At 38.6% G+C, this 72,089-nt stretch overlaps 4 protein-coding genes across 4 annotated transcripts in view; 2 read left to right on the top strand and 2 right to left on the bottom strand.

Annotated features, from left to right (window-relative positions):
• Positions 1 to 17,219, top strand: part of mfhas1 (multifunctional ROCO family signaling regulator 1) — a 29,212-nt gene extending 11,993 nt beyond the window's left edge. Inside the window, exons 2-3 of the mRNA XM_058415134.1 lie at positions 14,788 to 15,178; positions 15,494 to 17,219. Coding sequence (XP_058271117.1) covers positions 14,788 to 14,918 — 131 coding nt within the window. The 3' untranslated portion in view covers positions 14,919 to 15,178; positions 15,494 to 17,219. The remainder of the gene's footprint in view (positions 1 to 14,787; positions 15,179 to 15,493) is intronic.
• Positions 17,220 to 20,375: 3,156 nt separating this feature from the next.
• On the bottom strand, positions 20,376 to 39,494 carry fybb (FYN binding protein b). The gene is given in 20 exon segments (XM_058415135.1): positions 20,376 to 20,905; positions 21,448 to 21,479; positions 21,575 to 21,608; positions 21,697 to 21,850; positions 22,481 to 22,580; positions 22,689 to 22,737; positions 23,487 to 23,527; positions 25,245 to 25,337; positions 26,088 to 26,160; positions 26,957 to 26,976; positions 27,091 to 27,214; positions 27,700 to 27,859; positions 27,946 to 28,072; positions 28,269 to 28,312; positions 28,395 to 28,417; positions 28,957 to 29,009; positions 30,284 to 30,389; positions 33,773 to 34,733; positions 39,278 to 39,382; positions 39,384 to 39,494. Coding segments are annotated over 20 exon segments (2,436 nt in total). The 3' UTR covers positions 20,376 to 20,879.
• A 5,508-nt stretch (positions 39,495 to 45,002) lies between these two features.
• Positions 45,003 to 50,040, bottom strand: ccdc80l2 (coiled-coil domain containing 80 like 2). The gene is made up of 7 exons (XM_058415136.1): positions 48,736 to 50,040; positions 47,632 to 47,788; positions 46,812 to 46,945; positions 46,578 to 46,735; positions 46,385 to 46,488; positions 45,672 to 45,752; positions 45,003 to 45,581 (listed from the first exon to the last, which is right to left on the bottom strand). The coding sequence occupies exons 1-7, from the start codon at positions 49,909 to 49,911 to the stop codon at positions 45,259 to 45,261; spliced, it is 2,133 nt and encodes a 710-aa protein (XP_058271119.1). The 5' UTR covers positions 49,912 to 50,040; the 3' UTR covers positions 45,003 to 45,258.
• An 11,369-nt stretch (positions 50,041 to 61,409) lies between these two features.
• LOC131368920 (serine/threonine-protein kinase pim-1-like) lies at positions 61,410 to 64,294 on the top strand. The gene is made up of 6 exons (XM_058415155.1): positions 61,410 to 61,575; positions 61,673 to 61,787; positions 61,887 to 62,360; positions 62,439 to 62,588; positions 63,218 to 63,268; positions 63,521 to 64,294. Exons 4-6 carry the CDS (start codon positions 62,535 to 62,537, stop codon positions 63,824 to 63,826), a joined length of 411 nt encoding a protein of 136 aa, XP_058271138.1. The 5' UTR covers positions 61,410 to 61,575; positions 61,673 to 61,787; positions 61,887 to 62,360; positions 62,439 to 62,534; the 3' UTR covers positions 63,827 to 64,294.
• Positions 64,295 to 72,089: the final 7,795 nt, after the last annotated feature.

The following is a 72,089-nucleotide window of genomic DNA, read 5'->3' as shown; positions in this document are numbered from 1 at the left end:
CACAAGGACTAGAATTTTACATAAGCTTGTTAATGAGGAATAAAACACTTTAAATAAGCAGCAGTGGGGTGGTGCGGTGAAGATACCACTCTAAAGTGGATTATTTTCCTGTAAGAGCACATCCTGGAGTGTTTAACTCCTCTTAAAGGGGAGGTCACGTTACACTTCTCATTCCATGGACTTTAATTCATATGAATGGTGTCAACTGATTAAAAAAATTAATCGATTAAACCATTGTTATAGGCTTATTTTCTAAGCCCTGGCCGCAGTGGTAGCTCAACTGCCACTACTAGGCCCCTGAGCAAGGCCCTTAACCCTCCCTGCTCCAGGGCACTGCATATCATGGCTGACCCATGCAATTTGGGATATGTGAAGCAATAATTTCACTGTTCTGTAATGTGTGTATATATATGACAATAATAAAGACTTCTTCTAAACATGTGCATGTGTTACATAATGATGTCCAGTCACCAGGCAGATGCCCTTATCCAGAGCGACTTTTATCTCATATTTCATTTCATACAACTGCGCAATTGAGGGTTAAGGGCCTTGCATGGGGCCCAGCAGTGGCAGCTTGGTGGACCTGGGATTCGAACTCCAACACCTTAACCACTAAGCTACCACATTGGTTAGCAGTGTATTTGTCGTTTTGTTGACAAACGTGTATCGTTTGGCTTGTTGACCCTGTCTTAGAAGTTTGCTAACATCAGCAAAAAGGTGCTTTTCCTGACGATGATACTTCAGACTGGTTCATCATTGCTTTAAGTGCACACAACTTTTGGTTTTTCCAAACCTTTTTTGGAAGGCAGATAAGAGAAAATGGTAGATCCTGCATATTGTTGATGAGGCCAGTTGCTGATGGAAAGACACTATTTTTATGGGATGAGGTTTTTGCCTTGTTGGACCACAAGACAGGAGTGCCTTGAAAAGACCGCATCCAGGATGAGAGGGGTCAGCCACGATCTTAACTGCCCATTTCATGGTACTTGAAGTTTACATGTTTTGAAGAGGTGGTAAATCGCAGCCAATCAGCATCTCAGCAGAGTGACTGACTCTGACAGTCTGTTTTTGTCCCAGGTAGTGGACGCAGCATACTAGGTAGCGATGGAGGAGGTGAATATGGCCTGATAATGGAGGTGTAAAAGTGTCTCATAATTATAAGCGTGTTCCTCTTTCAGCTTTTTATTTTCTATTTTTAAAAACATAAATGCAACTCTGTCCTGAGACTTTCCTACTGTTAAATAGATTATATATAAAGGAAACATTATTGTGTCTCAGCTTATACTAACATAACACATAGTCCAGTCCTAATGCACACTATGGACCTGCAGTATCCAGCTAACTCAAACCCAGAATGTTTGGAATTTTAAGGCAGTAATCTTCATTTTCTTACAAGGTTGTTTTTTTTCCATGCTGGCTTTAAGGGACATGTACAATCCTGAGGAAGTTAACTGGCTGTGAAGCCGCTCTATCTCACTTCAACATCTTTTCTCCTTGTAGAATTTCCCTTCAGGTCACTGCACACTTGAATGAATAGATGAAGTGCACCATGTCAGAGCTAAACGCACCTTCAGTGGGAATGAAACCCCGCAGTGTGTTGCAAGAAGCCGTGCTCCACTTAATCAGAGCGTAATTGATAAGTTACTTTGTCACACCGAGTGATTCTTAGGCTGATTGTCTGGAGGCGCTCAGAACAGCCGTGCTCATTTTAAAGTGCTGGGAGTCATATGAGCAGACTGCTAAATCTGTCTGTATATCTGACTCTGTGTTGCTATAAGTGCTCTATCCCCTTGTTAAGAGTTTCCAAGTTTGCCCCAGTCGCAACCTTTCACCTTCTGTACAGCTCGGCTGCCAGTCATAAATCTGCCTAGCGTTTACATTCAGTCATTTAGCCGTCGCTCTTATCCACAGGAGTACACACAGCTGAAAGCTCCGAGATATAAAGCGCTCCACTTATACACAAGGATTCATAACAAGAGTCATATCCTGGGCTGTAAAACTGCTCGAGGGGTCTAGTTGGTGACAAAAAGCACAATACATGTTCAGCAGCAGCCAGTGATATGAGGATGGAACGCAAAATGTGAAATGAAATATTTGAGCAAGTGAGAATATAATAAAATATTCAGAGCTAGAAGAGCTAGTATGTCAATTGACCGAAAAATATCCTCAATACACCAAGAATGATTTTTTTTGTCTTTCCACCTGCAGTTGGCAGTGTGAGCAGAACCTAGTCATTTTCTTTGTCCACATATGTCATTAGAAGCTCTCTATCATATAATCTGACAAGACAAACACTTTATCACAGTCTGTTATATCTATCAGCCAGGGTTTTAGTGCTAACTCGTCCATTCTGACACGTACTAATCTTAAAAACGCTGCTGTAAAACCGTCTCAGCACAATGAACCGAACCACCGTGTGTACATGTACGTATATATGTGAATCAAAATCTCTTCGAATGAGAAGTTTTCACTTTTAAAAGCCTGACTGTTTCGCTAAAGCGTTAGTTTTATTTAGAACACAGCAAGCGCTTGACCTATTTGGGAAGTTAAGAAAAGCCTCCTGGGTCCTGGGTGAAGCTTGAGAAGAGGAACAGAGTTTGAAAAGTTTCAACAAAAAAGAAATACTGTTAGGAATATATTTCTAAACATAAGCATTTTTTTTCAGCCTTATTTATGTGTTGTGTGAAAGTACTATATTCATATATTCATAGAATTAATTCTATGTTAATATGTATAGTTAAATTCTATTTTTAGTCTATTTTCATTCGTTTTTGATTCTGACAGATAAATTTTGAATTTGAATGCACAATAAAATATTGAACAGTTTTTAATTTTTATTCAGGTTAATTCACCTTAATTAACAATTAACGCATCACATAATTCCATGTTATTTCTTAGTGTTTATTATTTTCAAATAGTGAAGAAATCCTGAAGACATTCCATGAGCAGGGGCGTACAGACTTATGATCAGTGGTGTAGTAGTAGTTGTTTGGAATCTACCATGCCTTTAGAGTTTTTTTTTTCTACAATTAGATCACTAATTACAGTGCTTACAGGATTTTAAGTAGAGGGTGTTTAGTGAATGCTGGCTTTAGGGTTACGGTGACAGGAGTGAAGACCCTGCTGTGTGATCACAGAGTGAATTCAGGGACCGTCTCTGTGTGGACTGATGCGACTTGACGTCCCTGATTGCACAGATGGCTAGCAAGCCTTGTGCACTGTGCTCATTAATGTGGCAGATGTTAACAGCTGTGGCACAGACCCAGAGAAACAGAGCTGCTCATTCACTGCTCCTCCCTCCTGCACCGAGACTCTGACTCTGCTTTTTACCCGATGCACAGGATTAGAGAGCTGGAAGAGGAATGCTCGGTCATACGCCGGGTTTAATAATCAGGAGGCAGCTTAAGTGCCTGGCAGACCGTGATCAGAGCTCGGTGTCCTGAGCCGCAGATGTAGAAATGTGTTTGCTTTCTCAGCAGGACGGCGGACATCTTACAGCTGCAGGTGCGTCTGGCACAGAAAATAACGCTGGCAGAAAAATGCCTCCTGAAATGCCAGAAACTCTCCAGACTCTCTGAATATATTTACTTATATCACCTGGAAATTCTGCTAAGATTTAATTTGCCAATTTTTCCACTGTATCTACTGCTGTATTTTTATTCATTCCATAAAGGAAAGTAGCTTTTATTTGCTTCATTTCCTCTCTTTACTGTGCTCGTTGTCTGACTTTTACTTTTGTACTGGAATTACAGAGCTAATGTTCACACTGTACAATGTACACTGTGTTTCGATTCGACTGGGACTGGGACTCAAAACTGGGTCTCTTGTGCAAAAATAGTCTTTTGTCTGGCACCAAATGGGCATGTACAGTGTACAAGGCTAGTTTACTTACCATGGGGGTGAACTGGACTGCTGTACACCAATCAGGCATAACATTATGAGCACTGAGCGGTCACACTGATGATCTCCTCATCATGGCACCTGTTAGTGGGTGGGATATATTAGGCAGCAAGTGAACATTTTGTCCTCAAAGTTGATGTGTTAGAAGCAGGAAAAATGGACAAGTGTAAGGATTTGGAGAGAGTTTGACAAGGGCTAAATTGTGATGGCTAGACGACTGGATCAGAGCATCTCCAAAACTTCAGCCATTGTGGGGTGTTCCCGGTCTGCAGTGGTCACTATCTATCAAAAGTGGTCCAAGGAAGAAACAGTGGTGAAAGTTTCAATAATAAAGTTGATTTTATGACTCTAAGGTAAGGCCCTAAATATATGTATATCATTGTTTGGTGTCTGCCATTTTATCATGTCTGATCAGCCAAACAACCACTGAAATTTGGGCCAGAGACCTGCAGACATTTTGTCAGTACACAACCATCATATATTTCTTTCCCTTCTCTGTATTAATGCGCTTTACTAGCTAACTAGCTTAACATTCATTTTGTTACATTAGCTACTAGTTGGGTTTCAGTATGTGAAAATCTTGCTAACCAAAAATCTTACTTCTGAATACAAGGGGTTTAGGATACCAAAAAAACCCAGACTTTGAGACAGCCGAGACATCTGCAGATCATTAAATCCACCCAGTTGTGAACCCGGCTTTTTATACAGTTTCAAAATGACAGCCACCTCGATCTCTAACCACAATTGTTTCCCCATAACGAGCTGTTAGCTTGTTTTTATGACAAGTTTATTTTTTGATCAGAATTTGTCACACTTTATTTCATGCTGATTTTTACATTCTTATACCAGTCACATGGCCCAAAAGTTACAAACCTCTTAAATGGCCAACAGTGGCAGCTTGGCAGTGCTGGGGCTTGAACCAAGATCTTCTGAGCAATGACCCAGAGCCTTAACCACTTGAGCTACCACTAATTTGGATTTCTACACTCTAGATGTATTTAAATCAAGTTCTCATAAACTCAAGTTCCGGTATAATGTAAAAATATTCCATGTGTGCTAATCCTTGAAGCTTTTACTCACTTGGTGGGGACAATAATACATTATGATTTGTCTCATCAATTTGGCCCTACGAATTTGTGCAGTTCTGTTCACGTGTCGGTTGTTCAGTCGGACTGGCTGCATATCTACAGGATCACGTCTTTCCCTCAGTTGATTTTTGATTGATTTTTCATTGATGATTGATTTTTTTAGCTAGCTTATATTGGACTGTGTGTCCAATCCAGTGTGAAAAAAGTGTGGTAGCATTTTAAGGTCTCATTGTATCGCTTCTGTTTGAAAAACCACAGAAGGCCAGAGCAAAGTAATAATAGTAAGACTTGCCTCTGAAAATCTAATCTTGCGCGAATTAATCCCGCTCACTTTACATCATTCAATCTAGTACTTAAGAATCATGTTGATTAAATTTGATATAAGCAAAGAGATTATGCTTTGTTGAGAAATGTCATATTTTTAGATAAAACGTGCATAATATTTTTTCTTATATCTGACCACATACAGTATTTCATTTTCCCCCTAGTGCTTATTGTTGACTGTGTGAACTACAATATTTCTGTGACATTGTGTGTGTGTGTGTGTGTGTGTGTGTGTGTGTGAGGTGGGTGGTGAACCGGGAACTCTGAGTCGAATAAGCGTTCTACTAATAATCTAAAAAATGTCCATGTTGGAGATTAGTTTTTTGGGTTTTTTTTTTCACTTTCTGAGTGTTACAGCATTATTCATTCTTCCGTTCACTGACCTCATTATCCTCACTACATCCTCTCATGTAACGAATAAAAGGTGTTAAACTTGGTGTCATGGAGCTTGTTTAACTGCTGGGTCACTGTTTGCTTTACCACCCAGACAGATCTGCAGAAATATGTGATGTTTGTGCTGTGCTCCTGCTGCTGGATGATAGCAGAGGCTTTGTTGATGACTGAGGAATGTTCTCTCTGAGTGGGATAAAAATCCAACCGCTTCACATTAACAGCAATAGAAACCTTTTTTTTTTCAGATTAGAAAGTGTTTTCACTACATCCTCATTAACAGGATGAAAAGTATCACATGAAGTTGATGCGTCATACACTTGATGGCCAAAAGTATGTGGACACCCGATCGTCACACCCACATGAAATTCATGGGCATTAATATAAAGTTGGTCACCAATCCACTCATCATTTGCCATGTGGATGTGGGGATGTGTTTTCATTTAGCCACAAGTGCATTAGTGAGATCAGACACCGATGGTGGATGAAGAGACCAGCTGTCCAGATGTTCCACAGCAGTAAAAAGATAAAAAAATAATCACCTTCATGGTGCTAACTATAACTCCCTTGCCGTTCACACCAACCTGTCATTGATTCCTTTCCTTTAATAGCATGCCACATGCACTATGAAGCTATAATCGTTTGTTTAAAGTAAGCGTTGATTTGGTGGATGAGCGACGGATCCTTTTATAGCTAATGTAACTAATCCCCTATCAAGGTTACATCTAGGTTAGAGCACAGATGTGCGCTAAATCTTTCTTTCCTAAGTTGAGGAACACATTCTGATCCTGTGGCTCATTTTTAGCTCAGGAGGATGTTTGTCTTGGATGGTTTTCTCGATCCACATCCTCTAACTCCTTAAAACAGGAGGTGACGCATTCCAGCAATCTTTCACTCCTGAATTCAGCTGCACGTAGCTGACTGTAAGTGTAAGCTTTGTGTAGCGTGAGAAGGAACGTGAACTGTCCGTATTATCCATAACTCCACTCTCTATTCCAAGCTTATCTGCTCTACGGTCAGCAGTAAAATGTTTGTACGTATTGATTCATCACAACGATGACGACGTAAAAGCTTGAAGTGTTTGGAATTCAGTTGCACAATGTTTTCCAGTGAACTCTATTTTTAGGTCATATTAATGCAAGCGTCGTCTTGTAGACAGAAACGGGAACAAGAAACGAAGAGCTGCTACTCCAGAAGCTTTTAATGTACCATCAGCAGAAATGTTTACTCTGCCTTTTATTAGCAGTGCATTAGCCGTGGAGAGCGACGACGAGGTGGAAGCGGGGTTTTCTTAAGGAGACTCTCAGGGTTCAAACAGCTTTCTGAAAAGTTTTCCAGCTCAATGACACACTGAGCTTTCGCAGTATGACTGAAGCCTGGTCTTAAATAAGTGCTGGAACATTACCACAGGAATGAACTTTATTAAATGTCTGTTCAGAAATTACCAATTAATACCAATGCTCATATCCCAACACTGATACTCTGTCGTTTTTTTTGTATACACAGATGAGAGATTTCTACTTTGTCATTTTTAAAACATGGAGAAGTTTTTCATTAATTAGAGTTTAGGGCTGAAAGTAATGATTCTTCTGTAACAATCTCCCCATCTTTAGTTAACATCACTGAAGGTGAAGGTTTTAACAGGAACATTCTGTAAGCTTAATAAAGAACCTACATTAATCCTTATATATATATATATATATATATATATATATATATATATATATATTCATTCAAGGTTTACTTTAGATACCAGAAAAACATTTCCTTTTTTTTGCTACACAGAAAAGTACAAGAAAGAACTTGTATAGATTTTTCCCCCCAGTTCTTCTTTTTTGGTCTATCTCAGCTGATACACTAAAAAAAATAGTGAAATGGTGATGGAAAACCCATAATTTATGGTCAGAAAAGTCTGTCCAGGACAAACTGGATGGCACAGAAATAACCGAGTATTTAAGGAACTGACTGAAAAATTAGAGGAAGCTGGAGATCACCGAATACCTGGTCAACTACACAACAAACTAAAAAACAAAACAAAAAAGATTCCAGAGCTGTGAAAGATGACAGTGTCTGCCCTTTCCCCCAGCAGTCCCAGTACTAAAGTGTCTCACCTAATTTTCTCACTGATGAGAAAGCTCAAGACAAATTGTTATTTAAAACTGGCCACGCATTGTATTTATCCAGTCATTGTTATTGACAGCATGAGTTTGCAAATAAGCAAAATAACCCAGGGTTTAGGAATGTAGAATGACGAGCCAGGATTAATTGTTAACCCCAGGTAAAATGTGCACTTATATTGCCAAAAGTTTTGGGACATCTGCCTTTACATGCACATGAATGTAATATGGAGTTGTTCTGCCCTTTGCAGCTATAACAACTTCAGTTCTTCTGGGAAGGCTTTCCACAAGGTTTAGGAGTGTGTTTATGGGACTTTTTGACCATTCCTCTAGAAGCGCTTTTGTAAGGTCAGGCACTGATGTTGGACGAGAAGGTCTGGCTCACAGTCTCCACTCTAATTCATCCTAAAAGTGTTCTATCAGGTTGAGGTCAGGACTCTGTGCAGGCCAGTCAAGTTCCTCCACACCAAACTCACTCATCCATGTCCATTTGTGCACTGGTGTGCAGTCATGCTGGAACAGGAAGGGGTCATCCCCAAACTGTTCCCACAAAGTTGGGAGCATGAAAGTGTCCAAAATGTCTTGGTATGCTGAAGCATTAAGACTTCCCTTTCACTGGAACTAAGAGACCAAGCCCCAAACCCTGAAAAACAGCACCTGAATTCAATGATTTGGAGAGGTGTCCCAAAATTTTTGGCAGTATAGTGTATACATGTGTTTCTTGTACAGTGTCCTCCTTTATTCATCTGTGTCTCTTTGTGCTGTCATTTTGGAGGATGCAGGAAGGAGTTTCAGACTGTCTGGGTTAGGACATGCATCGCATTAATCTTGTAGTGTTTTGGTCTGAAATCTGGAGATAACAGTGAACGTATGAGGGAATGGTGGAGAAGAACAAGTCAGTCTGTTGTTTCTGGAAGCCAGATTATATCACAGCCTTACCTAGAATGCTTTGTGGCCTCGATGGTGTGTGTCAGTGTTGAACCCTGTGTTTGGGCGAATCCTAACCACCTCTCTGTGAGTAAGTGCAATGTGTCATTGAAACTGTCACCAGACCATTAAATGCAGTCGGGAGACAAGTTAAAGCTTCTTCTTCTTCTTCTTCTTCTTTTCTCTCTCTCTCTGTCTCTCTCTCACTGTCCCAGCACTCATTAATATGGACAAGAGGAAGAGCGAGCGGGGCCAGGCGACAGGCCAGATGCTGGCATTGAGCCACTGCTCTGTCACTCAGCATATATTTGGTGAATTTAACTTCCAGTATGCTTAACTTCCTGTCTTCCTGTCTCAGCTTATAATAGTCAGCCAGATGTGTCTAAGTCTGCACTGCGCACGACTCCACTGTTTGAGAATGGAGAGGTATTATGAGTATTAAAGTGCTAGGCTAACTCTTCTTAAATGTCTTGTATGACATTAGCACAGCATTAAACCGTTTCCATTCTAGACGGAGAGAATTGACTCAGTGTTTATGTAGAAAGCTGATTATTAGAGAGTGTTGTGAATGAGATCAGTTTGTAACATCACAAATTCAGCTCCTCAGTATGTTCAAATATATTGTAGGATTGTAGGAGAATAAGGAATAAAGGATGGAAGGAAGCAAGATGTATGGGTAGGAGATGTATAATAAGGAAAGAAACCAAGAAAGAGAAAGAAAAAAGGAATAAGGGAAATGACTAAAAAAGAAAGAAGGGAGGGAAGGAAGGATGGAAGGAAAGAATGGAGGGAAGTAAAAGAAGGAAAGAAAGAAATAAAGGAAGGAAAAGATGGAAGGAAAGAAAGGAAAGAAAGATAAACTATTACACACTAGAATTTAAGGATGAAATGTAAAAAAGTAAATATTGAGCTAGAACAAAAGGTCACTTATTTTTATTAAAACAAACATAAAGTTGTCTTAAAAATACTGAAGTTGCTGAACTTTCTGTGAAGAAGTTTGTATAAGAGTTTTTAGCCTACACTAAATATGAATAACAAAAGGAGAATGAATGATGAAGTCAGAACAAAGCTGAAACTGAATGTCAGGAGACATGGTTTTACTTTCTGTAGTAAAAGCAGAAGCTTGTAACTTGGTCAATAATTTGACACTGTCCAGTGCATTCATTAGAATAGGAGATCTCTCTCTCTGTCTCTCTCTCTCTCTGTCTCTCTCTCTCTGTCTGTCTCTCTGCCTCTGCCTCTCTCTCTCTCTCTGCTCTCCAGTGCACAGACAGTGACCGCTCAGCCAGCCTGTGTTTTTTAGGGAGGAAACTCTGTTGAACAGGAAAAGAAACATTTTCCAGCAGACTGCAGAGAAACAGCAGGTTTCCTTTTAAGGCTCTTAAACTTCTCCTCTGAGAGCGAGTGTGAGGGGAAAAAAAGAGGAGTGAGCCGGAGAACCTGGCAGAGGAACACACAGGCCTGAGAGAACCGCAGCACAGGAATGTGAGCGTGTGTTGTACCTGGAAACGTTATTGAGAAAGAGAGGATGAATGGCACATTCCTGTGCTGTGACTCCTGAGGCGAGAGCAGAGGGAGGCAGGATGGAGTGCTGCAGCGCTGAGGTCACTCACATGGGACAACCAACTTCCATGTGACTCATTCTGACTCAGATTCAGTGTTCAGCTCTGAGATGTTAATATATGTATATATTTATGAACTCTAATTACACCACCTCTAGCACAACCCACTCAATTCTCCATACACTGCATTTTATCAGCTATCACTTTCTTTCACACTGGACTCCTGACTGATGAACCGGACTGTTATCAGACTTGGACTGTCCATATACTGTATCTCCAACTCCAGCATTTTCCGACTATCTGAATATTATTTTTTATTTGCTTAAATGCATTTATAATTAAGAGTACTGTATATGCACTGTATCTCTATCACTTTTTGACATTTTGTATTATTATTTTGGCTAGTGTAGAGCACATTAATAATCGTGCAGGCTTTTGTCTGTGTTCAGTGTTGAAAGTTTGTTACTTTACACTATGTAAGAGTTCACTAATCATTTTTCTGTATGTCTCAGTAGGAGGGTACAAATGTAGCTCAAGAATTTCGACGTATATTCATGCTTAAAATTTGTTTTATGTTTTATGGAGCAGGAGGCCACACCGTCATCTGTTTAATCCAATTCTGTGCTACTGATAGACACGGAAGCAATGTCTCCTTTGTTTGTATTGACCGGTAAAGAGGCTTTTTACTTCAAGTCTGAAAGGCACTGAGGCCCTGCCCCCTCCACTAGGACATAGGAACTGAGGTCTCACTTCCAGTAGAACCGTCAGGCACTGCAGTGATGCCTCTATTTAACTTGAACAGAAAATCACTACGGCTGTGCCTCTTTGTCTCTTGAGGATGGACAGTCCTACTGACCAGCGCTGAGGTCATGCCTAGACTAATGAGCACAGAGGCCACATCCCTTTCACTGGGACTACCAGACAAAAAGGCCGCGCCTTTTTCACTGAACTGAGAGGCAGAGGACATTTCCTGATATATACTGTAACTGACACAAAAGCCACAGCTCTTTCGACTGAGACTGACAGAGGACATAACTGTGCCTATTAACTGTGACTGAGAGGTTGAGAACATGCCCTTTTTTGTTAGCACTGATAGACACAAAGGCCACGCCTCTTTCATAATGGTGAGACACAAAGGCCACACCTCTTTCATAAAGATGAGACATAAAGGCCACAACTCTTCCATAATGTCTGAGACACAAAGGCCACACCTCTTTCTTAAGGGCTGAGACACAAAGGCCACACCTCTTCCATAATGTCTGAGACACAAAGGCCACACCTCTTTCTTAAGGGCTGAGACCCAAAGGCCACACCTCTTCCATAATGTCTGAGACACAAAGGCCACACCTCTTTCTTAAGGGCTGAGACCCAAAGGCCACACCTCTTCCATAATGTCTGAGACACAAAGGCCACACCTCTTTTTTAAGGGCTGAGACACAGGCCACGCCTCTTTCATAAGTGCTGAGACACAAAAGCCATGCCTCTTTCATGATGTCTGAGACACACAGGTCATGCCTCTTTCATGATGTCTGAGACACACAGGTCATGCCTCTGTCATAATGTCTGAGACACACAGGCCACGCTTCTGTCATAATGTCTGAGACACACAGGCCACGCCTCTGTCATAATGTCTGAGACACACAGGCCACGCCTCTGTCATAATGGCTGAGACACACAGGCCATGCCTCTGTCATAATGGGTGAGACACACAGGCCACGCCTCTGTCATAATGGCTGAGACACACAGGCCACGCCTCTGTCATAATGGCTGAGAGACAATGTCCACACCTTTTTCCTAAGGGCTGAGACATAAAGGCCACACCTCTTTTATAATGGCTGAGACAAAAAACATGCTCCCTTTTTGGGAATAATCTACGTTTACACCTCGAGTTACATCTATTGTTTCTCCAATTTTAATACAAATTTATATATGCATTAATTCTTACTTTTTATTGCTTTTTATTTTCATTTGATTATTTTATTCTTACTCTATTGTTTTGAGGACTTTCAGTTGCCGTAAATATTAATTCAACTAATTAATGCCATGAAGTTATAGTTTTTGTGAAAAGGAAAAAAAAAACTCTGACATTCCTTGAACAATTCTTGTAGATATATTTGATCCCCATCATGATGGCCTTGACACCTGAGCTCAGATAACATGTGTGTAAACTGTGTTCTGTTCCTTCACATGTCTTGACCCAGGCCTGCTCCACCCTGCTATTAGCAGGAGAGCTGAAAAATCAATAAAACTAATGGCTTAAGTGCTGCACTGAACTGATTATCGGGAGGAAAACGTGCAGAGTAGACGTAACCGAGAGCCGGATCACTACTGCAGCTTTTTAAAGCCCTTCTGTAATTTAAAGTGAGTCACACCCTCTTCAGTGTGTCAAATGTTTCTCTGTTTTCTTTAATAAATACCGAGCTAGTCTTGACAAGGCTGTGCGCTGCACCAGCAGTTTCCGAGTGTGTTGTTAATGACTTTGTTTGCCTCGATTTGTACACAAACACACACACACACGCACAGACAGAGCTCTTTGTTTCACACCATCACCAGATTCAAAGACTCTCACTGAATCAGTCGAAGATTTAGATCTCAGTGTTTATCTGCTCCTGAGTTGCCATGACGCTTCAGCAAGGATGTTCACGAGACTTAGCTTGAGGCACATTTTCATCCTTCTTCAGACCCGCCTGCATTTGTAAATATTCTAAACCTTTTCTAGTATTTGAACATACACATAATCTGTTTGTTTCATATCAAATTAGTATAAATATACCGATTACAAATAAATGCTAAAGGACATAACATTTCTGACCTCTGACTAGGAAAAAAACAAGGTATTAACTTACTCGGGGACTCGGGTAGGTCTCTTCAAACCAAACCGGAGTTAAGCAAGTGATGTCAGATTAACATGGCTGAATAGTAAACGATAATGGAGGAAACTATACATCACTGTTATCTGGCTCACTTTTTCCTAACATAAGATGAATGTGGTGGCATTGCTGATTTATTCATTCATTCATTTATTTATTTTGTAGTTCGAGCAGGGCTGTTATATTTCCGAGCCCCTCTGAGATGACTTGAATACAGCATGGATGCTGAACTTAATAAACAGCTCCTCAATACTAACATAATAAAATTTCACACTCTTGTTAGTTCTAAGACTTTGCACCAAAATAGTGATTTCATGCAGTCTGTTCTACAGAAGAACCAATGAACCTGCATAACTGTTTATTTTCGGTTTTCCTGCTCAGGGTTGTGAACATGTCCTTAACATGTCCTGAGAAAGACTACACAAGACTCATATACAGCATGATGGGAAGATAGTCCATTGTAAAGAGTCTATCTCTCTCTCTCTCTCTCTCGCTCAGAGAAACACAGACACACATTCACAGTTAGTCATAATTTAGTGTAGTCAGTTTACCTACCAGCATGTTTCTGGGAGGTGAGAAGAAATCCTCGAACACAGGAAGGACATGAAAACTCTAGTGTCAGTGACTATGTCCTGTGGTGTAAAAATATAGTGTCTCCTAATAAATCTGTCATATGTCTGTGTTATTGTAGGTATAAAATATGTGCCATAATGGCGCTGACTGGGGCTTTACTGATGATGATAGAAAATTAGATTGACTGTATTATTAATACCCATAGTGTTGAGTAATCCACAGAGCTCTATCATGTAGGAGCCTCCATCAGCACTAGCACAGGTCTCTGCTGCCCTCTAGTGAACACAAATAACAGAAACAAGCTGGCTAAGCATTGCATTCAGAAAGATCCAAATGAGGATGAGTTTCCTTCTGAGCTTGGGTCCTTTAAAGGTTTCTTCTTCATATCATCTCAGGTAGTTTCTCCTTGCCGCCATTGCTTCAGGCTTGCTCATTAAGGATAGATATTAATTTAGTTTAAAACTTTTTATTCTATGTTTTTATATTTCTGTAAACCTCTTGAAAAAGAAGTCAAATAAAGACACAGTGAACCAGTGATGGTAATCCTGCCCCTTATGTAGGTACCATAACTGTGCCATAATTCGGGGACACCTGATCTTACTGTCCTTAAGTCCCATAAATGGCACAAGCACAGAATTGTCTAGAATGTCTTTGTATGCTCCAGCATAAAGATTTCCCGTGACTTCAGTGGAACTAAGAGGCCCGAACGTGTTCCAGCATGAACCTGCCCCCATGCATAAAGCAAGCTACAATTAAGGGCTGAACAATTTGCTAATGTTTTGACTTGAAGATCTTAGTTTGTCCTGCACGGAGAACACTACTGGGATGAACTGGCATGTTGAACACACTCCAACCTCACTTCCTGTTAATGCTCTTGTAGCTAAATGAGTAAATCCTCAAAAATCTAATACTTCCCAGAATACTGAAGCGTATTATAACAGCAAAGGAGGACTAAAGCGAGTAATTTTGTCATTATAATGCACAGCTATAATTGTGTTATCATCACTAAATGGTGTGTAATGTGTGTTTGTTGCAGGAGAGTTGCTGAGCCAGCCTCGACCCGAGGGCCTGACCGAGATCATCTGCCCTAAGAACGGCTCAGAGGGCGTCAACGTGGCCCTTGTCTACCCTCCCTCTCCCACTCTGATCAGCCCCAGTCCCAAATGACAAACATCTCCTCCAGCACAGCAAACTGACTGTAAACGCTCTCACACACCCTGCTGCACCTCTGTCTTCCCTGTAACACACACACACACACTAGATGGAGTTACTTCAGTGTGTGTGTGTGTGTGTGTGTGTGTCTTGCCTCCACTCCGCGTGTGCTCAGAAGACGACGATGTGATGTGATGAGTTCCACAGGAGCCAGTGTGGAGACATGCTTTCAGCCATGTTCACACATGAAGACATGAAGATTCTCACACACTGCAGTAAGCAGCATGATACATACGCTCCTTGCACAGACGTCCAGTCTAGCAGAACAGCAGTAAGATCTAAAATAGCCTGGGATAACTAATAACGTGTGATTAGTTCACCTCTGCTGATGAAAAACACAGATAATTGTGATATACACTCACTGAGCACTTTATTAGGAACAACGGTACTTATCCAGGCAATTGTCTGAACAACATCATCTTTGTAATGAAAATATCCGATTTGGGAACACAGTTTCTATAGTGATTAGAAGTTAGAGAGGTTTACAGTCTCAAATGTTTGTCCTCACTTTCTCATCCTCTCCTGCACAGGTTAACAAGCTCGTGCTGCTGGTTGTCAAAGAAAGAACAGTATTAGGAATCACAGAGCCGAAGTCTCAGACCCAGATCGTCGTGGAGTTCTCTGTGAGAAGCTCGATGTTTATCCAGTCACTGCTAAACAGGGAAGAAGCAGAAAGGAACCAGGAGGACAGGCTGGGTTCATACGTCATATTCTGGATGAAGGAAGAAGTTCATGCTCCTTGGATGATGATTGGACTGAGATGATGGAGGGAGAATTCATTATCCAAAAAAAAAAAACTTTGTAGAAAAAGTGGCTACAGTGGCAGCGGTAGTACAGTAGTACATTTCGTGAGAATTCTAGTAAACCTATCTATCAAAAGAGATTCTGATTGATTTCTTACACTGCATGCGGAAATTCCAGCTTAATGACTGAAACCAGTTTAACATAGAGAATCTGCCGTCTGTCTTTTAGTTGTAATGGCCAGGTTAAAGTGAAACCAGGACTGAAGCAGGAAGTGATAGCAAACTCCACAGAGTCAGAGTGCTTTGATTTCTGTAGAGTGAACTTCACAAGTGCACTAGGCTTTTTTTTTAATTTTTATTATGTCCAAACCTGCAGATTTTCTGTAGTACATTTCCGGCTTTGAATGTTCACACACACACACACACACACACACACACGCACGCGCGTTTCCCAGGCTGCTCGCTCACAATCACTGACACTGATAATGATTTGGGAAAGTACCGTATTTTCTGGAATATAATTTGCGCCAAAGAATGCTACTCGATTTTTTTCTGTTAATGGAGGGAAAGGAAAACCCCACAAAATACGGCACCGTGCAAAAAGTCTCCGGCGTCATAGATTTCTTTTAGACTTTTCTTAAACTCTAAGAGGTTTTGGCTAAGAATTTGCATTAATGTCGATGGAACATTTTAGGTTTACAGAAACCGTATTCAATTGGTGTACTGCATAAAAATATCAAACAAGCCAGGAGAGTAAATTTCTCTGAATAATCTACTAAACATTTAGCTTTTCTGTATTGTTTACTGCACTGCATAGTATTTTATTCATGTTTCTTTCACATAGCAGGCATTTTATTTTATTCAGTATTTTTTAAATGTTGATGAAGCTCATTCAGCTTCCCAAAGAAGTCTCAGCACCTGGAAAAAAAGCCCTCTATAGGCCAGAAAATACGGTAACTTATATAAAAGAAAAAAAAAAAGATGTTATTGTTTTGTAGTTTTTCATCCTGTGTCACATCCTCTTGCAAACACACAGCTATGGCTTCCAGTCTTAAGCCAATAAAAAAAATATACAACAAATAAAATGGGGTAGAAATAAAGCCATGGACTGCTGACTCTGTAGCCTGAGCTGAAGATTTAGGAACATCTACACATGAGAGATATCAGCACTCACTGTGTTATGAGCCAGGCCAGGACGTGTTGTACATATCGTAACAGACGGAGGTGTAAATTTGAAGAAAAGACTGTTTACAGCACCTTCGTTTGAAACATCACTTCATTGTTCTTCTGGAAAAGGACAGCTCCTGTCAGATATTGTGTATATTGTTTATGAGAACCTTTTTTGGTACATAATAATTTTATTTTTGTATGTTGTCACCAAGCGTGTATGGTTTGCTGCACACTGTGCATGGCTACTGTGTGCTCGGTGTAGAGACGAAGACACTTTTCTTATGAGTTATGATAGCACGCCGATTTGTCCGAAGCACCAAATACAAACGTTCTTTTCACATGGCTCATGAAGCTTCTTTTGTTTTACTTTCTCAACCGGGCGTTCTTCACAAGTGCACTATGCTTTACAGCCTTTAGTTTGTGGGAATAAAAACCCTTAAGTCTTTTTTACATACAGTGAGGGAAAAAATGATTTGATCCCCTGCTGATTTTGTACATTTGCCCACTGACAAAGAAATGATCAGTCTGTAATTTTAATGGTAGGTTTATCTGAACAGTGAGAGACAGAATAACAACAAAAAAATCCAGAAAAACACATTTCAAAAAAGTTCTACATTGATTTGCATTTTATTGAGTGAAATAAGTATTTGACCCCTTTGCAAAACATGACTTAGTACTTGGTAGCAAACCCTTGTTGGCAATCACAGACGTCAGACATTTCTTGTAGTTGGCCACCAGCTTTGCTCACATCTCAAGGAATTTGGGCCCACTCCTCTTTGCAGATCCTCTCCAAGTCATTAAGGTGTTGTGGCTGACCCTTCAGCTCCCTCCACAGATTTTCTATGGGATTAAGTTTCTGGAGACTGGCTAGGTCACTACAGGACCTTAATGTGCTTCTTTTTGAACCACTCCTTTGTTGCCTTGGCCGTGTGTTTTGGGTCATTGTCAGGCTGGAATATCCATCCACGACCCATTTTCAATGCCCTGGCTGAGGGAAGGAGGTTCTCATCCAAGATTTAACGGTACATGGCTCCGTCCATCGTCCCTTTGATGCGGTGCAGTTGTCCTGTCACCTGGGGATGGTGTACTTGGGGTCATAGGCAGCATTCCTCCTCCTCCAAACACGGTGAGTTGAGTTGATGCCAAAGAGCTGGATTTTGGTCTCATTTGACCACAACACTTTCACTCAGTTCTCCTCTGAATCATTCAGATGTTCACTGGCAAACTTCAGATGAGCCTGTACATGTGCTTTCTTTAGCAGGGGGACCTTGCGGGCACTACTGGATTTCAGTCTTTCACAGAGTAGTGTGTTACCAATTGTTTTATTGATGACTATGGTCCCAGCTGCCTTGAGATCATTGACAAAATCCTCCAGTGTAATTCTGGGCTGATTCCTCGCCGTTCTCATGATCATTGAAACTCCATGAGGTGAGATCTTGCATGGAGCCCCAGACCAAGGAAGATTGACAGTCCTTTTGTGTTTCTTCCATTTGGGAATAATCGCACCAATTGTTGTCACCTTCTCACCAAGCTGCTTGGCGATGGTCTTGATTGGTTGCTTCCTTCTGTGGACAGGTGTCTTTCATACAGTTAAGGAGCTGAGATTAAGAGCACTCCCCGAGAGTGCTCCTACTGTAATCTCAGCTCCTTACCTGTATAAAAGACACCTGGGAGCCAGAAATCTTTCTGATTGATAGGGGATCAAATACTTATTTCACTCATTAAAATGCAAATCAATGTAGATCTTTTCTGAAATGTGTTTTTCTGGATTTTTTTTTTTGTTATTCTGCTTCTCACTGTTCAAATACACCTACCATTAAAATTACAGACTGATCATTTCTTTGTCAGTGGGCAAACGTACAAAATCAGCAGGGGATCAAATAATTTTTTTCCCCTCACTGTAACTAAAATCAGCCCAAATTTACAGACAAAACCGATGTTTCCTGTAGGTTCATAACATTCTCCATATTAAAGGAACCAGCTTGGCTTTCTCGCCAGTATTGACTTATCCTTTTTAAGATTTTTAATCAGTATAAACTAATATATTTTTACTGCTGCTATTCTGTTATAAGATTGGTCAGGACTCTGTTGGGTTTCTGTGCGTTGAGTATCATGACTCAGTGTTTAGAGGGGGGAAGGAGAAGGGTGTGAGCCCCCTGCTGGGCAAATAAATCACACCTAAAGCTTTTTTAATAGTAAAACACTGTCTACATCTGCCTTAATAAAATCAGAACATTCCAACCAATTATATTCCTCCTCAGCGGAATTATACTAGAAAGCTAAAAACATTGTATTGATGAAAAGATTCCTCCTATTTAATAAAAGTACAAGCTTAATGATTTTCTTTCTAAGCAAGTATTTGCTGTATTCAATGAGAAATGTCCCAAATCTTGCCGGCATACCACAGTGGCAGGATGCTGATGACCTCTCTCGATTCTGACCTCCACCACAGGACCACAGCTCAACCGTAAACCATTAGCCCGAAGATCAAACCTCCAGAGCAGAGATCTCAGCTGTGCCACTTTGTACTATTAGGTCAAATGTCAAACAAGCATCAGTTGCATTATTGACCCACATTCAAAATGTCATTAAAATGTTACACGTAGCTCTTTACATAAGCCTTTCACTTGCTGTAAGCGACTACTCTCAACTTGATATGGGTGAAGGTTTGCGTGTGTAGTTTAACCGAAAAGATTATGGCTCGGTGAATAAGTAATAATTACACGTGATGCGGAAAGTAATAATATCACATGCTGGGTGTTTCTCAGTCTGTGCTCTTGTTTGTTCTTACATTTGTCCTTAATTACTTACACTTACGATATGTTCTCACACTTTAATTCCTAATACTAAAACACCGGGTTAAAACATCGTAGATTAGAACATACTTGATGACATATGACAAATGTCGTAGCAATGGAAATAGTGCAGTGAATTTTCTAGCTATGATCTGCTGTGGTAACTTTACACAAACTAGACTCTCTGTTATGGTGTCGTCTTCTGTCCAGTCTAATTCTTACTGGGTAAGTGTGTATTAATATTGGGCCTTATTGATGAAGCTGGAAAGAAACATGTTACTTAACAGTCGTTCTCAGGAGCATTTACACAAGAAATCGTATTCAAGTTCAGATTAACATTTGTATCCTATGTTTGCGGCATGTTGTCACATTTGCATTAATTGAAATATAAATGAATACACTGTATAATAACACAAACTCTATAGCTGGTGAGTTACTAGGTGTCTTAGCACTAAATATAATGGCATTTATCACTGTGAATGACGTGAGTTTGGTTTGTCATCAAAAACATTTCAACTTTACTAACTATACCTTTAAACTTTACTAAAATATACATAATAAATCAATTCTCTATGTTGAGAAATAATGGAGCTAATGATCAGCGTGTGGGATAAGTCCCATTTCCTAATAACATTTATGATGTAAACCTATCACCAGCACAGATGGTAACATCTGGTAACAGATTTTATTTCAAGCAGACTGCAGCAGTAACCTGTAATGGAATCTTCTTTATTAGACTACAGAGCAAAGTGACAACAGAGGATAACAGAGGAGAAAAATAACAAAATACTGTCTCTTACATAAATAAGATGTTATAACATGTTATACAATGGCATATAAGCGAAGAGAAAGAGAAATAATCTGAGAGTGGCACACTGGTTTTCTTTGGTAACTGTAAATACTTTACCATCAACAATTAAAGTTGTTTATAAAAAAAAACAAACTTAAGGAGAAAATTCGGTTGAAAATTAATTGTACACACTGCCTCTTTATTCCAAACGTAGTCCATCTGACAGGATGTATGACAGGTCACGTCACAGCTGATCGGCTACTTTTGGGAAAATGGACATTATTTACATTTGACTTTTGTCCACATTGTTCCTTTAAACTGCTGAAAGTGGCAGGTCACTCAGGTCAAAATGTCCTGACAGGGCATTAAAAACAGGCCTGAGGTCCACAGCTGCATCAGGAGGCAGGCACTCTCACAATCAGTTGTCGTTGTCGTAGATACAATCTGGAAATGAAAAGTGATGCAACGAGTCAGTTGTGTCAAGATCACGTCTCACTTCATTCTGTGTGCCGTAATCGTTCAAAACATGAACACACACATGTGCTGAGGTCAGGGTTGCAGGTCACTTGGGGGAAGCGGTAGCTTAGTGGTTAAGGTTTTGTACTACTGATCGGAAGGTTGGGAGTTCCCAGGTTGAAGTCCCAGGACCAACAAGCTACCACTGCTGGATCTCTGAGCAAGGCCCCTCAGATTTAAATGCTCAGTTGTGTAAATGACTGAAATGTAAGTTGTTCTGGATAAGGGCATCTGCACATGGACTACACTTTGGACTGCACAGTTAGATCTCTTATATCCAGTGAAGGTGATGCTGTAATGCTACAAGCTTTTTGCAGAAGGTCCAGGATGGTCAAGTGTTTACATACTTTTGACCACAACGTGTAATAAAGAAATCACAATCTGCAAACTAGTATAGTTAGTTCACTGATACTGTCATAATGTCTAACATGAAAACAATGTGGGAAAAAAAGACCTTTCAGGCCACATACCATCACCAACGTCATCATAGATGTCATTATCTCTGTTGGAGCAGAAGAAAGATTTATTTTTATATATATCTGTGCATTGACACCAAGAAATTATTTGGATAAAGAAGGGTCTGAAAGCAGAACTCACTCAGTCTGGATGTTACTGTGTAAGACGTATCCGACTGAAAACAGAAGGGGGTAGATTTAGTTCATTTCATCCACTCGTTAGTTCAGATGTAGTGATTAAGAAGTGGAGATTGGCTCACTCACATTTTCCATCCTTGTTCCTGCAGATGAGTTTGTCACTATCCACATTGCTGATGACGTCCAGGGTGTCGCCGGCCTGCACTGTCAGATCCTTCCCGCTGCCTTTCTTATTAGCGATTACCGTCACTTGATACAGAACCTGGATCTCACCTTCAAACTGCAAAAATCGACAGAGCTTATTACTAAACATCCTTCTGAAATCACTGAAAATCACATGAAATCACAGGTCATTTTCTAGAACAGCAGAAGTGCAGTTGCAAAACAGAGCTTTATTTTAACGCACTCATTGATATTTTTACATTTTCTGTACCGCTTATCCTACTATGTCAAGGGGAGCCTGGAGACTATCATAGGAGACTCAGGGCACCAGGTGAAGGACACCCTGGATGAGATGCCAACCCATTGCAGGTCACAATCATACACAATATCACACTACAGACAATGTAGAGATGCCAGTCAGGCTGCTTGTCTTTTCTCTGTATGCTTTGCAACTTCTCTGTAAATACAGCTTCAAGAGAGAGGAGAAAATAGAAGTGAGGAAATGACTGTTTATAGTGTAGGTCCTAAAAGGAAACAGGAACTTCAGTAACTGCAGGTAGGAACTAAAATTATGAGAGAGGAAGTGAAGAAACATCAGGCCACTGGCACTATAGGGTTGGTTTGCTGAATGGAATTGATCTGATGTGTTACAGGGAAGCTGAACAATATGTGCCATGTACCAAACAACATAGTGATTTCTAGGCTTATTAATACAGTCTGGTGTTTTCCAACACACTGAACCCAGTACCTTAAACTTCTTCCTGAATTCCTTTTCCTCTTTTTCAAATTTCTTCTGCTTCTTCGGATCATCTATCGGCTTCGGCGGCTTCGGTTTGGAAGGAGGCATGCTGAAAAATAATCATTAATATGGGAGCACATGTGTGAAGGTGTGAAAATGTTTTGTTTAGCGTGGTTTCCTGCTATTAACTGTTTCCTGTCCTGGTGTGATCGCATACCTGCTGGGAGGCTGTGGTGTGTCCACGTCATCATAAACATCATCATTTTCTGAAGAGAAAATGTGAACAAACAATTAACTGTCATCTCATTAACATAGTAACACTATGACACTTTAAATTCACACATGAATTGCAGAAAAAAATGTGCATGTTTAAAACGTCATGACTTAAGTTGGATTTCTTTAATCGACCTGTCTGATCCCTAAATACACATCTGTCCCTGATCAGTATCAAACATCTTCACATCAGTCTCTTCTACATCCCCCAAACGATTTCTCTCTATAGTCGTCCCATTTACCTTTGACAAAGACATCTTATTCACACCCTTGCTAATGATCTCTCAATTAAGATATTGATTTATATTGTGTTTGAGCACAGGACTGTGTGACCATGAGAAAGGACATGTAGAGTCTTCTGGTCAGGTAGCACAATGGAGCAATTATCGCTTAGCTGCACCTCCACCGTTACCTTAAATACCAGATCATTAATTCATGAAATTAGTGCAGAAGTACTGGCAAATTCTTTATGCAAGTTAGTGTCCGTATCACTTCATTGTTACTATAACATTCAGTAGTTACAACACAGCAGTATCAGAACAATCAGGCTCTAATATGCAAACGAATGTCTATCTGGAGAATCATCGGTGGTTCTGTGCCTTTGTATTGAGCATTAAGACCAACATGTACAGCATGTTAATTGTGCTTTATGAACAGAGTGTTATACAGGTGCATGTGCTGTGTGCTGCTCAGTGGTCTGCATGTGTGGTTTAACCCTGTAGCTACACTGTGTGAGCTTTACCTGCGTTATTCTCTGGACTGAACTGTGGAGGTGGAGGAACCCTGAAAATGCACAAGCATAAACATTTAAGACCACACCAAAGGGAAAATAAAAACTCATCTTTAGACATCTGAGTGCACTTTACACATGCCAATAACACTACGTTCACACCTACGATGACTCACAGAGACAAAGCTATTTCCTTCCGGTGACAAGGACGATAGTAAATGTTATGATATGATGTGACAAAAAGTTGAACTTTATGCAAATATAGAGTGTGCAGCAACTATCAGCAGGAGTGAAGACAGTAGAGTGTGCATGATCCATGACGAAGAGCACATACTGCTTCTCCTTCATCTTATATGATACAATACAGATATACACTGCAGAATTTTATACACCAAATCTCTCTCAAAAATGCTTCATTCAAGTGGACTTTAAAGCTATTCTGCCCACTGGTAAACATTATTACTATGGCGACCAGTAGCAAGAACATCTGGTGACTTTATAATACAGCGAATGGTGACTTGTGGACATAAAGTCACTGTATATGTGAACGCAGCTTTATGCACAGCACTCAGAGTGTATTATTTTCATATAATCAGTATGGTCAGAAGTGAGCTATTCCACTTACACCACAACAAACTTTTACAGTGTTAAATTTATTAATCAGTGACATCTTGCACCATTTTATATACCCTAATAGTTATATTTAATGTTGTGGAACCTCGAGAGACAAGACAGTTCCTGTTCTCACTTGCCATCCTTCATCAGCCTCTCCTTTTCTCTCTGTCTTCCAAGAAAGTTTCCAGGGAAATCTGACAGCTGAGACTCTGTGTATCTCCATACATGCTACAGATATACGTCTCCTCACGAAACACCATCAGTGATTATGATGTATTATGTGGATGAGCTGTTATTCTGAAAAGAATAAGGTATCCAAAAGGTTCTAGAAAATAAATGCAAACTCTCTGGCCAATCATAATATACCACAGCGCTATTAAATCCTTTAATCTGATTGGTCAGAAATTCTATAGTAACAACTCCTTCAAAAGGACCTGTTCAACATGAACAAATTAAAAACAGATTTTTATTTAGTGAAGAATTTATGCTTTGCATTTTCTCAGTAACCAGTAAATGAATTCTTTATCTACTTAACTTCAAGAGAGAAAAAAGTGAGGCTGGTATGGGAAGGACTGTTTATAGTGGGTATAACATGATGTACTAACTTGATTCAATGACATTCCATGACGTTAAATGTAACTATAACCTGATAAAAATACAAGGGGTGTGGTACAAGAGGAACAAAACACTTCAGAGCCTGCTGTTTTAGGAAAATAATCCACCACTCTGTCAGTCAGGAAGCAGTTTACTTCTGATATTGACTCAGTCAGTACACTGCTGGACACAACAGTGCCTTAAAGACAAATACTTCTGGATAAGATTATAGTTTGACCTTAGAAGATAATTGTTGGTAGTGCACACAGATCTCTTTTTTTTGAATCAACAGCAAATATTCTGATCAGAAAAGGAAAAAGAAAAAGTCACAAGATGGGTGAAAACTCATGGTCAGTAAGAAAGTGATGTAAGAGTAAGAGTTAAAAAGAGGCATTTGAGGAGGGATTTTTGTATAGATTAGAGTCTGATTTCTTTTGGTGAAGTTGTTCGAGGCCCTGAGAATCATCACAGTAATCACTTTAGTAGCAAAATATAATCGAGGGTGGTTATGATTTTATAAAAGAACATTGTCTGGCTCCATCTTACTAATAGAAAAATTACACGTTAGTGTGGACAGGGCTTTTTCTCCAGTCAGTGGGGGTCTTTAGCATCCGAATGAAGCTGCGTGCTTTGATGAGAGACCTGGGCTCCGGGCTGCCAACGCAGGGACATGACATGGATGATGTATTATGATGTATTATGATGTACAATAAACACACATACACACACACAGCACCTAGTAATCTCTCTATATAGTGAAGGGCTGTCAAAACTAATTGCAAGTAAATAATAGGTACATATAAAAAAATTACATTCTAATGATTTAGATGCCATGTTTAAAACAAAAAATATGAATTACCCAGATCCAGAATAAAAAAACATAAATGAATAAATAAATAAATAAAAAAGGCCAAATTTTTTTTTGTAATCATTAATTTTTAGAAGTATTTCTGTTTTTACCTAGCCTACTAGGGGCAATATATTCAATATACTGTATATAAGTACAAATATTATTTTTCTTCAAAGTAAATGTTGATATCAAGTGCTTGTTCATAAGCATCTAAAATTTGAAAGTGTTGTCTTCAACCTTCACACTGAAAGACGACAGTGTCCTGAATCATTTTATATCCGACTTGCGGCCAGAATTCATCATTCATTTGTTTACGCTGATTGAAAATATCTGATAAGTCGATTTTTTATTCTGTTAGAGCAATGAAAATGCCCTCGTACTGGTATAAACTGCCTCAAAGTCCTCACTAGATTTATACCACATCACAGCTGAATTCTCAGATCTGATTGGTCCGGGTCTATAGCAGCAGAATACTAAAAAGGAATTTGTATGCATTTTTTAAAAAGATATTTGACAGTCCTAAACATATGAACACATCCTCACAATACACTCACCTGACATTAAGGTTGGAATCTTCCAGATCATCGTATATATCGTCAGGTCCCTCTGGTGGTGGAGGCAGAATGACTGAGAACAGCAGAGGGCAGTGTTAGCCATGCTACCCTGTTCTTATACTCACAACAATTTCTCTTTATTTTATTTTCTCTAGTATTTTTTCACATTTTATTGAATCTAATAAATTCAGGGTTGATTCATTAGTGCAATTCGATTTTATTTGTATATCGCTTTTAACAACGGACATGAAGCACAAAGCAACTTTACAGAAATGTAATAAATTCAGGATATCAATTTTTCTGTTTATCTCTAATGATCAAGCTACAGGTGATGGTGGGAAGAAAGAAAAAAAAAAAACCCCTGAGACAATATGAGGAAGAAACCAGACTCAGAAAGGAACCCAACCTCATTGATTTCCCTTCTGCGTACTATATGGTCAAAAAGTTCAGCTGCGCAACCAGGAAATTCATTCTAGGTTTAACATTAAGTCTATCTTGTCTATCTTGTACACTGCTTGAGATTTGACTGCGAAACTGTCCAAATCCACCTTCATGGTAACATTAGTGATTGTGCTTATGTTCTTTAATGTGCTGCATCAATAAAAAAAAGTATCTACTTGGATATGCTGTAGAAATAAAGAAGATTACAATAAATTAAACCCACTGTGTCCTAAACCACATTAGTAAAACTGAACTGGATGTGGTTTTAGCTGAGACATGTGTCTATAATACATTCCACTAGTTTCGTAGCTGAGGTGTAGAAATAAAGAAGTAAATGTCGGACACAAAATTCCCATCTAGGCTGAGAGACTCTAATTTGAATAAATACCGCATTTTGGATGATAGTGAACAAGGCAATTCAGACTCACCTCCTGGACCAGCGATGCTCCTGAAATGAAATATAATTGCATGAATGAACTCAGTTACATGAACACATTTGCATGATTTGCCTGGAGCTCAGTTAGGTTCATGGACAAATTTGGACAGAGTGTTGATACGGTACCTACTGCTTTCCTCCTGAGAGCCCACATCATCATACACGTCACCGTCATTCTCAGGCAGAGCCTTGCTCTGATTCTTCAGAGAGTCAAAGTCGATCTGGACCGACTCAGTCTTCACATAGCCGCCTGGATGGAGAACGACGTTTCAGTGTCTTCAGCATTAAACTGAAGTCTGGATTATATCGTTTTACACAAATACAGTAGCATTCATTTAAATTGTAATTAATTACACTATCTGACATGACATACTGTATCCATCACTATATCCTATTGTATTTCATGTTATGGCATGTCAGTTAAACAAGTTGTCTCCTGTTATTACTTTTATTGCTTTATAGTAACAAGCCTCTCATGTTCCCTCTCATGTTAATAAGACAAAAAAACAACAACAGGTTGTTATGGAAAACATTTGGTGTCTAATTAATATGGACATTTTGTGCCTAATTTATATGGAGAATTCAGTAGTGCTGTAAAATAATTGATTTTAAGGTGTAGATCTGCTCAGTTTCACTATCAATCCTGATGAGAAGAACACCTAAGATGATGATCTAGTTTGTAAACAGAAAGAGATACAGAAATATTAGTAAAGAAATGTGATTTGCGATACTCACAGGATCCGTCTTGAGTCCTGCCCAGCCATCGGCCCTCGGGGTTGTCTGTAATCCGGAGGATATCAATCGAGTCACCCTGTTTAAAGCTAAGGTCATTCCTGCCGCCCTTACAGTCTACTCTCGCTTTCACTTTATGGATGACTTTCAGGGGCCCAGTCAGCTGCAGAAAGCAAACATTACATAAACATTTCATATGATGGCCATTTTATTTATTTTTTATACATTTAATGACCGATCAGGCCTCACTTTGAATTTCTTTCTGGCCTCTTGTTCTTTTTTTTCTCGTTCCTTCTGGTCTTTCTTTTCTTGCTCCGCTCGCTTTTTCTCTTCCTTTTCCCGTTTCTTTTCTTGCTCCTTCACCTCGGGTGCAGACCTGAAGTGACCACCAACACAGAAACAGATGTAGGTTTTTTGGAGTGTACTGCGGTTAAAAAATCTGCTTCTTATACCAAGACACATTTGTGCTATAGGCACAGTGAAACCGGCATGCTAAGCTAATCAGCACCTGCTTCTCATCAGCAGAAACAGAACTACATGTGGTCAGGGAAAAAAAAAAAAAACAAGCCTACCATCCATCAAGTTCCTCATACGTCTCCCCGTCACTTCCACTTCCCTGTGCAGATGACAGTAATTGAAGACCAACCGTCACAGTCAAATTTAACAAAGAGAAATACAGTTACCATCACCGTTCTTACCTCGTCTTGTCGCCCTGCCTTACCTGCAAAAACAAAAACGTGCAGATTCAATCACTTCTTTTTAAATGCTCGCTTAACTCAGATTCGCCCATTTAGAATTTAACTAAATGGTCAAAGTCTTCGTTCATGAAACAAAAATAGCTGTATTAGGTACTGCAATGCCAAACTGTCACATTGTCTAACAAAATTAGAAATACGCTGTAGATTTTTAAAGTGATTTGTACATGTAATGTGTATATGCACTTTGTTAATAGAATAGGAATCATATCTATGTGTAAATGTACACACCAAAAAAGAAAATGCAAAACATCCTTGTATGTATGTCCCTATGTATGCGAGCTTAGCAACAGATGACTCATGCTAGCAGCACTACTCTAAGTGATTGTGTGTTATGTCAGACATTTCCGTGTTTTTGTTTCAAAAGCCGTTTCAAGAACGTAAAAAAACCCCACATATCATCCGCAAATCATTAGAGAATATTTCAAATGTAGATTTTTATGTTCAAATTTGATACTAAAGCCTTCAGTTTATAAAATGTTCTGCGCTAGCTGTGTTAGCTCACCAAATGAGTCACTCAGGTCACCCACATCGTCATACTCCTCCTCTTGCTGGACTCTGCATTAGAAAGAATAAATATAATAATAATAATAATAATGCTCTTTTTATCACAGCATTGTTAAATTCTAAATTCTGAATTTTCTATAACAGTAATTCTGACTCATATTAATTTTATAGTAACAGCTGGTTCTTTAGCTAGTGACTTGCGTGGCAGATGCATAAGATAAAATTGAAACATATTAGCAAAAGAAAGGAATAAAAACTCGGGACATGATTTTCTAGAAAACTATTCAACTTCAGGGTGGTAAGAGTGACTCTGCTTCATGTTGTGGCCATATCACAACATGCAATCGTTGATTAGTTTTCTATAGCAGTAAGCCTCCAAGTGTTGTTCCTTATATAGTGAATAAAAATGAATAAACCTCCGCATTAGGTACGTTTACGTGCAGCCAAATAATCAGTTTTTAATGTAATTGAATTGAAAACTCAAACACCTCAATTGATCCGATTGAGCTCAATCTAAATGAAATTTAGTTCAGATCATGAGGTATGGTGTAGGTATGAAACCATCTGCTACAGAGGAAAAAAATGAGCCATGTAAACCTTTGCAAATAAGTGTTTTTGGGTTCAGAAATACCCTGTGCACATGCGCAGTGCACTGGTGCGTATGTTTATTTATATCAGGGAATGTGGTAGCTTAGTGGTTAAGGTGTTGGACTACTGATTGGATGGTTCTGAGTTTGAATTCCAGGTCCACCGAGCTGTCGTTAAGTTGTCTTTTATTTGTCACATATAAATTACTGCACAGTGAAATTCTTCGCATATCCCATCCCTGTGGGTTGGGGTTAGAGTGCAGGGTCAGCCATGATACAATGCCCCTGGAGCAGGGTGGGTTGAGGCTCAAGGGCCAAACAGTAGCAGCTTGCCAGTGCTGGGGCTTGAACCCTGATCTCCCAGTCAATGGCCCAGAGCCTTAACCACTTGAGCTCCCACCACCCTTAACCCAAGGCCCTTGCCCTCAGTTGCTCAGTTGTATAAAATGAGATAAATTGTAAGTTGTTCTGGATAAGGGCGTCTTCCAAGTAGCGTAAATGTGAACATTGTGTTAATGCAGAGCTTTTGTTCTGAATATACAGCATGTAATGCACATGTAACACCAGATTATTGTGTTTAGGGTACAAATAAACTATGCTTTTGGAATGTACAAACAGATCAACAAAAATGGGCTCATTTATACATACCTACAGGCTGGCAGTGTGTGTATGTGCGTACTTTAAATTTGATTTCAGACTATATATTCTGAATTAAACATGTGTTAGGATGTTACTGACATGGGTCCTGGAGGCCTTGGGGGCAAAGTTGGAGCTGCTTGGCTGCTGGGGTGTGATGCTGGAGGAGGAGGAGGAGCGAGAGAGCCTCCCTTCTTTATTTCAGGTCCTGAAAAGAAAAAAAAGCTCACTTAGAATGCTTATATTTCTATTAGAGCAGAGTAAAAGCTGATTACAAACGGTCACAGTGTCAGCAGTACAATAGCTCTTATTGCTTTCATTACACTTCCAGTGTTTGTGGTTGCTTTATTAATTAGATGGTTGCTGCATAAAAAAAGGTGTGATTTTCTGTGTTGTTTTGAAACTCGCTAACATTTTACAGGCTTTTGTATTCTTGTAGCTTGTTCGTCATCCGTTGGGGGTTTGGGTTGGCATTTACACTTGCATAACCTGGATGAAAGACCTCCTAAAGTTGTCAGAGCAGTCAGATTATTATTTTTTCAATAAAAGTGCACAGGGCACAGAGGTTTAGTGGTTAGCATGTTTGCCTCACCCTCAGGGGTTGGGGGTTTCATTTTGACCTTTGCATTGTGTATGGTGTTTGTAGGTTCTCCCCATGCTTCGGGGATTTCCTTTGTTGTAGGCAGATGGTCATCTCTAAATTGTGTGAAAGAGTGTGCGATCATGGAGAAACGTAGTTTTATTTCACTACTGCATTAGCCATATATGGTTGAAATGACAATATATATGGTTGAAAAGCTTCTTGACTTGACTTAAGGCATATTAACCGCATGCATTAAATCTTCATGAGACATTATGCTACCAGAATTAACTATAATATTATTAAATAAGTGTGTATGTGATACAGTATAAATACAGAGACGGAAACTAACAAACTACATGTACTTTCGTTATGGTACATGAGTACACATACAGGTCACTGTAATTTAATACAATTAAATCATAGTGTGTAGACTTCAGAATTAATCCACTTCATGATATCATACCTGAAATTGCAAAAAAAATAAAAAGTCCATTTAACCCCAGTTAGAATTGTTAGCCGATTGTTAGTGACAAAAGATGATCCTTGGATAGATCTCTGGCCAAAAAAAAATATCCAAAATCTTTCAGCTTTACATGCTTCAAATGAAACAGGCAATATCAGCATTTCGCAGCTCCAACCTTTAGAAATAAGCATAGCATAGGTAAGCCACTAGCTAGCTGGATTGAGCTAGCCAGATCTTTCTGTGTGCACTCTATAGTAAATTACATTTACTTAAATGACTTCTTGTGTAAATATATCTCTATATCTAAGTGCTGCTACAGCCATAGGTAATGCTCAGGGTAATATTTAAGGGTTAAGGTTAGCAAGCTAATGAAATCCCTACAGATTTTGGTCAGTCAGTCAGTTCATTTTAATTTTCGGCACCAACAACCATACCACAGTTAAAGTCTCAAAGACATTATTTCCTCAGTCTGATGTTTCATATGAACATAAACTGAAGCTCACATACATAGTGAAATGAAACAACGTTTTTCCAGGACCTGGTGCTCCATAAACATACAACATAAAAGTCAAAATATGAAAAAAAAACAACACAGAGCTAGGACCAAGGTTTATGTCCTAGCCACATAAAGTGCAAAGTGTGCAACTAGGTGCTAACAGTGCAAAGACAATACAGTGCAAAAACAGTACAAAAAGAAAAAGTACAAAAAGAAAAAGACAACACAAGAACAAGTCACTTATCGCCGAAAGAAAAAAGAACATGTGTAGTGAAATGTAAAAAAAATGAAATGGAATAAAAATGAAATGATGTACAGAGTAGCAGCAGTTGAGGTAGTGCAAATAGAAATAGGCATAGACATAAATATAAACATAGCAGCGTACTGAAATAATAACAGGGTTGAAGTAGTGCAATAAATAGTGAACAATATAAGTTATGTATGTGTGTGTCCACACAGGTGAAAGTGAGTGTGTTAATTTATTGGTGGAAGATAGCATGTTGGCCAAACAAATTAGAAAACAGTTTAATACTGAGACCTCATCTATTTTGTTGACCTTTTTTTCAACTTCTAGCACTGCTAGTGAGTTCAGCACGCTAGTAGTAGTGTTGTCAGCTGATTAGATGGGACTGCAATATCCTTAGTTGTCTCTAAACAAACACTTTATATGTGTTCACTTTTAAGCTATTGTATTGTACAAGGTGAGTCATTAATAACATACTATGAATATGATCAAGTTTTATAGTATTATTATTATATCTATTGTGTTGATGGCATAGTATCAAGTATAACATTAAACTGGATCCAGATCAGTTTATGGTAGAATTGAAATATGAGATTATAACGAAGGTTAAAAATTAGTAATTGATGTAGTAAATATCTGGTATTGTGATATATTTACTATGGCTAATTTTTGCAGTACAGAGTTCGCAAAAACTTTGAGCATGGTTAAGGCCCTTCTCCCAAAAAGTGATGCATGAGCACTTTAAACTCATACAGCAAGCATCTTCATAAAGCAAAAAAAACCCACACATAAACAAATAACAAATAAATAAAAAATAATAAGGGAACAATGATGTAATAAAGTGATTTAGATTAAGATATTGAAACAACTAATCAGATTTCAGTCAGTCTGAACGGAGATTCATTTGTCTCCAAGTGTATTTACATGCGCGTAAAATCTTATCAGGATTCAATCCAGATAAAAGAGGAATAAAATGACCAGGTATGAACGGGGAGAAAATAATTTACTAGTGCTTGTGTCCGTTGTCTGGTATCAGCCCAAGAGAAATAGAGTGTAGAGTGTCTTTGCTGACAGTATTGGTGAAATTAGCTAGAACTGGCAACCCCAGACCAGCTGAGCTCTGTTATAGTTGTATTCACACTGAAGCAGACTAAAGACGAAAGCTTTCTCTCAACTTTGTTCCCGTTTTGTGCTTCCCAGTTTTTGTGCTTCAGCTGACAATACAATGACAAATAAGGAAGTTAAATGTTTATGCAGTGAGAACAGTATTACTTTTAAACAAGGCTTTAAAACTAGGATGGCAATAAACCTGAAGTTTGTGTATCATCTAAATTATGGCCTAATAATTCATAAGGTTTGAATATATTGTGACTGCAGGGCTTGTGAAAGTGTACATGAAAAACAAGAGCTGTCTAAGTCGAGGTGATGGAGCTAGGAGCCTGTAAATAGATCTTAAACCACAGAACATTCTGGGTCATCACATAATGAGAAGTTGTGAACATTAGAGGATGTCACACTAGACCATGTGATGTACACTCCCATCTTGAAGGGCAAAGAGGAAGTTGATATCAGAAACTATTCTGTCCACTGGCTTGATGCTATTTTGTTTCATTTACAATACTGGTTTATATTAAGGGTGTATTGGTACTGGTAGCTTGGACTGGTGTAAATGGAAAAGTGAAATATATCTTACTTAGCTGTGCATGATAATAAAAAATGCCTAGCAAAAAAAAAAAAAAGCTCTTAGCAATTAGTTTAATCTCTCAGACTGTCGAATGACAAGAACAGCTCAATTTTGCACTCACCCTCACCTGGAGTTTCAGCGCCCTTCTTGAACTTCTCAAGGTTGACTTTGGGTGGTCTGTTAGGTTTGCTTGGCGGACTGCCGAGAGCAAGAATGTTAGTTAATGGATTTCTTTTTGGGGCTGAAGGATCATCTTTCACTGTTTGTGCATTAAATCCAGAGGGTTTGGTCTTGAAGGCAGGTTTACTTTGTGGGACCACAGGGCCTCCCGCTTGCAATTCTTTTGAGCTTTCAGATTTCGACTCTTCCTTTGCTGCTTCTTCTGCCTTGCTGAAGAGATTTTGGGCAGCACGGAAGCTGGAATTGTTAAGATTTGCGCGCGAGAACGGTTTTGCCAGCTGATCCTCCTCCTTGCCGTCTTCTGGCTGCTGCCGAAGTACATTGATGGCACTCTTTGGTTTAGGAATCATGGCTATTTTTGCTGGGGTATGGCTGGCGATACCAGTGCTTTCATTGTTCTCAGTTTTGGTGGTCTTGAAAGGTTTGGCTGTCACAGGTGGTGGCTTGGGGAACGTGTTCTTGACCTCTGTTATCAGCGGCTTCTGTAACGGTAGCTTTGGCTTGGATTCACCGTTCTGGTTGGAGTCTGGTGGTTTGGGTTTCAAGGGTTTAGCAAAAGGGGGTTTGCTATCTTCGTTTGCAATCGCATTCTCAAACCTGCTGGCGATGGATTTAGGCTTTGGAGACTCCCGCGACTCTGATGCACTGTTGTTGGAGGCTATGTTCTTCAAGTAGCTGGGTTTAGGGGTGGTGGAGTTAGCAGCAGCAGAACCGCCCGAGAGGCAGGCCTCCAGAGCAGGTTTCTTGGACGGCACCATGGGCCCTGATAGGGTTGGGTGGACAGCGGTTTTTGGACGTGCAACAGCAGGAGTAGGAGCAGCAGGAACAGCAGTACTTCCTTCACTTGAGACACCTGCAGTCTGAAAACGAGCCCGAATGGCTTTCACATCTGATTTGTTGTCCTGCAAATGGACACAGACCAAGAGTAAGAGAATTAGAAATAGAAGTAGGAAACACAAAAAGCCATTGTGCATTTATCACAAATTTACATCTTCAATAATGATACCAATTAAAAGACTAGTTCAATAAAAACTGGAGGAAAAAACGTCCATTAGAGGCATGTTTTCAATACAACATGAGATGTACAATTCCTCTACTCATCTCTGTCCTTATCAGAGTTTTCTTATCTGTATTATATATCCTTTTCTTTTATATATGCACTATGCTAGACCTCGTTCATAATTGTAGTTACAAAAGCCTTTACATTGCCAGAAATGACCTTAAAAATGACCTTCATTACACAACTAGAAAAGCATCCATTGTTAAAAAAAGAATTTTACCTTCTCTTCTGTAGACTCCTGTGCAGCTCTGACCGTGAGCACACAGGAACTGGGTAAATTAAACACATTAACTATACTAGCAGGAAGCTCTACTGTTTTCAACCAATGACAAATGTGTTATCTGAACTGAAACCTATGATGGTTTTTGCAGATGACCTGTCTACAAGAAAGAAATGTCACTTTGTTCTGTGTCTTTTGTTTTTTGTTTTTTTCAATTGCTTCAGGAAGAAAGATATTTGCTTGAAGATTCCATATATGATTAAAAAGTGGAACATAGTTAATAACTTTTTATCATTTAGAATCTGTTATGATTTTAACCAAGTAAAAAAAATGTTTCTTTAGGTGATTTTAAAAAGCACTATTTCCTCTGTATTATGTAGATAAATGAAGAAGCCTGGCTGACCCACTTGGGCTACAGCAAGAAACCTTTCTATATTTCTGCATAAAGATGATCAGATTTTTACTCAAGTAGACAAAATGAAACCGATCAAACAAATGACACAAAAATATTATCATTTATTTACTGAGAAAAGTGATATAGTATTACATATATGTGAGTGGCAAAAGTATTTAAACCTTTCTTTTCAGTATCTGCTGTTTGACCCCCTTGTAGAGCAATAACTGCAAGTAAACGTTTCCGGTCACTATCGATCAGTCCTGTACAACGGCTTGGAAGAATTTCAGCTTATTCCTCAATACAGAACAGCTTCTGTTGGTGGGCTTCCCTACATGAACTGCTTGCTTCAGGTCCACAGGTCCACAACACGTCTATTAGATTAAGGTCAGGACTTTGACCTGAACGTTAACTTCTTTAACTGTGGACAGATGTCCTGACCTGAGATGCCCTTTAAAACATGCTGATATAATTCTGAATTCATTGTTCCATCAATGATGTGAACTCATCTTGGGCCAAATGCAGCAAAGCCATGACACTGCCACATGTTTCACAGTTGGGATATGCTGGAATGCAGTGTTTTCCTTTCTCCAAACAGAACACTTACATTTCTGTCATTTATCCAGAGCAGCTTGCATTTCATCTTTTTAACAACTGAGTGTTAAGGGCCTTGTTCAGGGGCCCAGCAGTGGCAGCTTGGTGGATGCTGGATTTGAACTCACAACCTACTGGTTAGTAGTCCAATGCCTTAACCACTAAGCTACCACATCTCTTTATGCATCGCATTTAAACCAAAAATTAGTGTAGTGTATAGTAGTGGCTTGCTCCTTGCAAATCTGCCATGCACACCAAGGTTCATCAGTGCCCATCATCTCCTGATTAACATTAACATTAGCCAACATAAGAGAGTAGTTACCCTGGGTTCCTTTGTGAACTCATGGCCTGTTACACGCCTTGTTCGCGGAGTGATCATTGTTGGTGGACCACTCCTGGGGAGGCTGGATTGTACATAATATGTCTGACTGTGGATTGTGGAGTCCAAACTCCTTCAACAGCCTTTAGCTCTTTTTCTGAGGTCATCATAAATCTCATTTGTTCGTGCCATGATACACTTCCACAAACACCTGTTGTGAAGATCAGGCTTTAAATAAAACAGGGCACTCACTGACACCTGATTGACATCCCATTAATTGAAAACAGATGGACTTTCATTTGACTTTCAAATGAACTGATAATCCTAGAGGTTCACATACTTTTTCCAACCACAGATACATAACAGTGGATCATTTTTCTGAATAAATAAATAACTAGGAATAATATTTTTGTCTCCTTTGTTTGATTGGGTTGACTTTGTCTATTTTTAAACTTGTGAAAATCTGATGATGTTTTAGGGCATATTTATACAGAAATGAAGAAAATTCTAAAGGGTTAAAAAAAACTTTCAAGCACCACAGTATAAAAGAGAGGGTGGCTTTGCAGATGGCAGCATTTCTTATGGATGACACTTCAGTGTCTCTAACTATTAATTGTAGTATTAATTCAGTGGAAGATCACTAATTGGTCACTAATTGGTGACTCAGTGATTGGTTGTTGGGAACATGGCTTGAGCCAGTGCACCACAGTCTTACCACACTGGTGATGAGTCGAGTGAACCTGCTCTTTTAACTGGTATAACCAGCAGCTGTGTCATGAACAGTAGAGCCGTGTGAAGTGTAGCATAGTTATTAATGCATGTTCAAAACGTCACTCTGTTTGTCACAGGTCTCGAAGAGTTTTCATGGCTAGACCAGTTTGTCTGGTCATTTTTAATGTTAACATGCAAATAACATGACATTTTGGAGTATGTGAAAAGCTTTATGGTGCTAACAATAATGCACTCTTCCATGGTGTCCTGGCAGCAGCCTCATTTTGTTCCTTTGTTGGCACTCAGACCCGGTTATCAGGTCTGAAGTGGCAGCTGGACAGGTGCACTGACGCACCCTTGGATAATGAGCACTGTGGGACACCAGGAAGTACAGATAAGCTCAGGAAAAGCATTCTTGCCCTATTGACCACAGACCGGACTGTTAGAAAACAGAAGTTTGGTGTTTGACATAGGAACAGGAATTAGTCAACATCAATTACACTATCACTGTTGCTATAACGAGAGTGGGTTATGTACTTCCTGTAGCCTGGACAAAAATGTTTGAGTCACAGCATAGTAAAATGAACACACTTCCCTCAGCCTTTTTCATGTAAAGGCCAGACCTTGTCTTGCTTGTGTTTGATCCTTGTTCTGCTGGTCATGCCGGTATCAGTGGTTTCCCACATAAATAGAGTGAATTCTCACTTTTTAGATGCTACAGCAGCTTGTGTTAGAATTTTAAGAGATAGAGGAAACAGACAGAAATAGACTTACAGTAATATTATTCTCCCCATAAGGTCTTCATGCGATCAAAGCAGCTGCATGTCAATTCGTTTTTTTTATTGCACTTGAATTATTATAACTGCCACTATACAATACCCAATAAATATTTAAGACCATATAAGACTTCACTGTGGCACAAAACGTAAAGTTAGAGCTTTACCTCTGATTGTTACAAGGTGCTGATACTGGAGACTCCTTCCAGAAAAAACGGCTTACAGAAAACCGTCATCATATAAACTGTTACGTTTTTCCGTGTCAAATAACAGCGCATATTTTGTTCACTCCTTCATTATCAAGTCCCTGTGCATCTGTTACTATGGAAACAATAACGAATGCAGTAATAAAACGCTGTGATTTGTAGCTGTACTCCTGTCAGACAGGCTGTTACAGAAAATTCAGTCAACATCGTCTGAGTCGAGAATTCAGCAGTTTAGATCTTTGTACATGGTGTCCCAGAAAACAGCGTGAACCGCTCTCAGATCCTATAATAATGTTAAAGGAAAAAGTGTGACGAGATGAAGGTGTTATTAAAAGGAGCACTTGGAGGGGAAACGAATTTGGCCTTTATATAATACACCATAATTTCCACTCAAATTATGAAGCCCCCTATATTATAGAACTTCAACTACTTAATGTTCAGCTGAAAGCGTTAACATTTTTAACGTTTTTTAATGTACTATCAACTTAAACTCTGAACCTTTACACATTCTACTAAAAATTTTTTTAAGGAAACAAGGAAAGGGACATTCCCGTGTCTCCTGATACTGTTTCCATGTTAACATTTTACCCATGAGGACTTGCTTAAAGAAACTGCCTAAATCAGTGTGCAATACTAATACAGGTCTACGATTACAATCGACCCAGTGCAAGTAACCACTAACCAGTACATTAGTGTTGGTCAGAACACAGCCAGACGAGTGTATATACACTGGCAGTGAGAACAGAGCTGGAAAATTGTATGAGAGTAGACAGTGTTAAAAGCAAAGAGGAACACTTGTTCATGAAGCAAGCAGAAAAACTTCGCTGGCTTACACAATACCGTTTGATATTGCAAAAACACCCCTCAGAACTTCCAAACCAGTTTCAGCTTGTCACATAAGGGACACTTGGCTGAAATAGATGTTTAAAACACCCTCTATGCATTTTGTCAAACACATGCCATGTAACTTGACAATACTTCCTTTAGGCAAAGTGGCATCAATACAATTGTCATATAATTTAGTGCCAGACAAAAAGAAAGCAGTGTCAGCACTACACATACGATGTCCACTGTGCTGTCCAATTCACTGAGCTTTATCAAGTCCACAGAAGCACTGAGAAGCTGCTCCTAAACAAACCAGGAAAAAAGGTGAACACTTCACTTACCATGATGGTAGTGGGCTCCTGCTGTGCCTGATTCACAGATTCACAGACTGATTTCACTAGCTTGTGTGTGTGTGTGTGTGTGTGTGCGTGCATGTGTGTCTGTTTCTGTGTGAGAGGCTGTTTGTCGGCTGACAAGTGAGCGCTGCTTGCGACTTCCCCTCACAGCTGAGGCGCTGCAGCTCACATGAAAGCCTATCACTTGCTCCATCTCTGTCATTTGCGTATTCCATACTGAGCTTCTGTTCTTTCCAAAGACAGACAGTAGACAGGTTTTATTTCCGCTGCAACACCTGCACTGCTGCTCAGGCCTTTCTTTTTGTAAAGCATACCAAAACAAACAGCACCAGCAAACATGCGTATTATAGTTATAGTGTGTTCACAGGACATTACAGATTTATTTCATGAACATAGCCCAACATAATGTAAATACATACTTTATCATGGCATCATATAAATATGTAAATATGTACCTATTTATTTTTCAGAGCCTTTTAGAGATATTTATTAAAATCCTCTGTCACTCACGTATCATTCTACCTAAAAAACAGTGGCAGCAATTCAGCTTGTGTGGTGCAGGATGATCCACAGACTGCTTTCCTTTTAAAGGAGAATCCTCTTATTGACTACAGAGAACAGGGAAAATGTCAAAAAAAAGAAAAGTAACTTACATGATCAGAACTATGATACTTTGACATACAGTCGTTTAAGATGTTTACATAATTTACTCCTCATGCTTCCCCACAGGAGATCAGCTTGACATCAGAGGAGAGTGGTCAATCTTTTTGCTGAACACATCATTCTTCATAACGATTTCTTTTTTCCATTGGCAAGACACTTGAAGGATGTAATACATGTAATACAGATAAGGCATAAAATTATGACCATCTACCTAATATTTTGTCGGTCCCTTTTTTGCTGCCAGAACAGCTCTGACCTGTGATGCACTGTGTATTCTGACACCTTTCTATCAGAACCAGCATTAACTTCTTCAGCAGTTTGAGCAACAGTAGCTCGTCTGTTGGATCGGATCACACGGGCCAGCCTTCACTCCCCATGTGCATCAATGAGCCTTGGCTGCCCATGACTCTGTCCCTGGTTCACCACTGTTCCTTCCTTGGACCACTTTTGATAGACACTGACCACTGCAGGCCGGGAACACCCCACAAGAGCTGCAGTTCTGGATGCTCTCATCCAGTCGTCTAGCCATCGCATTTGCCCATTTTTCCTGCTTCTAACACATCAACTTTGAGGACAAAATGTTCACTTGCTGCCTAATATATCCCACCCACTAACAGGTGCCATGATGAGGAGATAATCAGTGTTATTCACCTCACCTCTCAGTGGTCATAATGTTATGCCTGATCAGTGTATAATGGATGTCTCTGATTGCAGGAAAAGGAAACGGAGCTGATTTAAATGTTCAGAATTCCAAATCTATGAGGTGTTTATGACTCAGTCATCATCGTGATCTATTAATGTTCTGTGATTTGAAAACAAAGAAAATTCACAGGTAAATTTAGGAAATCTACATATAGTCTGGCACGTTGAACAGCCAAGAGACGAAAACATCCTTCTGTATTTCTAATTTAAACGAGTATCCTAAACCAGATGATCTTTCTGTTTTATTTGGGATCTGATACCACAGAGTTGATCTCCTCGATCTAAGTCACTGCTTACTGCCCCATCCTCCAAAAAAATGTCTTTAGATCCAATAATTCAGTATGGCTCTAGTCCAAATAATAAAGTTAATCCATCCATCCATCCATCCATTGTCTATACCCGCTTATTCCTAATTAGGGTCACGGGGGTCTGCTGGAGCCTATCTCAGCCCACATAGGGCAAAAGGCAGGGGTACAACCTGGACAGGTCAAGTTAATCCAGTTAAACAATATTGTTTTTACTAATGAAAACTGTCAAGAGTACATTAGGGCAAGGGTAAAGTAACACAGCTGTATATAATAAGTTCTGCTTCTTCTAAAGAAAGTACAGAATTGTGCAATGTGAGCAAATGTCACTTCAGCAACCGCTACTGGAAATAAGTATCAGAAAGGAAGAAGTAAATATTTAATTAAATTAGGTGCAGCGTGGACATTAGAACACCAATATGGAGCGAAGAACAATATTTAACATTAAACTAAACAATCAGTGCTGTAAAGTGTCTCTAAAATATGTGTAGCGTTCACTAATGAATCTCAGCTTCATTTCTCAGCTTCAGAATCTAGCATTACCCTTGGTGAAGAATTATAATGATAATGGGTTTTGTATTGTCTTTGAATAAATATACTTCAAAAAAATCTCCTATTTTCAGTGTGAAATTAAGCTCATTAAACAATAATCTCTTTTTTTGCCATTAATTTTGTTCTATTCCAGGTTATAAACCTGGTTTTGTTCACTGGAGTTCTAGTTTTGATTGAATCTGAATGAGTCTCACTGCCTGCTTGGGTAATAAGCATTAAATGTGTATGAATATTAAATAATATTTTCAGGTGTTGTACTTAAACCTGGTTACCATGAATATCGATCCTAATTATAATTCCACATATTCACTTCCTCATGAAAACAAATGAAGCTGTGCTGTAGTTGCTGTATGTATGTATTTTATAACTGGGGGATTTATTTCTTTTCTTGTGTTTTGATTGTATGAATTAGCCTAGCTTAATTGACAAATGAGAATAGAACCTTTATTATTTTTACTTATTAGAACAGAGAGGTCAGGGGTGCAAGTGCAGCTTCTGCCACTTGGGGGCAGTGTCCTTAAAACAGAAAAAGAATTTTTACACTCATTAATTACCTGCTTTATTACAATAATTTTACAGGACATATTTTAATGTGTAGGTCATCATTTGAATGCGAGTTTGTGCTCAATCAGCCACACACAAACACACACACACATTCACACACACACACACACACGTTCACACACACACTCAGCTTGGTCTGTGTGCCCTTAACTACACCAAGCCTTTTTATGTGTTTTGACCCAGTTTTATCCGCTCATGTCTTTGCCTCGTGTTATTCAGTCTGTTTGCTCTTCACCTCACCATGGAATGCGTATGTTTTGGATTTGTCTACCTTTGTTCGAATGAAAGCTGTTTCCACCTCCATTACTTAACAGGCAATAACTCTGCTTCACATCAAGGCCACACCACAACACCGTATCATCAACTACTTTTTTATGACAGCATGTCCCCAAGTGTTTTATCGCACTATAAATCTCTGAACGTTGTGTTTCTACAATATTATGTGCACTGTAATCTGTGCATAGCCCACTGATTTTGTGTAGACCACTGCTTATTTCTGTTGTGTGTAGCATTGCATTTTTTCCAATACATACATACCAACCTCATGTCACAACAGGAAGTGCTGACTAATTCCATTTGACATGCGCAGGTAGTCTGGTTATGGCCATTTAATCAGATTTAACCCTGATTTCCTCTATCTGTTTTAACCTAGTTGTCAAAAAAGTATTTTGATATAATAAACCTATTTATTTCTTCATTGTAGCAGACTTGTTAGTGCTTCAATTTACCCCACTGGGTTCTGTCATTGGTATAACATTAGAGCAAAATATTGCTGAGATGGACAAATAAATAACAGGCCAAAACCGGGTGGGTTTGGCTACTGATGAAGGTTGGCAGGAAGGCACATGCATCCTTCTGACTTCCCAAACCTTCAATTGACTTCAAGGTAGTTTTGGTTGGATTGCTTGGTGTGTGTGGCGTGTGTGTGTTTGTACGTATGTCTTGACAAGGACAGAGCACCAGTGGCTAGGATTGCTAAAGGATCAGAATACAGCAGGTTTCCAGAGATGGGTGCTATATAAGCTACCAATTCCAAAGAGGACTGGGGAGTTTATAATGGTGCATAATACAGAGTTCAATAGCTACCATCAAACACATAGCATACTATAAGTGCACCTTGTAAGACAAGGGCCAAATTGTGACAACTGGGTCAAAGCTCCCCCCAAAACTGCATGTCTTATGGAGTTTTCCTGGTATGCAGGGGATAGTACTAACCAAAAAATGACAACCGGTAATCTGAAGACAGGATCAATAGCACCCAAGGGTCATTAATGTGTGTGGGGAGTGAAGGTTAGCTCATCTAGTCTGAACCCACAAATTGCTGAAAAAGTTAGTGCTGGCTATGATAGAAAGGTCAGAACACACAGTGCATCACAGCTTCCTGCAGATAACAGGAAACCTTTGCAGTATCTACAAAGTCCTGTGAGCATTAGAATTGGACCAAAGTGAAATGACCTGTTTTGTCTGGTATGTACGTGATGTGTCCTGGTATTCATGTTACTCTGACACGTACCACCTACATAATTATTGCTGCAGACTAAGTACAGCTCTTCATGGCAATGATATTCCTAATGCCAGCAGGATTAATGCTCCCCACTACACTGCAAACACTGTTCAGGAATGGTGTGAGGAACATGACAAACATAAGGTGTTGACTTGGCCTTTTTTCCCCAGAACTCAGCTATTGCAAAATAACCCACAATGGGGTAGTGCAATTAAAAACCATCACCGATACCACTTCTGCACCAGGATAGTTGTTACAGTGCCTTATTTCTACAAATTCCCATTCGTTCTATGACCTCACATTTAGAAACTGAACTCATAAACTACAAAATGGCCCCTAATGTTATGCTAACTGCTAAAAAATGAGTCACAACCAGAAATTAAAGCTCACTTCTGGATTGTTTCAGGTCATAAGTTTATATTATTTACTTTAAAACTGGACAATGCAGGTAAATAGCATCATGGTGTCCAGTCAGACAGAGTGATTGGTACAAACACTGAACCAAACACTTTACCCTGTCAGTAGAAAGATCCAGAAGCAGCACTGAGCAGTGAGATTACAAGCGCCATCTAGTGGCTGCTGTAGAAAAAGCAGCGAGAAATCACTATTACACACTGTATTTATTCAGCACTTATAGTGCATGATCAGAGTATTACACAACATTAATATTTTATTCATGTCATTTAGGTTAATTTAATCTCTATTTTAATGCACTAAATGATCTAACCCTAACCTTTTTTTAATCGTTTGGTTTGGCTGCAAATGGTTACCATCAGCCAGGTGGAAAAACAGTACATAAGATCATGCTGTCCTCTTTACTAGGAATTTCAGCTCATGCCTCAGAAATGATTTAAGAATACCTATAATTAAAATATGTTACACTGCAATGCTGATTACCCAGGAAAAAATCTTGATTGAGTTTTCTGTAACAGAAGCTCTGACACTGTATAGTGAATGAGCCACATGAACAGTCAAAATGTGTCACTGCTGAGTATACAGTATACAGTATACTATTATTTTAAAGCTAAACATTTATAGAAGAAATCTCCAGCATCAGTGCTTTATAAATCTGTAACTTTCTGTAATGTTGGGACATGATGTGGAAAGGTTTTCAAGGATAGAGAAGTTTATGGATTGCTGTTTTTTCCCAGTTACATGACAAGCTGTGTCTTGGTCTTATTAACTTAAAATTAATAAAAAAAATAATAAGGACAATAAAGAGGAACAAAATAAGCTGGTAAGAGAATGACTATTTCTAGCTTCTATAATGTACGTCAAAAAAGGTTTGTAGCATTAGCAAATTTTTAATTCTTTAATTAAGACTTTATGCTATTAGACATTTGTCCACATGAACAAATGTGTTGCCATCTAACTGGATGCCTGAGACCAAATAAAAAATTCCAACACAGTATTTGTTTGGTACACATACAGTTTATATTGTGATAGCAGCATATAACAGTTCTACATGGTTTTTAGGCAGAACAGTTTTAGAGATGAAATAATGAGATAGGTGATGTTTCAAATAATTCAGCCTATAATAAGTCGGAAGCAAGCAATACGTTTCAGTGTTGCAATGGATATGTACTGTATATACAAATATCAAATAGATTTTCCCATTTTATATTTCACTTAGAACCTAGCACTTCCTCATGATGTCTGCGAATGTGCTTTTCCCGTCAGTCCTCTGATTGATGGTACAGATAGTCCTCGGTGTGTCTCGTATATCCATGGTAAGTACCTTCCCCGGCACCGCCGCTGTCTTCGGGGCAGTGAATACCGAGGGTGTTCTGAAGCTTCTGTTCCTGCTGACGTAGTTCCATAGAGTCCACCAAGTCATAGATATTAGACAAAGTCCACATTGATGTTGGATACCAGGCTTTCACTTCACCGTCCTTCCCCACCACCAGCATGCTGAAGTAGTCCGTAGTGATCTTCAGCTGGTCTCTCAGATTGCTCACCACATCTGGAGACAGCACTTCTTTTTCAGTCTGACTTTTGCCTGCAGGATGGGAAACAGGTTGTTGTTGTTGTTTTGTTGTGTTGTAGCCCTGGTAAATCTATTAAATGTAAATATCTAAATGAAAGATACCATTCAGTGGAAATAGCTCAACAGTCCCTGAAGCCTTTGGTCCTTTTCCTACAAGTTTCAGCAAAGCGAAGTGACGGATACCTGCAGAGTAAGAATACAAAAGGGTTTGGTTTATTTTTCATAGTTTATACATTTATAAGCATGCTCAAGACCTTGTGTAGAGCTCTGTTATATGCTGATCCCAGTAAGTGTCCACAGTACCAATGTATCAATCTTAAATGAGAGTTTAATTGACCTTTTAACTGTTTATTTGGCTAATTATTAATTATTGCTAAATTGATTGTCCTCATTCTTATTCATTCTTTCATTCATTCATTTCAGCAAGAGCTTTGTCCAGGTCAAGGACATGATGGAGTATTTTGGGAACACTGGGTATAAGGCAAGAGGATGGGTCTCCAGTCCATTGTAATGGCACATGCAAATGTCCGTAATTTACTGTTAAAATATCTGGCATATTTACAATATCTTAGTGCAAACATACACTAATGTACTGTACAATGTGCAATAAATACCTACCAATATATTAAACTATTTTAATATGAACAGTAATTTACTGGCAAAGTACATTGTGTACATTTTTTAGTACTTTTACAGTTTAATAAAAGAGAAGCAAATGAAGACTAGCAGCTAGACTAAATGAGGAGCACAAGGCTGACGATGTGTCCTAGAACTATTATACAGATTCTGAAATTCTGATTCAAATAGAGCCCCACCCATATGACACTCTTGTCCATTAATAGCTTGAATCTGCTGATGAAAGGAATAGTCATCCTCAGTTGGTGCAGAGATGATCAAAAGTCTTCTTTTGGACATAAATCTGAAATGTAAAGGACACAAAAATGTGAAGCATCTCAGATCTGACATACTCTATGCCATTCTTATTAACTCATCAGTTCCTGTGTCTACCTGAGCAGGGAGTTCTCCGCCTGATTACTAGCCTCCGACGGAGAACAGGGCGAGGGAGTGTCCTTCTCTGCTGCTTTCTCCACCCTCCGAGACTGGAAGGTGTCGATGTAATTTATTATAGCTGATGGGGATGTCAGTGAATGAAACACCTTCCCAAGCTGAAATCACAAGTGCACATCTCATAGCTGTGGAAACACAACTCCTGTGATGATAAAAAGTAGAAATTCCTCTTACGTTAGGTCTCAGGTCATAGTCCGTCACGGCCATGGAGAATTCCTGCCAGTGGAGCCCGTATTCTTTGCGGATTTGACTGATCAGGTCAGGATTTTTGATGCTGTCTGGGAGCAAGGCGAGTCGAGGAACTCCATCTGTTTAAAAGTAACACACTGTATTGCTTGTCAGTGCTAATGGTGGACCTTGCCTCACAAAGATCTGTATCTTTCCTCAAAGTTATTAAATATTGACAAGTCTGTAGTTTAGATTATAGTTGGAATCATTTACATGATAACAGATATATACACAGTTCTGACCATTCATTTCTACTGAAGTTGGTAAGATCGAATCAATCTCAGCTTGTTATGGAGAAACTGGAAAGCGTTGTTTTCTTTTTGTTTAATTGGTACAACTCACTGACACTGGAGACTCCTTCCTTTCCTTCTTTTTCTCCTTACAGAAAACTTTCCCATCTCAACAATTACACAATGTCTTCCCTACAAAATCTGTTTAGGAATTAAGTTTGAGCATCAGCCAATCAAATCACTGTGAATGCTGTTGCTATAGAAACGATAACATATTAAACAAGTGCACAAATATACGTAAACCTGTGATTTGAAGTTACATTGCAGTCAGAGTGATGCTGATCAGAATTCAGCCAGGATTTAACAACACCATGAATTAGACACATTAGCTAAGTTACTGAACCACATATCTAAACACAGCAATGTGCTAACATTAGCCCCTTGAAGAAGTTGCTAATGTCACATTATTTAGCTCATTATTTGGATGTCCAGTGCATGCAGATACAAAGAACACAGAGAGATTAGACCACTGCTACCTTGCTGATAGTGTTGTAGTCGCAGTGTAGGGCTTTGCTCTGAGCCCAGGATGGACAGCACTGTAATTTTCCGTAAAACCAGGTCACAGCTGTGCAGCTCGTTATCATCTCTCTGTTGGATATACTGACTCGAGACCTCACTGGGGGAAGAAATTACCTGCAACATAAACAGGAGGTTATAGATACCGTCACATTTTACTGTGCAAGCACATGTGCATACATGTGGACACTAAGTGGAGCAGACACAATAATATATTACCTACTTAGCGAGCTATCAGTATGACAATCTTTGTTGTGGATTACTTACAGAAGATCATATTTTATGGGAGAAATTTGTCAAATATATTTTAAAGATTTCAGAATATTATGCCCTGGAACTGCACACGATCCCATAGGAATATGAATTAGGTGTGAGGTGTGAGAATATCACACCTGAACCATGAAACCACATGTCCTATAAGTGGAAAATTCCTATATGAAAGTAAAATAATCATATGGGGGAAAAAGAAATATCTGAAAATTAAAACACATGCACTACATGTGAACAAATCAACATCAATTATATGGAACCCGCGAAAAACAATCACATCTGAACAGAAACGTGAAGTTTCTACAAACCGTATGTGTAAATTTCATATATTATTTTTAATGTGTTTATTCATGTGTAATAAAGTTTGTGTGACTTTTCTGTAAGGGATGTTTCCTTCCCGGTTCTACATATTCTCCTCAATCCAAAATTTTCTGATATTTTTTCCACTGGAATTCATTTAGCAGACAGATGAATGACTGCCCTGTCGATGTTTTACAGGCCATTTGGACAGTGATGTGTTAAACTTTTTGAGTCTCAAACCTAAAAGTATTTTAGGTCACCATATGTTAACATTGCCTCCATTTTGTTTGTTTATTTCTGGACGCCTGGAGCTTTATTCATATTTTTTTTTCAAAATTCGCTCCTGTGGGTTAGTTCAGAGATGTGACTTGTTCAGACTAGTTGTTAAAAACATGCTGAAAAATATTTGAGCAGTAAATCAGAGCCTCACTTGCAGTGTGAACGAAGCCTACAGTCAAAGGGTTTTAAACAACCACACACAACTATAAACTTACAAGAAGTCTTCTTTGACCCTTGAGCTTTTCCATAAACTCTTTGAGAGCTGTTTTTTCTTTACTGTTTGCCTCTCGTTGCGACTTCTTCCCTCCTCTTTTGCCCTTCTTCTTCTTCTTCTTCTTCTCTTCCTTATCCTTCTTTCCTTTGCTTTTCTGTTTGGCTGGGTCACCCGTTTGCTCTCCTTTCACCTCTGTGGTTGAACTTGTTTTGTCGTTCTCTTTATCATTGTATTTATTCTCCACTCTCATCGCTGTCTTTTCTCCTGCGTCTTCAGTGTGTTCTGTTCCACTGTCATGCTCGAGCTTCACCTCCTCATTTGCCCCAGTTTTGGGGGTCGAGGTTACCTTGCTGCCTGCAGGACTCGCTGCGGTTTTACGGATGACAAACCTGGAGCGACCGCTGAGAATATCCTGAACCTTGCTCCTAATGGCTGCTTTCTTGTCCACATTTTGTCGCTGTGAATTAAGGATGGATGTAACGTTCCCCTGTTTCTGAGAGCTGAAGATTCTTCTCTTCTTACCACCATTCTGCTTCACTACTAACCTCTTCTTAGTAATCTTGCACCTCTGAAGTGACCCCTTCCTTGCCACTCTCTCCAGCTTGCGTGCAGGAAGGTTATCGATAACTTCCAGAACAGCTTCCACGCGCACTGGGTAAGGAAATTTCTCACCAACCTTCAGGTTCTTCTTCAGGATTAACATGGAGAAGGTCTGGTGTGCCAGCTCCAAGTAATGTAGCAGTTTTGTCACCATGTCTGAATCCAGAGCTTGCTCAGTGGCTTGTCCCTCCATCGTTGTATGCTTGATTTTGCCTTCCATCATTGCATTCTGAATAATGGTCACAATGAGAGTGTCTCTCTCTGCTAATCTACAGTTCAACCCTTCAGACTCCTGGATCTGGTTCTCCATCATGCGTAAGTAGTTATCGCTGTAGGATGGGGCGGTGATCACCCATAAGCGCTTTTTCCCTGCAAAGTCAGCCAAGAAGTCAGTCTCAGAAGCTCCTCCAGCTTCTCGTACTCCAGCGTCCTTTGCTCCAGCATGCTCCCGGGGGCCAGCAACTTCATCCCTTGTCTTTGACTGCTGTTTGCTCTTGCCTGTTCGTGCTGACAGCGCCGTGCTGGACAAGCAACTCAACAAGACAAGCCAAAACAGCACTATCCCCACACGATGCATTCCTCAGAGGTGCAATCACACTGTCACTCAAAACATGGCTCTGCTCGGCAGCTGGAGCTGAGGAGGCAGGGCAAGAAACGCCGCCTCTGCTTCACATTAAGATTTCCTTGGAATTTCAAAGTGGTGTGGCATGTGCAGAAAATCCTGTGTGTGTGTGTGTGTGTGTGTGTGTGTTAAAGAGCTTGAGAAGGGAATGAAACCTGACCCTCTTGCCTGTGTACACAGACAAAAAGAGAACAAAATCTTTTGACCGAATCAGCCAGAAGGTGATTTGGAATACAATACACTGTATTATATATATATCATTTAATGCACACCTTTGAATTTGTAGTCATAAAATCATGAGAATAAAATAGTACAAACCCTTTCCATGTGCATTATGGTTTAAGTACGCTGAGATATTTGATGATAATTAAGGTAACACTTAATATTATGCATGCTAAGTTTTTCAGTGTTTATCCCACAGCGCTGATGAATTCTCAAATTTGAAGGTGTTCATAAATTTCCTTAAACAGCATGGATCTCACAATATTTCTGGAAATTTCTTATCAGTCATGACCATTGATCTTGATATACCCCTGTGCATTATTTAGTTTCGATAAAATCCTAATTTAGTTTTCTGTTCCTTTCAAAAGTTTTGTTTATTACAGTATCTTTATATTTACTGTAATAAGCACACTTTTGTTGTTGTATTGTGGTCCAGTGTTTCATTTTACACACATAAATATACAGTATATGTATACAGTATATAACCTGGATGTCATTTGTCCCTCTCATCTCTGTTACCAACAATAAAGCCATCTCTCAGGGGGGAAACTACTTAAGCATTTTCACATCCTGTCTGTTCTGTTGCAGAGATGAAACTGAGGTTGCTGCCACTGAGAAGTTTTAAACTTGCACAATATAGGATTTTTGCTTTATTTCTTCTTTTTGCTTTCACTTTTGATTCGAGTGGTCAACTTTTTTGGTGGCCAGGATTGATTTCATTCATCCCTCATGCATAAGTGCTTTATTCAGGCCAGGTTCCTTGCTGGAGCTGGAGCTTATCCAAGGGATAGTGACTTAGAGGGCGGGAATGGCATTTGGAAGAGTCCATCCTGGCTGGGAGACAACAATGCATACCTAGTGGCAGAAGGAAACCAGAGAGCCCAGAATACACATGAGGAGCACACATGAGGAGATAATTCATAGAAACTCCACTCAGACAGTAACCTAAGACCAGAATCAGACCCTGGACTGGTGCAGCAACACCAGACACTGGACCATTAATTATTTTCAAGATATTAATGTGCTTTTGTGCCTTGTTATAAGAGACTATTCAGTTCCAGTGACTAGTTGACCACTTTTAAGTCATCGAAAGTCCCTCTCAAATCAAATCAAATCAAATCACATTATTGTCACATCACCATCAACATGTGTAGAAGTGAATGAAGTTCTTCAGTGCAGCTCCAGACATTGCAGTAAAGTATGAACTGTACAAATTTAAATACTTCTGTAAATCTATGCTTTGGATAATGCTAATGCTAATGATATATGATACATATGATACATTATTGTACAGTATACACAGTAGAATAAGTGGTAAATACACAGTATGGTAATGACCATGATGACATACACTATATTACCAAAAGTTTTAGGACGTCTGCCTTTATATACACATGAATTTTAATTACATCCCATTCTTAATCCATAGTGTTTAATATGGAGTTCCCACCCTTTGTAGCTTCAGCTCTTCTGGGAAGACTTTCCACAAGGTTTAGGAGAGTGTTTATGGGACTTTTTGACCATTCCTCTAAAAGTGCATTTGTGAGGTCAAGCACTGATGTTGGACGAGAAGGTCTGGCTTGGACTCTCCTCTATAATTCATTCCAAAGGTGTTCTGTCGGGTTGAGGTGCATTGCACTTGGTGATATAAGGCTTGGATGCAGCTGCTCGGCCATGAAAACCCATTCCATAAGGCTCTCTACACACTGTTCTTGAGCTACTTTGAAGGCCACACGAAGTTTGGAGGTCTGTAGCTAATGACTCTGCAGAAAGTTGGTGACTTCTGCACACTGTGCACCTAAGCATGCACTGACCCTGCTCTGTGATTTTACGTGGTCTATCACTTCGTGGCTGAGTTGTTGTTGTTCCCAATTGCTTCCACTTTGTTATAACACCACTAATAGTTGACCATGGAATATTAGTAGTGGGGAAATTTCATGAATGGACTTATTGCACAGGTGGCAACCTATCCAGGTACCACGATTTAATTCACAGAGCTCCTGAGAGTGACCCATACTTTCTTTGTTTGTTAAAGCAGTCTGCGTGCCTAGCTTGGTTTTATGCACCTGTGGCTATGGAAGTAATTGGAACACCTGAATTCAATGATTTGGAGGGGTGTCCCAAAACTTTTGCCAATATAGTGTATGATACATATGATACATTATTGTGTAGTATACACAGTAGACAATGCACACAGTGTGTTACTGTGTGTTACAGTGTGATAATGTATAACGGAGCAGTGTGTGTTACAGTGTGATAATGTATAACAGTGCAGTGTGTGTTACAATGTGATCATGTATAACGGAGCAGTGTGTGTTACAGTGTGATAATGTATAACAGTGCAGTGTGTGTTACAGTGTGATAATGTATAACGGTGCAGTGTGTGTTACAGTGTGATCATGTATAACGGAGCAGTGTGTGTTACAATGTGATCATGTATAACAGTGCAGTGTGTGTTACAGTGTGATAATGTATAACAGTGCAGTGTGTTACAGTGTGATAATGTATAACAGTGCAGTGTGTGTTACAATGTGATCATGTATAATGGTGCAGTGTGTGTTACAGTGTGATAATGTATAACAGTGCAGTGTGTGTTACAGTGTGATAATGTATAACAGTGCAGTGTGTTACAGTGTGATAATGTATAACAGTGAAGTGTGTTACAGTGTGATAATGTATAACAGTGTGTGTGTGTTACAGTGTGATCATGTATAACAGTGCAGTGTGTGTTACAGTGTGATAATGTATAACAGTGCAGTGTGTTACAGTGTGATAATGTATAACAGTGCAGTGTGTTACAGTGTGATAATGTATAACAGTGAAGTGTGTTACAGTGTGATAATGTATAACAGTGCAGTGTGTGTTACAGTGTGATAATGTATAACAGGGCAGTGTGTTACAGTGTGATAATGTATAACAGTGCAGTGTGTGTTACAGTGTGATAATGTATAACAGTGCAGTGTGTGTTACAGTGTGATAATGTATAACAGTGCAGTGTGTTACAGTGTGATAATGTATAACAGTGCAGTGTGTGATACAGTGTGATCATGTATAACAGTGCAGTGTGTGTTACAGTGTGATCATGTATAACGGTGCAGTGTGTGTTACAGTGTGATAATGTATAACAGTGCAGTGTGTGTTACAATGTGATCATGTATAACAGTGCAGTGTGTGTTACAGTGTGATAATGTATAACAGTGCAGTGTGTTACAGTGTGATAATGTATAACAGTGCAGTGTGTGTTACAATGTGATCATGTATAATGGTGCAGTGTGTGTTACAGTGTGATAATGTATAACAGTGCAGTGTGTTACAGTGTGATAATGTATAACAGTGCAGTGTGTTACAGTGTGATAATGTATAACAGTGAAGTGTGTTACAGTGTGATAATGTATAACAGTGCAGTGTGTGTTACAGTGTGATAATGTATAACAGTGCAGTGTGTTAGTGTGATAATGTATAACAGTGCAGTGTGTGTTACAGTGTGATAATGTATAACAGTGCAGTGTGTGTTACAGTGTGATAATGTATAACAGTGCAGTGTGTTACAGTGTGATAATGTATAACAGTGCAGTGTGTTACAGTGTGATAATGTATAACAGTGCAGTGTGTGTTACAGTGTGATAATGTATAACAGTGCAGTGTGTGTTACAGTGTGATAATGTATAACGGTGCAGTGTGTGTTACAGTGTGATCATGTATAACGGAGCAGTGTGTTACAGTGTGATAATGTATAACAGTGCAGTGTGTTACAGTGTGATAATGTATAACAGTGCAGTGTGTGTTACAGTGTGATAATGTATAACAGTGCAGTGTGTTACAGTGTGATAATGTATAACAGTGCAGTGTGTGTTACAGTGTGATAATGTATAACAGTGCAGTGTGTGTTACAGTGTGATAATGTATAACAGTGCAGTGTGTTACAGTGTGATAATGTATAACAGTGTGTGTGTGTTACAGTGTGATAATGTATAACAGTGCAGTGTGTTACAGTGTGATAATGTATAACGGTGCAGTGTGTGTTACAGTGTGATCATGTATAACAGTGCAGTGTGTGTTACAGTGTGATAATGTATAACAGTGCAGTGTGTGTTACAGTGTGATCATGTATAACAGTGCAGTGTGTGTTACAATGTGATCATGTATAACGGTGCAGTGTGTGTTACAGTGTGATAATGTATAACAGTGTGTGTGTGTTACAGTGTGATCATGTATAACAGTGCAGTGTGTGTTACAATGTGATCATGTATAACGGTGCAGTGTGTGTTACAGTGTGATAATGTATAACAGTGCAGTGTGTGTGTTAAAGTGTGATCATGTATAATAGTGCAGTGTGTGTGTTACAGTGTGATAATGTATAACAGTGCAGTGTGTGTTACAATGTGATCTTGTATAACAGTGCAGTGTGTGTTACAGTGTGATAATGTATAACAGTGCAGTGTGTTACAGTGTGATCATGTATAACGGTGCAGTGTGTGTTACAGTGTGATCTTGTATAACAGTGCAGTGTGTGTTACAGTGTGATCATGTATAACGGTGCAGTGTGTGTTACAGTGTGATAATGTATAACAGTGCAGTGTTACAGTGTGATAATGTATAACAGTGCAGTGTGTGTTACAGTGTGATCATGTATAACAGTGTGTGTGTGTTACAGTGTGATCATGTATAACAGTGTGTGTGTGTTACAGTGTGATCATGTATAACAGTGCAGTGTGTGTTACAGTGTGATCATGTATAACAGTGCAGTGTGTGTTACAGTGTGATAATGTATAACAGTGCAGTGTGTGTGTTACAGTGTGATAATGTATAACAGTGCAGTGTGTGTTAAAGTGTGATAATGTATAACAGTGCAGTGTGTGTTAAAGTGTGATAATGTATAACAGTGTGTGTGTGTTACAGTGTGATCATGTATAACAGTGCAGTGTGTGTTACAGTGTGATCATGTATAACAGTGCAGTGTGTGTTACAGTGTGATAATGTATAACAGTGCAGTGTGTGTTACAGTGTGATCATGTATAACGGTGCAGTGTGTGTTACAGTGTGATAATGTATAACAGTGCAGTGTGTGTTACAGTGTGATAATGTATAACAGTGCAGTGTGTGTTACAGTGTGATAATGTATAACAGTGCAGTGTGTGTTACAGTGTGATAATGTATAACAGTGCAGTGTTACAGTGTGATAATGTATAACGGTGCAGTGTGTGTTACAGTGTGATCATGTATAACAGTGTGTGTGTGTTACAGTGTGATCATGTATAACAGTGTGTGTGTGTTACAGTGTGATCATGTATAACAGTGCAGTGTGTGTTACAGTGTGATCATGTATAACAGTGCAGTGTGTGTTACAGTGTGATAATGTATAACAGTGCAGTGTGTGTTACAGTGTGATAATGTATAACAGTGCAGTGTGTGTTACAGTGTGATAATGTATAACAGGGCAGTGTGTTACAGTGTGATAATGTATAACAGTGCAGTGTGTGTTACAGTGTGATAATGTATAACAGTGCAGTGTGTGTTACAGTGTGATAATGTATAACAGTGCAGTGTGTTACAGTGTGATAATGTATAACAGTGCAGTGTGTGATACAGTGTGATCATGTATAACAGTGCAGTGTGTGTTACAGTGTGATCATGTATAACGGTGCAGTGTGTGTTACAGTGTGATAATGTATAACAGTGCAGTGTGTGTTACAATGTGATCATGTATAACAGTGCAGTGTGTGTTACAGTGTGATAATGTATAACAGTGCAGTGTGTTACAGTGTGATAATGTATAACAGTGCAGTGTGTGTTACAATGTGATCATGTATAACGGTGCAGTGTGTGTTACAGTGTGATAATGTATAACAGTGCAGTGTGTTACAGAGTGATAATGTATAACAGTGCAGTGTGTTACAGTGTGATAATGTATAACAGTGCAGTGTGTGTTACAGTGTGATAATGTATAACAGTGCAGTGTGTTAGTGTGATAATGTATAACAGTGCAGTGTGTGTTACAGTGTGATAATGTATAACAGTGCAGTGTGTGTTACAGTGTGATAATGTATAACAGTGCAGTGTGTTACAGTGTGATAATGTATAACAGTGCAGTGTGTTACAGTGTGATAATGTATAACAGTGCAGTGTGTTACAGTGTGATAATGTATAACAGTGCAGTGTGTTACAGTGTGATAATGTATAACAGTGCAGTGTGTGTTACAGTGTGATAATGTATAACAGTGCAGTGTGTTACAGTGTGATAATGTATAACAGTGCAGTGTGTGTTACAGTGTGATAATGTATAACAGTGCAGTGTGTTACAGTGTGATAATGTATAACAGTGCAGTGTGTGTTACAGTGTGATAATGTATAACAGTGCAGTGTGTTACAGTGTGATAATGTATAACAGTGCAGTGTGTTACAGTGTGATAATGTATAACAGTGTGTGTGTGTTACAGTGTGATAATGTATAACAGTGCAGTGTGTGTTACAATGTGATCTTGTATAACGGTGCAGTGTGTGTTACAATGTGATCATGTATAACGGTGCAGTGTGTGTTACAGTGTGATAATGTATAACAGTGCAGTGTGTGTTACAGTGTGATCATGTATAACAGTGCAGTGTGTGTTACAATGTGATCATGTATAACGGTGCAGTGTGTGTTACAGTGTGATAATGTATAACAGTGTGTGTGTGTTACAGTGTGATCATGTATAACAGTGCAGTGTGTGTTACAATGTGATCATGTATAACGGTGCAGTGTGTGTTACAGTGTGATAATGTATAACAGTGCAGTGTGTGTGTTACAGTGTGATCATGTATAATAGTGCAGTGTGTGTGTTACAGTGTGATAATGTATAACAGTGCAGTGTGTGTTACAATGTGATCTTGTATAACAGTGCAGTGTGTGTTACAGTGTGATAATGTATAACAGTGCAGTGTGTTACAGTGTGATCATGTATAACGGTGCAGTGTGTGTTACAGTGTGATCTTGTATAACAGTGCAGTGTGTGTTACAGTGTGATCATGTATAACGGTGCAGTGTGTGTTACAGTGTGATAATGTATAACAGTGCAGTGTTACAGTGTGATAATGTATAACAGTGCAGTGTGTGTTACAGTGTGATCATGTATAACAGTGTGTGTGTGTTACAGTGTGATCATGTATAACAGTGTGTGTGTGTTACAGTGTGATCATGTATAACAGTGCAGTGTGTGTTACAGTGTGATCATGTATAACAGTGCAGTGTGTGTTACAGTGTGATAATGTATAACAGTGCAGTGTGTGTGTTACAGTGTGATAATGTATAACAGTGCAGTGTGTGTTAAAGTGTGATAATGTATAACAGTGCAGTGTGTGTTAAAGTGTGATAATGTATAACAGTGTGTGTGTGTTACAGTGTGATCATGTATAACAGTGCAGTGTGTGTTACAGTGTGATCATGTATAACAGTGCAGTGTGTGTTACAGTGTGATAATGTATAACAGTGCAGTGTGTGTTACAGTGTGATCATGTATAACGGTGCAGTGTGTGTTACAGTGTGATAATGTATAACAGTGCAGTGTGTGTTACAGTGTGATAATGTATAACAGTGCAGTGTTACAGTGTGATAATGTATAACAGTGCAGTGTGTGTTACAGTGTGATAATGTATAACAGTGCAGTGTTACAGTGTGATAATGTATAACGGTGCAGTGTGTGTTACAGTGTGATCATGTATAACAGTGTGTGTGTGTTACAGTGTGATCATGTATAACAGTGTGTGTGTGTTACAGTGTGATCATGTATAACAGTGCAGTGTGTGTTACAGTGTGATCATGTATAACAGTGCAGTGTGTGTTACAGTGTGATAATGTATAACAGTGCAGTGTGTGTTACAGTGTGATAATGTATAACAGTGCAGTGTGTGTTACAGTGTGATAATGTATAACAGTGCAGTGTGTGTTACAGTGTGATAATGTATAACAGTGCAGTGTGTGTTACAGTGTGATAATGTATAACGGTGCAGTGTGTGTTACAATGTGATCATGTATAACGGTGCAGTGTGTGTTACAGTGTGATCATGTATAACGGTGCAGTGTGTGTTACACTGTGATCATGTATAACAGTGCAGTGTGTGTTACAGTGTGATCATGTATAACAGTGCAGTGTGTGTTACAGTGTGATAATGTATAACAGTGCAGTGTGTGTTACAGTGTGATAATGTATAACAGTGCAGTGTGTTACAGTGTGATAATGTATAACAGTGCAGTGTGTTACAGTGTGATAATGTATAACAGTGCAGTGTGTTACAGTGTGATAATGTATAACAGTGCAGTGTGTGTTACAGTGTGATAATGTATAACAGTGCAGTGTGTGTTACAGTGTGATCATGTATAACAGTGCAGTGTGTGTTACAGTGTGATAATGTATAACAGTGCAGTGTGTGTTACAGTGTGATAATGTATAACAGTGCAGTGTGTGTTACAGTGTGATCATGTATAACAGTGCAGTGTGTTACAGTGTGATAATGTATAACAGTGCAGTGTGTGTTACAGTGTGATCATGTATAACAGTGTGTGTGTGTTACAGTGTGATAATGTATAACAGTGCAGTGTGTGTTACAGTGTGATCATGTATAACAGTGCAGTGTGTGTTACAGTGTGATAATGTATAACAGTGTGTGTGTGTTACAGTGTGATAATGTATAACAGTGCAGTGTGTGTTACAGTGTGATCATGTATAACAGTGCAGTGTGTGTTACAGTGTGATAATGTATAACAGTGCAGTGTGTGTTACAGTGTGATCATGTATAACAGTGCAGTGTGTGTTACAGTGTGATAATGTATAACAGTGCAGTGTGTGTTACAGTGTGATAATGTATAACAGTGCAGTGTGTGTTACAGTGTGATAATGTATAACAGTGCAGTGTGTTACAGTGTGATAATGTATAACAGTGCAGTGTGTGTTACAGTGTGATAATGTATAACAGTGCAGTGTGTGTTACAGTGTGATCATGTATAACAGTGCAGTGTGTGTTACAGTGTGATCATGTATAACAGTGCAGTGTGTGTTACAGTGTGATAATGTATAACAGTGCAGTGTGTGTTACAGTGTGATCATGTATAACAGTGCAGTGTGTTACAGTGTGATAATGTATAACAGTGTGTGTGTGTTACAGTGTGATAATGTATAACAGTGCAGTGTGTGTTACAGTGTGATAATGTATAACAGTGCAGTGTGTGTTACAGTGTGATAATGTATAACAGTGCAGTGTGTGTTACAGTGTGATAATGTATAACAGTGCAGTGTGTTACAGTGTGATCATGTATAACAGTGCAGTGTGTGTTACAGTGTGATAATGTATAACAGTGCAGTGTGTGTTACAGTCTGATAATGTATAACAGTGCAGTGTGTGTTACAGTGTGATAATGTATAACAGTGCAGTGTGTGTTACAGTGTGATAATGTATAACAGTGCAGTGTGTTACAGTGTGATCATGTATAACAGTGCAGTGTGTGTTACAGTGTGATAATGTATAACAGTGCAGTGTGTTACAGTGTGATAATGTATAACAGTGCAGTGTGTTACAGTGTGATCATGTATAACAGTGCAGTGTGTGTTACAGTGTGATAATGTATAACAGTGCAGTGTGTGTTACAATGTGATATTGTATAACAGTGCAGTGTGTGTTACAGTGTGATAATGTATAACAGTGCAGTGTGTGTGTGTGTGTGTTTTACAGTGTGATATTGTATAACAGTGCAGTGTGTGTGTGTGTGTGTGTGTGTGTGTGTGTTACAGTGTGATAATGTATAACAGTGCAGTGTGTGTGTGTGTGTTACAGTGTGATAATGTATAACAGTGCAGTGTGTGTGTGTGTGTGTGTTACAGTGTGATATTGTATAACAGTGCAGTGTGTGTGTGTGTTACAGTGTGATAATGTATAACAGTGCAGTGTGTGTGTGTGTGTTACAGTGTGATAATGTATAACAGTGCAGTGTGTGTGTGTGTGTGTGTGTTACAGTGTGATATTGTATAACAGTGCAGTGTGTGTGTGTGTGTGTGTTACAGTGTGATAATGTATAACAGTGCAGTGTGTGTGTGTGTGTGTTACAGTGTGATAATGTATAACAGTGCAGTGTGTGTGTGTGTGTGTGTTACAGTGTGATATTGTATAACAGTGCACAGGTCTAAATGTTATGCGCAGCATGAATGTTGTGTCATCTGCACACTTTGTGCTTGATGTAGTGAGAACAACTACTTTCTGTCCTTAGCTCTGTATTGTTTTATGGTGCTATATGGTGCTATGTTGTTTTATGTAGCACCAAGGTCCTGGAGAAATGTTGTCTCATTTCACTATGGACTGCTTCAGCTATATATTTGGTTGAAATGGCAATAAAAGCTGTATAAAATAAAAATGAAAGTGCAGTACTTTTCATAGAATCACTTGGAGAGAGCCAGAGGTTGCTGTGTCGCACAGTGGAAGCGAAAACACGATTCTCTATATGCTTTTTATTAAGTGAACAATTTCTTGCTGCCTTCATTTACCACTAGTTAAGGATACTGAAGTGAAACCTATACTTACACCTAAGAAATGTCTAAGGACAGCACTGACAAGGAATGGTGTATTTTTTATCCAGCTCTGAGTCGTTTAGGGATGAAGAGTTATTGCTTATATATATATATATATCATTTACAAAAAAATGCCTTAAATGTGTAGTTTCTTTATTCACGCCGCTGTGGTCAAGTTAGCTTACAGTGCTAACGCTCTGCTAAAGCAGCAGGTACTTTGGTAGTTTGGTGTTTTTTTTCTTTTCTTTTTTTTTATTCTTTGGCACATGTGGGAGATGAGATCTAAACACACCTATGACGTCCTAGAGAACGTTCTCGAACTGTAGAACGTTCCTAGAAGTCCTTGATCGTCATGTGACTGTTATTCATCGAAATGGCGGCTGAGGTGAGAGGAGCTTTAGTTTAAATTAAAACAGATTTTAAAGATTTTCTAAAGAAAACTGTATAGGTTTTAGAAAAAAAGTGCTTCCTAAAGTCACCTAGAGTTAGTAAAAAGCTCTTTCTGTTCCTCCTGCGTTGAGATGATGATGATGATGATGATGATGAAGTGTAGCTGAATAAAATGCTGTGTGTTTGGAGTGTAACTGCACTTTCCTCTGTTTATCACTTCAATTCATCACTTTTATTAGTTGTGAGACAGAAGAGCGAAGCGAACACTCACACTTTATAGAAATAAGTCTGAGTTTAAGGAGAGGAACAGCTCTAACTCTCTAACCTTCTGCTGTTGTTGTGTAGATTTGGAGTGAAAGCGAGATCCAGTGAGATTCAGTGAAAACGAGGACGATGCTCATAATGAACAACGGTGCTGAGGTTTTTGTGCCTTTTCCTGAAAAACAAGAAGCTGGGGATTTTTCATGCAGTACAGGTACGACACACTGACACTCCTGAAAGCTCCATGGCTCACTGTACTTTTAGCTCTTTGAGTCGTCATCAACAACATGTCTTCCTCTGTTTGACTCCAGGAAACTCTGTGGTCCTACAGTGTAATGAGAAACAACGGTCTGCAGGAGAGGTCTTAGCATACCCGAAACACCGGTCTGCTGGAGAGGTCTTAGCATTCCCAGGTCCTCTGTTGAGGTGAGATGCTCTTTCTCTTCTCACACGCTCAGGGTTTCAGCAGTAATAACGTTCTGAAGCAGATCACAGTGTGTGTGTGTGTGTGTGTGTGTGTTACAGGGCTGCTATGCAGAAGGACAAGCTGATGAGGTTTATACAGGAGAAACGTCGGAATGTTTGCTCCTCCTGGATGAACCCCAGCAACTGAAATCTTTCTTTTTCTGGTCTATTATGGAAATCTTCTGTAATAGCAATGGAGAATTTCTCCCTGATGGATCATCAGGGAGAAAAATCTCAATGATGTCCGCAACTGTAACCATGGCGACTTCAGATTTCAGGAATGCAATTGGCTGATTGGATAACTGCATGAAAGGACAAGCTGTGTGTGTGTTCCTAATAAAATGGACATGTTTATGGATGCTGATGTTTGTTTTTCCATTTTAGCTTCCAGAAACTGGACATATGCAGCATATATCTGCTTAATGCTGGTGCAGGTGGAGCTAGGATCATACCAAGACTATGGACTAATGGGATGTAAACGGTAATTTGTATGTGCTGTCTCTGACCTCAGGCTTCGGCCAGAAACGCTTCCAGGTGTGACTTTTTCTTCTCTGTTTCCTGGATTGTGTCGAGAAAACATGGCACTGAGAAACGCTTGTCTGTCTGTCTCAGGGTCTGAAGTTCATTTATGCCTTTGAGCTTTTCGAACCTTGGACATTCTGCTCAGGCGCTGCAGTACTGCGAGACCATAGCTGCAGAACTCATCCGATGTCCTTCACGCGCCGATTCCGAACTGATAAGGACACTCAAGATAGGAAAAAGGTGAGGCATATTTGTGAAATTTGTGCAGCTTATTTGTGCAGTGATACACTGCTGGAAGAGGTGAAAAATAAAGATATCGAGTGGCTGAAAAAACTTCATCAGTTGGAAGATTCTCAGAGTGTAGCTCTGCCCCAGTTCCACCCTTCACAGCACAGTAGATTACAGTCCACACATACTGTACTAGCGTTAGCATCTCTAAATGACTTAGTGAGGTGTGTCCAGTGCTGCATCCTGTAGCTAGTGACCTCATAGCCATCAGAGGAGATCCACATGCAGAGTGTGGACTCTGGGAATAGATTTCTCTCTCTCTGCATTTTCCCTAAATGGCTGATGTATATGTCACCGCTGGTGGTTGATTTGGTCAGATTAAATCTTTCTGTTCAGATATATATAATATAATATATAATATAATATAAACTCCAGATGCTGGCATTCAGCACATCCTCCTCACACACAGCCATGCTCTCCACAAACACACATCTCATTCACAAAAGACACCATGAGGACAACATGAGGCTCTTTCACACTTATTTCTATTGAACTGAACTACTGTGTGTGTGTGAGTGTGTGTGTGTTTGTTAGTAAAGTGCTGCTGTAAAACTGATTCACTGTGTTGTGTTCATGTGTAGGTGGCCATTAAATGTGTAGCCAAAGATATCTCCGAGACGTACATCACCTTCGTAAGTAAACTCACAGAGCAGATCTACACCAAGACCATGTTTGTGTTTACTCGTTGCTACTAACATCCTCACAAACACCGCAGCACTTAATCACGTCTCAGAGTCACATTTTATTACTTTCATTCAGATTAAAGATCAGAGGAAGAGCTGGTCTGGAGTCAGTCCAAACCTTCTCCACTCCTACATCTCTGATTAGCACACTGTAGACTTATCCCCTCCATGCTAACCGTGTGTGTGTGTGTGTGTGTTTAGCCTGGAAAGACACACAGCCTCCCTCTGGAGGTGGCGTTAATGGTAATGGTGTCCAAGCCTTACTGTGAGAACGTGGTAAAGCTGCTGGAATGGTTTGAGATGTCCGAGTTCTTCATCCTGGTGCTGGAGCGACCCGACTGCTGCATGGACCTTATTGAGTACTGTTATCTAAACAACAGTAAGCTGTCTGAAGATGAGTCTCGGAAGATCATGGAGCAGGTGGTCGAGGCCGCCCGTCACTGCTGCGATCACGGCTTTTTTCACCATGACATCAATCTGGAGAACATTAACATCCCTCTACGCTAGAGGTGAGGCTGATCGACTTTAGCTGTGGCGACCTGCTCACGGACGAGGTCTACACCAGCTACATAGGTCAATTAACTGTAGATACAGACACGATCCGGATGTGCTGGAGAATGGTGTTTACTGATGGTTTCTGCTCTTTTTCTCTGATGCTTGAACATGCCTTTTTCCAGGATTTCTTTTTGTTGACGACTTTTTATTGATCTGGACCTCTGTCTCCTGGCTGCACACACAGAGTGCTGCATGCTGATCAGCTGGTGCCTGGAACCCGACCCTGAAAATCGGCCAACGTTCGAGGAGATCCTGAACCACAAGTGGTTTATCAGAGAACTTCAGGACATGGACTAGCTGAGACAATTCTGAATGAATTCTGGAAAACATCACTTCACTGATGATGTGGGAAAAAAAAGGCATCAGATGAGGATATACTGATTCTTCTGACTAGAAGATGATGTCAGCTTCATTATACCTACAGACATCGAATGAAAAAAATAAATAAAAATAATATATTTTTATATATAGTATATCTCATTTTGTTACTTTTTTTTTTTTTTACAATAAAATTAATAAAAATATTTAAAATGAAACACTCTGTAGTGATTATCTTTCCTTTGTCCTTTATCTCACTGCTCTACACACACTATTCTTTTTTTCTTTTTATAGGAAATGTTCATTTATGGTTATATTTTAAAAGAAAGATTATTTTTTTAAATGAATAAAAAAATTCCAGTGAATACAGGAGTAGATAAAGGAGTGAAAGGAGTAAAGGAATAAATAAAGAAGTGAATATAGGAGTGAAGTAATAAATACATTAGTGAAGGAGTAAATAAACGAGTGATGGAGTGAATAATGGAGTGAAAGAATAAATATATGAGTGAATAAAGGAGTGAGTGAATAATGGAGTGAAAAAGTATGTGAGTGTATGAGTGTAGGAGTGAATAATGGAGTGAAAGAATAAATATATGAGTGTAGGAGTGAATAATGGAGTGAAAGAATAAATATATGAGTTTAGGAGTGAATAATGGAGTGAAAGAATAAATATATGAGTTTAGGAGTATATTAGGAGTGAATATTTAGGAGTGAATAATGGAGTGAAAGAATAAATATATGAGTGTAGGAGTGAATAATGGAGTGAAAGAGTAAATATATGAGTGTAGGAGTGAATAATGGAGTGAAAGAATAAATATATGAGTGTAGGAGTGAATAATGGAGTGAAAGAATAAATATATGAGTGTAGGAGTGAATAATGGAGTGAAAGAGTAAATATATGAGTGTAGGAGTGAATAATGGAGTGAAAGAATAAATATATGAGTGTAGGAGTGAATAATGGAGTGAAAGAATAAATATATGAGTGTAGGAGTGAATAAGGGAGTGAAAGAGTAAATATATGAGTGTAGGAGTGAATTATTGTAATATGTAATATGGAGTGAATAAATATATGAATAAATATATGAAAGAATAAATATATGAGTTTAGGTGTGAATAATGGAGTGAAAGAATAAATATATGAGTTTAGGAGTGAATAATGGAGTGAAAGAATAAATATATGAGTGTAGGAGAATAATGGAGTGAAAGAATAAATATATGAGTGTAGGAGTGAATAATGGAGTGAAAGAATAAATATATGAGTGTAGGAGTGAATAATGGAGTGAAAGAATAAATATATGAGTGTAGGAGTGAATAATGGAGTGAAAGAATAAATATATGAGTTTAGGAGTGAATAATGGAGTGAAAGAATAAATATATGAGTGTAGGAGTGAATAATGGAGTGAAAGAGTAAATATATGAGTGTAGGAGTGAATAATGGAGTGAAAGAATAAATATATGAGTGTAGGAGTGAATAATGGAGTGAAAGAATAAATATATGAGTTTAGGAGTGAATAATGGAGTGAAAGAATAAATATATGAGTGTAGGAGTGAATAATGGAGTGAAAGAGTAAATATATGAGTGTAGGAGTGAATAATGGAGTGAAAGAGTAAATATATGAGTGTAGGAGTGAATAATGGAGTGAAAGAGTAAATATATGAGTGTAGGAGTGAATAATGGAGTGAAAGAGTAAATATATGAGTTTAGGAGTGAATAATGGAGTGAAAGAATAAATATATGAGTGTAGGAGTGAATAATGGAGTGAAAGAATAAATATATGAGTGTAGGAGTGAATAATGGAGTGAAATAGTAAATATATGAGTGTAGGAGTGAATAATGGAGTGAAAGAATAAATATATGAGTGTAGGAGTGAATAATGGAGTGAAATAGTAAATATATGAGTGTAGGAGTGAATAATGGAGTGAAAGAATAAATATAGGAGTATAGGAGTGAATAATGGAGTGAAAGAGTAAATATATGAGTGTAGGAGTGAATAATGGAGTGAAAGAATAAATATATGAGTGTAGGAGTGAATAATGGAGTGAAAGAATAAATATATGAGTGTAGGAGTGAATAATGGAGTGAAAGAATAAATATATGAGTGTAGGAGTGAATAATGGAGTGAAAGAATAAATATATGAGTGTAGGAGTGAATAATGGAGTGAAAGAATAAATATATGAGTGTAGGAGTGAATAATGGAGTGAAATAGTAAATATATGAGTGTAGGAGTGAATAATGGAGTGAAAGAATAAATATATGAGTGTAGGAGTGAATAATGGAGTGAAATAGTAAATATATGAGTGTAGGAGTGAATAATGGAGTGAAAGAATAAATATATGAGTGTAGGAGTGAATAATGGAGTGAAAGAATAAATATATGAGTTTAGGAGTGAATAATGGAGTGAAAGAATAAATATATGAGTGTAGGAGTGAATAATGGAGTGAAAGAATAAATATATGAGTGTAGGAGTGAATAATGGAGTGAAAGAATAAATATATGAGTGTAGGAGTGAATAATGGAGTGAAAGAATAAATATATGAGTGTAGGAGTGAATAATGGAGTGAAAGAATAAATATATGAGTGTAGGAGTGAATAATGGAGTGAAAGAATAAATATATGAGTGTAGGAGTGAATAATGGAGTGAAAGAATAAATATATGAGTGTAGGAGTGAATAATGGAGTGAAAGAATAAATATATGAGTGTAGGAGTGAATAATGGAGTGAAAGAATAAATATATGAGTGTAGGAGTGAATAATGGAGTGAAAGAATAAATATATGAGTGTAGGAGTGAATAATGGAGTGAAAGAATAAATATATGAGTGTAGGAGTGAATAATGGAGTGAAAGAATAAATATATGAGTGTAGGAGTGAATAATGGAGTGAAAGAATAAATATATGAGTGTAGGAGTGAATAATGGAGTGAAAGAATAAATATATGAGTGTAGGAGTGAATAATGGAGTGAAAGAATAAATATATGAGTGTAGGAGTGAATAATGGAGTGAAAGAATAAATATATGAGTGTAGGAGTGAATAATGGAGTGAAAGAATAAATATATGAGTGTAGGAGTGAATAATGGAGTGAAAGAATAAATATATGAGTGTAGGAGTGAATAATGGAGTGAAAGAATAAATATATGAGTGTAGGAGTGAATAATGGAGTGAAAGAATAAATATATGAGTGTAGGAGTGAATAATGGAGTGAAAGAATAAATATATGAGTGTAGGAGTGAATAATGGAGTGAAAGAATAAATATATGAGTGTAGGAGTGAATAATGGAGTGAAAGAATAAATATATGAGTGTAGGAGTGAATAATGGAGTGAAAGAATAAATATATGAGTGTAGGAGTGAATAATGGAGTGAAAGAATAAATATATGAGTGTAGGAGTGAATAATGGAGTGAAAGAATAAATATATGAGTGTAGGAGTGAATAATGGAGTGAAAGAATAAATATATGAGTGTAGGAGTGAATAATGGAGTGAAAGAATAAATATATGAGTGTAGGAGTGAATAATGGAGTGAAAGAATAAATATATGAGTGTAGGAGTGAATAATGGAGTGAAAGAATAAATATATGAGTGTAGGAGTGAATAATGGAGTGAAAGAATAAATATATGAGTGTAGGAGTGAATAATGGAGTGAAAGAATAAATATATGAGTGTAGGAGTGAATAATGGAGTGAAAGAATAAATATATGAGTGTAGGAGTGAATAATGGAGTGAAAGAATAAATATATGAGTGTAGGAGTGAATAATGGAGTGAAAGAGTAAATATATGAGTGTAGGAGTGAATAATGGAGTGAAAGAATAAATATATGAGTGTAGGAGTGAATAATGGAGTGAAAGAGTAAATATATGAGTGTAGGAGTGAATAATGGAGTGAAAGAATAAATATATGAGTGTAGGAGTGAATAATGGAGTGAAAGAGTAAATATATGAGTGTAGGAGTGAATAATGGAGTGAAAGAATAAATATATGAGTGTAGGAGTGAATAATGGAGTGAAAGAATAAATATATGAGTGTAGGAGTGAATAATGGAGTGAAAGAATAAATATATGAGTGTAGGAGTGAATAATGGAGTGAAAGAATAAATATATGAGTGTAGGAGTGAATAATGGAGTGAAAGAATAAATATATGAGTGTAGGAGTGAATAATGGAGTGAAAGAATAAATATATGAGTTTAGGAGTGAATAATGGAGTGAAAGAATAAATATATGAGTGTAGGAGTGAATAATGGAGTGAAAGAATAAATATATGAGTGTAGGAGTGAATAATGGAGTGAAAGAATTGAGTGTAGGAGTGAATAATGGAGTGTGGAGTGAATAATGGAGTGAAAGAATAAATATATGAGTGTAGGAGTGAATAATGGAGTGAAAGAATAAATATATGAGTGTAGGAGTGAATAATGGAGTGAATGAGTGTAGGAGTGAATAATGGAGTGAAGTAAATATATGAGTGTAGGAGTGAATAATGGAGTGAAATAAATATATGAGTGTAGGAGTGAATAATGGAGTGAAAGAATAAATATATGAGTGTAGGAGTGAATAATGGAGTGAAAGAGTAAATATATGAGTGTAGGAGTGAATAATGGAGTGAAAGAATAAATATATGAGTGTAGGAGTGAATAAAGGAGTGAAATAGTAAATATATGAGTGTAGGAGTGAATAATGGAGTGAAAGAATAAATATATGAGTGTAGGAGTGAATAATGGAGTGAAAGAATAAATATATGAGTTTAGGAGTGAATAATGGAGTGAAAGAATAAATATATGAGTGTAGGAGTGAATAATGGAGTGAAAGAATAAATATATGAGTGTAGGAGTGAATAATGGAGTGAAAGAATAAATATATGAGTGTAGGAGTGAATAATGGAGTGAAAGAGTAAATATATGAGTGTAGGAGTGAATAATGGAGTGAAAGAATAAACATATGAGTGTAGGAGTGAATAATGGAGTGAAAGAATAAATATATGAGTGTAGGAGTGAATAATGGAGTGAAGGAATAAATATAGGAGTATAGGAGTGAATAATGGAGTGAAAGAGTAAATATATGAGTGTAGGAGTGAATAATGGAGTGAAAGAATAAATATATGAGTGTAGGAGTGAATAAAGGAGTGAAATAGTAAATATATGAGTGTAGGAGTGAATAATGGAGTGAAGGAATAAATATAGGAGTATAGGAGTGAATAATGGAGTGAAAGAATAAATATATGAGTGTAGGAGTGAATAAAGGAGTGAAAGAATAAATATATGAGTGTAGGAGTGAATAATGGAGTGAAAGAATAAATATATGAGTGTAGGAGTGAATAATGGAGTGAAAGAATAAATATATGAGTGTAGGAGTGAGTAATGGAGTGAAAGAATAAATATATGAGTGTAGGAGTGAATAATGGAGTGAAAGAATAAATATATGAGTGTAGGAGTGAATAATGGAGTGAAAGAATAAATATATGAGTGTAGGAGTGAATAATGGAGTGAAAGAGTAAATATATGAGTGTAGGAGTGAATAATGGAGTGAAAGAATAAATATATGAGTGTAGGAGTGAATAATGGAGTGAAAGAATAAATATATGAGTGTAGGAGTGAATAATGGAGTGAAAGAATAAATATATGAGTGTAGGAGTGAATAATGGAGTGAAAGAATAAATATATGAGTGTAGGAGTGAATAATGGAGTGAAAGAATAAATATATGAGTGTAGGAGTGAATAATGGAGTGAAAGAATAAATATATGAGTGTAGGAGTGAATAATGGAGTGAAAGAATAAATATATGAGTGTAGGAGTGAATAATGGAGTGAAAGAATAAATATATGAGTGTAGGAGTGAATAATGGAGTGAAAGAATAAATATATGAGTGTAGGAGTGAATAATGGAGTGAAAGAATAAATATATGAGTGTAGGAGTGAATAATGGAGTGAAATAGTAAATATATGAGTGTAGGAGTGAATAATGGAGTGAAAGAATAAATATATGAGTGTAGGAGTGAATAATGGAGTGAAAGAGTAAATATATGAGTGTAGGAGTGAATAATGGAGTGAAAGAATAAATATATGAGTGTAGGAGTGAATAATGGAGTGAAAGAATAAATATATGAGTGTAGGAGTGAATAATGGAGTGAAAGAATAAATATATGAGTGTAGGAGTGAATAATGGAGTGAAAGAATAAATATATGAGTGTAGGAGTGAATAATGGAGTGAAATAGTAAATATATGAGTGTAGGAGTGAATAATGGAGTGAAAGAATAAATATATGAGTGTAGGAGTGAATAATGGAGTGAAAGAATAAATATATGAGTGTAGGAGTGAATAATGGAGTGAAGGAATAAATATAGGAGTATAGGAGTGAATAATGGAGTGAAAGAGTAAATATATGAGTGTAGGAGTGAATAATGGAGTGAAATAGTAAATATATGAGTGTAGGAGTGAATAATGGAGTGAAGGAATAAATATAGGAGTATAGGAGTGAATAATGGAGTGAAAGAGTAAATATATGAGTGTAGGAGTGAATAATGGAGTGAAAGAATAAATATATGAGTGTAGGAGTGAATAAAGGAGTGAAATAGTAAATATATGAGTGTAGGAGTGAATAATGGAGTGAAAGAATAAATATATGAGTGTAGGAGTGAATAATGGAGTGAAAGAATAAATATATGAGTGTAGGAGTGAATAATGGAGTGAAAGAATAAATATATGAGTGTAGGAGTGAATAATGGAGTGAAGGAATAAATATAGGAGTATAGGAGTGAATAATGGAGTGAAAGAATAAATATATGAGTGTAGGAGTGAATAATGGAGTGAAGGAATAAATATATGAGTGTAGGAGTGAATAATGGAGTGAAGGAATAAATATAGGAGTATAGGAGTGAATAATGGAGTGAAAGAATAAATATATGAGTGTAGGAGTGAATAAAGGAGTGAAAGAATAAATATATGAGTGAAGGAGTGGATGGACAGTGGTGTTGTAGTGCACTTGTAGGCAGATTAACCATAAAGATGTGTCCAGCTGTTAGTCAACACAACAACACCTTAAGCAACTGACCCCAGATTCAAGAGCAGGAACCTGCAGCCTTCAGAGTTACCTCAGTTCAGAGGAGAGAAACTCATACGATTAGACATGCACTCCTCTTTGCAAAGCTAATGGCTAACAGCCACAGAGCCTCCACATTCCACAAACTGAATCCATTAAACAGAGCAGGACAAGGCTGCTAAAGCCGACATGCAGCATTCTCTCTGGTCTGACCGAAATCAATAACACAATACACATTTGCAGCAACCGTTTAGATCAGTCAGTCTGGAGTTGCTGTTGTATCAAAAATGAAAATGTGCAGTGTCAAATCCCAAGTGGAAAGTGGATGAGAAAAGCTTCAGGAGTGTATAGGAAGTGTGTGACCAGAGGCATCATGCTTGTTGAGCCATGTTGATTTTATATTGTAGATATTAGCAGTTCTGTGTTCATTTTTCTCTGTTTAAGCTTAACACACTTCAATAGACGGCACTTCACTGCAGCCAGTGTTATGTCATTTACATTAATCAGCATGTGTGTGTGTGTGTGCGGTCACCGGCTTGTGGCTGCACGTTATTTTCTGAAGTGTTATCAGTGCAAACCCCCGTACACAAGAGGTAATGTACAGTTTACCCTCACTGTATACAAAGATGATGGTTCAAAATCTGTCTCAACGTCAGATGTTTGTGTGTAAATAAAGTAGGTGCATGATGCCCCTGTGTGTGACCACTACACGTTAATGAACAGGAGCTCTACAAGTTAACTAACAAACCTAACATAAACAGCCCTCAGTAATCCATAAAAGACCCCACACAATCATGAGACCCCACACAGTCACACCTAGATGTGTTTATGGGGAGGATTTTTAATTGTGTATCTATCAAATGTCTCTGTC

The sequence above is a fragment of the Hemibagrus wyckioides genome, linkage group LG18 (assembly GCF_019097595.1).
Source record: "Hemibagrus wyckioides isolate EC202008001 linkage group LG18, SWU_Hwy_1.0, whole genome shotgun sequence".
NCBI classification, from domain to species: Eukaryota; Metazoa; Chordata; class Actinopteri; order Siluriformes; family Bagridae; genus Hemibagrus; species Hemibagrus wyckioides.
The sequence above is the reverse complement of the archived record's forward strand: the minus strand, read 5'-3'. Positions and strand labels throughout refer to the sequence as shown.

Excerpts from the sequence above, each read along its gene's own strand:
- ccdc80l2 (XM_058415136.1), bottom strand. The coding sequence starts at position 49,911 with ATGCATCGTGTGGGGATAGTGCTGTTTTGGCTTGTCTTGTTGAGTTGC. Across the intron at positions 47,789-48,735 it reads AGGGTCAAAGAAGACTTCTT|GTAATTTCTTCCCCCAGTGA; the intron begins GTAAGTTTATAG and ends TTTATGTTGCAG. Across the intron at positions 46,736-46,811 it reads ACTATGACCTGAGACCTAAC|CTTGGGAAGGTGTTTCATTC; the intron begins GTAAGAGGAATT and ends TTGTGATTTCAG.
- LOC131368920 (XM_058415155.1), top strand. The coding sequence starts at position 62,535 with ATGTCCTTCACGCGCCGATTCCGAACTGATAAGGACACTCAAGATAGG. Across the intron at positions 62,589-63,217 it reads ACACTCAAGATAGGAAAAAG|GTGGCCATTAAATGTGTAGC; the intron begins GTGAGGCATATT and ends GTTCATGTGTAG. Across the intron at positions 63,269-63,520 it reads CCGAGACGTACATCACCTTC|CCTGGAAAGACACACAGCCT; the intron begins GTAAGTAAACTC and ends GTGTGTGTTTAG.